Raw genomic sequence first — 72089 nt, 5'->3', positions numbered from 1 at the left:
AAGTTGGACTCCATTAACAGAACTATAAGATAAGAAGTTGTGTTGCTTAAGCTATTAAATCCATGGTAACTTGTTATGACAGAAATAGAAAACTAATACCTCTGTGATTGAAAAAGATTACACAGAAAACTAAATACCGATGTCCTTTAATGGCATATTAAACTTGTTGATCTATATACGTTAAGGTTACATTTATTGAAGGATAAATCTTGAGAGTGTTAATATGCACATAACCAAAATAATAATTTTTGTACATGTTATAATATTTTATATACAAAATACTAATATATTAATTAGTAATAATGCTTTAATTCAAAATAATGTGAAAAACCAATTTTCAGAAACAAAAAGATGTCTTTACTCTCTGTATTTTTTCTAACCTAGATATTATCTGAGTAACAGCCTTTGTAATTTATTTCAATCTCATGCTTGCCATATCTACAAGAAAAGGCCTAACATTTTTTATGACAAGGTATTTACCTATGTATTTAAAATTATCATAGTTGTGAAAGGTACTAGAAATTGTAGAGAATAACTGAGATAAATAAAGTGGCTGAATATTCCCTTGATCCAATTAATCTCCAAATTTATATTGTGCATATAAAGTATGAAGTTCATGTGAGTCACTTGCCCTCATTTCAGAAATAAAAAGCAAGAGTCACTATCATTGAAGAATTTGGTGCTTCATTAAATAAAATTCAAAGACCAGCTGACTAAACTATATAACTCTAATAAGGAACTGAGTTTACTTTTAAAACAAAATGTTTAAAATTTAACTTATAAAATATAGGGATAACAAAATGGAGTTATTAATATTTCCATAATGTTTTCATAGCATCAAAATATTTCAGAATTTAAAGGTATCTTAAAGGTCACCAAATATCACTTTTTCCTTGTACAATGCCTGTAAGGGATGGTCTCTAGCCACTGACTGAATACTTCCTACAAAGGTCAAATCTATGTATATACTAAATCATTTTTAAATGGTTGTCATTATTTGAAAGTACTGCCTAAAGTTGCATTAAAACACTGGTGAATGAGGGTTCATTGTTCCTTGGGGAGGTACCTCGGTCAGGTGTTTTGGTTGTTCCCCACTGTACTAGGGTTTATTCACTTAAAAAGAATCACAAGGCCTCACTGAGCTTCCCATCTCTTGGGCTCTAGAGATTCTACGATCCATTAACTTCAAGCCAAGAGTCACAAAGGTCTAACCAACTTGTTCAGCACTGCTGCCCTGTTACCTGTGACAACTCCTCTCAGGTGACCGAGGTACCACTCACTGCTCCCGTGCACACATCAGGGGGCCCATTCCAGTGGGTCCTCTCCTCCTGGCATCACTGGCTGACAAAGGAAAACCACTCAGGCGCTGAGGGGTGCTGGCGTTCCTGACACCAACACGTTGCTCGGCACCTCGTGGAAAGCAGCTGAGGGGTTGGCAGCAGGGAGGCCGTGGCGATCAATGATTATGACACATAATAAACCCACCCCTACACACACGTCTCCCCCAAATCGTAGGTTTCTTCTTTTATAATAATAAAGAATTTTTAGCTCTTCAAAATCATTTATCACAGTGTACCACCAAAACCAAGTTTTAGAAGCCAAATAAGCAACCAATCTGAACTATCTTTCAGCTTCTTAAGCTAACAATTCAAATCCAGGGGGATCCAGAATCTCAGGGAGGAGAGGTCACAGCACCCCACTGGGGCTAGCACAGCTCCCCTAAAGAGGGCAGAGATTTATCATCAGTGTGTCACAAAATACAGAACATTAGTAAGCAATTCATTCCATTCTTAATTTAGAATACAGGTTTGGACAATCAAGTGTGCCCCTTAAAATGAACAGCAATAAAAATACCCCTTACTTACCCCAAGAAATGTGATCTCCAGACATGAAGAAAAACTGATAGTGACTGTGTCTGCTTCTTCCAGTGTTTCCAAATTTTGCCTGGGACGTGAGGACCTGGAAAAAAAAACCAAAAACCAAAACGACCCTAAATACATCATCTGTATTTTTCTGTTATCACACAGCTGTGCATCTGACCATTTCAGAGTTTATTTTTATTAAAATATTTACATAAAAATGATCAAAGTATACACTTAAAAAGTTGAATTTATGGTATACATATACCTCAAGAAAATTATTTAATGGATTGTAATTACTAAAAAATGTGCATAAAACCTGTGCTCCAGCTTTTTCACTTCTGTGAATTCATCCTGCATAAGTTTTCAATCTTTAAAGTTACCAAGCACTTAATATGTGCTAGTCACTGTTTTATATGCTTCATTAATAACTCATTTATCTTGATGGAAAATATAAGCAGTTCATTAGTTTATTCATTTAACAAATACTTACTGCACATCTACTATGCACCAAGCAGCAAGCTAACTCATGACAATACATAGTCCTTTTAGAAACGTTCAATAAAATAATCAATATACAAAAAGCTTAAAATACCAAATACTGAAAGAAAAAAATTGATGAGAATAAAGACAAACAGGAGGAAGCCTGATTTAGATTAGGAGTTAATCAGGAAAGTTTTCTTTAAGGAAATGTCATTTAATTTGAGAACTAAAAGCAAAATAAAGAAGTTATGGGTCAGGGGGAGAATGTTTGATTCTTCTAAATACAATTGCAGTTTTGCATATGTATAAGTTACTATCATAAATCAGAGGGTTATTGTCTGCAGTGAGAGATAAGAGTGAATAAAAGTGGAATGAGCTTGTGAAGGGTGGGAGAGGTGAAACGACTGTGAAGTCTCCTGTAAGTGACAGCAACAATAAAAACATTACTCTCAAAACAATTGTTTCTTTTATTTGAAAATTGTGTATGTGCTACGGAACATTTAGAATAATTTTACCTAAATAAACAATGTAACTAACATATGCTGTAGAAAAATAGTCCACAAGCCAGAAAAGTGTGCATTTTGGGTTCAGATCTCATGGTGTAATTTTTTCCACTTGAGTATTCGCTTAGGACATCACGTTATAAACAAAGGCGATGAATCCACCTCTCACTTGGAATCCTTTTGCTGTTTCCTAATAGCTCAGATTTCTGCAGTCCATTGCAGCATGTTCTGCAAAAATGAAAGCATCACAATAGCTCTTGTTCTTCTGTTAATTCTTTAACAGAATTTCTTACAGTGTTCAGAGCCGACTACAAAAGGAATACATTAATGCCATTTTTTCTGTCATGAATACCAAGTCTACAGGCAATGTCTTGATACAGTAATCTTTACTCTATGAAAACACTATACTTATATACCCTTTTCCTAATATATACTTTTATCTAAAACAGTAAATAATTTTAGTGAGAAGTCTCAAGTTACTGATTTTGAAGCATATCATAGTGTGTTAACATAAATGCCTCCTTAGGTTTTCCTGCAGTTCGCACTGAATTATACATAGAAAGTTAAAGTGTAAATACCACAATGACTTGTTTAAATTTTATGTGATAAATATCAGTGTCATTTCAAGTTTTGTTTGTTTGAACTTCCCTCTTATTAGGTAAACATTGCTTTTCTTGAAATTCAAAAGCTCTCTGCATGACTAGATACAGGATTATACACATAAAGCTGTGGAATTTATTCATGATGATCCCGCCTAAATTATCATTTTTAGAGCTTTGTCAGGGTACCATAAAATAGTCATTAAAAATCATAAGTAAGGAGAGTAAAGTATTGTTCAAGGTTTTCAGAAGTCCCTGATGTATTTGAAACAATTTGTGCTTCTTTCATATAATTGAATTCCAGATATATGAGGGAGGACCCCCCCAAAGCGGAATTTATTTATTAAAAAGTGTGGGGGAGAGAGGTGGGACTGGCTGGGGTGGGGTGGAGGGAGAAAATGCAGACAATTGTAACTGAATAAAAAAAATAATAAATAAATAAATAAATAAATAAATAAATAAATGCTTAGGTAAAAAAAAAAGTGTGTATTTATTCTTACTGTTTAAACTTCAGTCACCTTCAAAGTCACCATCAAAGGTGTATTTGATGCAATACACCTATCAAGACATTTTTTCCACTGCTCCAAATAGTTTTCTAACTCATCAATTTTGATGCCTTTTAGAGCTGCTGCCATTTTTTTTGTTTCAGCTCTTCCACATCTACAAAACCTTTCCCTTGAGGACTTTTTTTCATGTGGGGAAAAAAAAAAAGTCACTCAGATGAGATCAGGTGAATAGAGAGGGTGGGGCTTGGGGGTCATGCCGTTTTTAGTCAAAAACTGCTGAACACTCAGCGCCGTGTGGGCAGGTGCGCTCGTAAGTCACCCATCATGAGATGGGCAAATGCACTGAAAGAGTCTTCCAAAAAAGTTCCCTGAGGCCAAATGGAGCCTCTCACGACAATGCCAGGTGGCACGATGATACAGATGGGTTCTAGAACACTCACCCAGTGGGGGAAGCCTGTACTACAAGCGGCCCACTCTCCAGAAGATAATTCCGGTTTTTTTGTGGGTCCCCCCTCATTCAAATATAACATCAGGGCACACTGCTGTATCAGAAAATGTATAACACCACCTCCTTCCAACCCCTGCAGCCCTCTTGTCTATGGACTGGGATCATTGGCGAATTTTTTCTTTTAAGAAATCTCTTACAAGTGTCCATCATGTACAGCAGGCACAGGGCTGGCTACTGAAACACTCTGTCACAATTTCAAATTCAGCCTAAAACGCTTTCAAAACAAATTCTCAAACATGTTAATAAAGATATAAGCTGTTTGTGCCCAAAACAGGGCAGCTGTGCATCAAACCAAAGACTTTATGAAATAATTCATGTAGTATCTCATTTTGCCCCAATTCTACTTGTGATATTAGGACTTATTTTTGAGATCCAGGCTATACCTTCTGTACAATTTTCATTAAATAAGTCATTTAGCTTTCCTGAGGTTTCATTTTGGAACCTTTCCTACAATTCAACTGTGTAAAAGTCAGAACATTGTGTTACTGTTGCCGGGACCACTCTGGAAGTCCCCCTTAGGGCTGATGGTTTGTGTCACGGCTGAAGCATGGCCATTTGCCACAACTCCTCAATTTCACCCATCTATTCATGGGACTGGCTCTACAATATTGCCTGTTCCTCCTCCATCGCCTAGGCTATCAATCTCTTGACACTTTTAATTACTTCATGTTTCATCTCCATTATGATATACAAATATCAAATATCCTCATTTTTACTTGTTAGTCTTCACATACTATCTCTCACACTACCTTTTGACAATATTCTCTGGAAGTAATCCTCTTATCTCTCTATTTTTTCTCTCATAGTTATCATCTAGAAAAATTATTCCTCCTTCTAAAAAGAAAAATGTTTATCCTTAAGTACCAGTTAATAATAGGGCTCTTCCTTTGTGCATAATTTTCTCCGAGATATACATCAAATCTTAAGTGATATGGTCATAACAACAGTTAGATGAGAATTTATAGCATTAATTAATAGAAACAAAGAGATTAAACATGAAAAAACTAAGTCCTTTTAAGGGTTGAATCTCCCCAGGCAAGATATGTTGAAGTCCTAACCTCCAGCACCCTAGGACGTGACCTTATTAGGAAATTGGGTCATTGTGGATATTACTAGTTAAGATGAGGTCATACTTGGAGTAGGATGGGCCCTGACTACAGCATGCCTGGTGTCTCATAAGAAGATGGTGTTAAGAAACACAGACAGGCAGGGAGAACACCGATGATAATCAAGGCGGAGACAGGAGCTATGTTAAACCATCAGGTCTGCGGATATAGAAGGAAAGATTCCCCTACAAATTTCAGAGGGAGAATGGCTTTGCAAACAACTTTATTTCAAACTTCTAGCCTCTGAAAGTATAAGACATTAAATTTATCATTTTAAGCCACCCAGTTTGTGGTATTTTTTTATGGCAGTCCTAGGAAACTAATGTACTCCTGTCTCAACTAGGGAAGTTAGAAAAAAGTCCAAAAAGAGTGGAAATAAATAATAAGAACAAAATTGAAGGCAATTAACTTTAAAACGAATATAAATGCAAATCGACAAAGAGCATAAATAGATATTATATATGAAAAATAGGCTGTCATATAAGACTAATGCAGATGGACACACTGTTGGAAGTCTAATATAATATAAAAGAGGGAAGGATTAACAAATAGACAAAGGAAATAATAAATATCACTTAAAATGGATTTTTATAAAACAAATAAATATTATGCATAGCTTGATAATTAATCGATTGAGAAGGTCTAGATGTAACATTTAATGTCTATTACAGATTTCTAAAAATTCTAATATGTAGGATTTTCAAAACTTTAATTTAGAGTACCTAGAAGAAACATTTAGTTTTCATATTGAATACTTAGAAATGTTCGCATTAAGTCAACAATTCAACCAATACAAAAGAAATGAGAAAGGTATATTGTAAGGAAAAGACAAAGCTGTCTTTGTTTGCAGAGATTATAATAGTCTACTTAAAATCAAGGTAAATAACTGGAAATTAAATATCACTAAGAAGAGAGTTCAGCGATTTCACTCATTATATGAGCGACAAAATTAATGCATTACTACACACTATTCATAACCAATTAAAAATGTAATGAAACAGAAAATATCCCATTTACAAAGCAGTATGTTTGTAAAGCACAAGTGCTAATCAAACTTACACTACGTGAGCTATTATATGACTAATAATCTAGTAAGTATAATAGACAATCCTAAATTAACCAATATTTAACCTATCAAGATGATGGATGGAGAGATACTATATTTTAAACGTGTTATTTTTCCATTAAAAATGTACAAATTCAGTGCAATCTCAACAAAGATTCTTAGTGGAATCTGACAACCCATTTTATAAGTTATGAGAAAGAGAAAGTAAGAAGTGTCAAGGGGAAATTGTCTAACATGTGACAAAGGAGAATACACGAAACTGGGGCCACTACAAATGTTGTTAGTGCAGAATAAACGAGAATAGAACTAACTGCGGAATTGAATGTTCAGAGCCATAGCTATGTAATCACGGGTCAGCGATGATCATGGAGAAGAAATACTGCGAGCAATCGGTGAAAATATAAACTATTCAACAAATGGTGCTGGGGCAACTGAATGTCTAATGATACTGCATATCTATTAGAAAAAGACCTCATACTAAAACTAAAAATATATTTGTCGTAAATCATAGAGGTAAATAAAAATTTTTAAATGTGTTCATTATCTTACCAAGAAAGACTTTCATAACAACACTCAAAAATGACAAAGTTATAGAGTTACATACTTATATATACACAAATACAAAAATATTCCATGACAAAAGATGACTAAAGAAAATTTTAAATTTTAACATGTAAGTAGAAAGATACAATTTTTCAAAAAGGAGGTAGAACTCTCAGCACTGATGTGTAAAGTTCTCCAACATATTGTCAAGGTAAGAAAAAGCAAGCAATACAACAATAAATACATTTTGTATAAATTTTCTTTTATGTGTGGGTATTTTTGTGTACTCACTTTCTATGTATAAGACCACTGATAAAGGATTAGAAGGACACATGCCGAACCACCCACAAAATCTCTCTGTTTTAGAGAGTAAACATGAGAGCGGAGGGGAAGGAATTAGAAAGGAACTTCCATCTTTGGCTCTGAATTTTAATTTTTTTAAATAGTAACTTTATTTTTTAACAGTTTTTTATTGTTGTTCAAGTACAGTTGTCTCCATTTTCCCCCCACCACTCTCCCACACCCCAGCCATCCCCACCTCCCACCCCTGATCCCACCCCCCTTTGGTTTTGTCCATGTGTCCTTTATAGATAAGAACTTTAAAAGAAAATGGGAATGTAGACACATGCTTTAAAGTTATATTTCTAACACAATATGTTCTCAATACTTTACATACTTAGCCTCTTTCAACTTAGAGATTTTTAACCTGATATAAGAATTAATATAAAAATACTTAAGGAGATATCGCTTTATGAGTGTGAGAACATCTCTCATTATTGACTATAAAAATTATTCTCTCAAGATTATTTAAGAAACCCCCAGTCCACTTCTTTATTTAATGCCAACTTCCAAACTTGAACATGCATAAGCACGAGTATAAAGTAATAGAAAGTAAACCCTATGTGAAAAGCATTAGAAATTACAGATTCAGGATGTTCTTTTAACACAGTGTTTTGCCAGATTTCTAGTGGTTTTCTGGGTTCATCTTTTCTGTATTTCTAAAAGCTGAAATGCAATTAGCCGACCTGGATCTCAGGTCTATCAGTTATAGCTGCTTAGAATCCTTCTTTTTCCCACTGAAGAAATTTGATGCTCAGTAATGAGCAATAGCTATGCACATGAAATTAAAGAAGTCATTACTTAGAGTTAGATAAATAGTGGAACTAATGAAACTAATTTACAAAAAAGATTCTTTTTAATCTGCTGGTAAGTTATTTGATATGCCAAACTCAATTTTAAAGCTCAGTGAAAGTGAATTTGAAGAGCCGATCAAAGTCAATCTGTGATTGTTTAGCATATAAATAACTCAAAGGAGAACGTTCCATATAAGAACATTTCTTAAAATTTATTGGAAATTACTAAGAAATAGCCTTCTAGGAGTGACTCAGGGATTCTTCAGTCTCAGGCAAAAGGATTCCCATAGGCTGGGAATAAAGCTTGTTTTTTTTAAATCTCCTTTGTTTTATCAAATGGGTTAAAAAAGATCTCTAGTCACCTACCACTCCCTTCCTTCATTCTCAGCTAGAGTCTATTTACCTTACCTTTACAATACCTAATTTTATGTCCTTTGTTCCTCTTTGTGTCACTGTATAGATTGAATTGTGTCTCCTAAAAAAGATATATTGAAATCCTAACCCCCAGTAACTCTGAATGTGACTTTATTTGGAAATAGGGTATTTACGTTTATATTTGAGTTAAAATAACTTCCTTAGGGTGGACTGTAATCCCTATGACTGGTGTCTTTATAAAAAGGGGAAATTTGGACACAGAGAAAAAAAGATGCAAAGACAGGGAAAAGATGGCCACGTGACTATTAGCATGTACCTGGAAGCCAAGAAAGACCCAGGACTGCTAGCACACACCAAAAGCTTAAGATGCAAGAAAGGATTCTCCCCTAAAGCCATCAGAGAGAGCTTGTACTTGCAAACTCTTTACTTTCATGCTTACAGCCTCCAGAACTGCAAGTCAAAACATTTGTATTGTTTTAAGCCACCCAGCTTTTGGTACTTGTAGGCAGCCCTAGGAATTAATATAGCAGTAATCATGAGAAGCTCCAGATTTCCAAGTTACACCTAAACTAATATCCTCTAATCCCTATAAAATTCTCCAAATTCACTATTTTGCTCCATTATTCACCCCTCTACAAGTGCTGGAAACTTCCACTGTGTACTCTGTACTTAATGGTTCATTATTAGCAAAATCTCTTAACCCTGAATCTCTTCCCCAAACATTGTGTTGAATTACTTGAAATAATTGAAATCTGCTCTTCTGGAAACACCGCTTCCCTAGCAGCCCATAAGTTCCTCTCCCACGCCTTTGAGGGTTCTTCCTTCTTATACTTCCATTAGAACTCTGATGTCAATAGCCTCTGTTACCATGTTTCATTTCTCTGTTATGCACTCATTCCTGGGTCAATCATTCATTTTTCTGTTAGGCTCCTGATTCCCTGCTTTCTGTCTGAACTCCATTTTAACATACGTATATCCAAATGACCCTTCAATCACCTTGGGCTCTTAGTTCCTTTAAATCTCTATTCCAATGATTTTTTTTATCTGTGCCTTAACCAAGCAACTTATCTCTTTAATCATACTCTAGATCTAGTTATTACCAGCATCTATAACTTCTCTGTTAACTGCACTTCCTCCTACCTTTTCAGTTTACTTTTTCTAGTATGCCAGCCACTGCTACACTAGGATTACCAACACATGCAGCCTCCTATCTTAATACTATCTCTCACCCTCGTTCCCGCCTTTCTTCCTTATCCAGCACAGAACTCCATGGGAGCAAAAGCATATTCACTCCCTTGCACACAGTCTGAATTCTCTTCTCTATCCCTTGCTGTCCTAGTCACTTGGAGAAAAACACAAACCTTGGTAAAATCGAAGTGTTTGCCTGTTTGGACTTGCACCATTTTTGCAAAATGTGGCTGGAGAAGAACACAAAACTCTGTCTCTGGTTTTCATTTGAATTCATGGCTATTAATTTCAACCAGGTCCATAAAGACTGCTCTCATGTAAGCACAATATATTTCCCTAGTTCAGTCACTTTGTCTTTCTTCTAGTTGACTATTTCTTACCTCTCTTAGCTCTTCAAACCATGAGCATCTCCTTCCCCAACTTCTTTCTAAGCTACAAACCTTGTTTTCTGCACCACTGGAAAAAAATTGAAACAACCGGAAGTAAAATTCCACAGAATGCTGCCACCACACAGGTCTCCTACCAGCATCTGTGCATGTATTCTCAGCCTTCCTGTTTCTAGAAATTAGCTGTCTTCTGCCTAACGACAGCTCCTTTAAAGGGCATTAGATCCTGTTTTATCACCTACTTCATGCTCCACCTATAGCAACAATTTTCTCTTCCTTCTTAATCAGTCCTATCTATGTATGAATTTGACACGTTTCCTGTCCTTAAAACAAAACAAAACAGCAAAAAGTGCTCTTAACTTCACTTCTGCCTGCCAGTTCATGCACCATCTCTGCTCTCTTTACTAGTCTCTCCAGTTGGTAGGGGTTGAATTGTGTCCTTCTCCAAATTCATTTGCTGAAGTCTTAACTACCAGTACCTCAGAATGTAATGCAATTTGGAAATAATGTTGTTATAGATGGAATTAGTTAATACTGGAGTGGAATTGACCCCTAATCCAATATGGCAAGTGTTCTTATAAAAACAAGAATTTGAGAACAGACATGTGCCACACACACACACACACACACACACACAGTATGTACTTAAGAACAGATAACGGTTCTTGTTAAAAAGCAGGAAGTGAGTTTATTCACAACTTCATAAATCAGAGAATGTCCGTGCTTCTGGGAAAGTCCGACAGAGCTCAATCATCCCAAGGTCACGCATCAGTTAAAATTATAGTTGGTAAAATTATTAGATAACACATGTTTTCCCTGATTGTTAGTAGATTTAATCATCTGCTGTTCGATCTGCCAAATTTCCTCTGAATGCTCTATGTACCATCAAGCGGAAAAGTACACCAGGCAGCAACTGCTCCTTGTTTCCCAGAATGACTGCTTGGCATGGCCTTTCACTGACATTTATAGTGACCAAAGAAAAACAGGCATGTGTGGATACACTTGGAATCCCTTGAATATTAAATGTACAGAGTGAAAGTTATACCACCTACTACTCCAAAGTGCACAGCAACTTTTTTAAGACAAAGAAACAGAGGCCCAAAAAATACTTGCTTTAAAGTTTCTCAACATCATTGTATAAACAACAAGAACGACAGACTAAACAATAACAACAATAATAGTAGTGGATATGTTACTCTGTGTCTTCCTTAGTAATAAACATTCCATATAAATGGTCACGTAATTACAATAATTTTAAGAAGAATGCTCTATTGTTTTATTTGGAATTTGAATGAATCTACATCTATCTTGAGATTAATTTACTGTACCTAAATAAATAGCATTTACCCTTTCAAGAAGAAGAAAACGGAGGAGAAGGAGAAGAAGGAGGAGGATGGGGGAGGGGGGAGGAGGAGGAGGAGGGGGAGGAGAAGGAGAAAAACAACAACAACAACTACCACTACTGCTGCTGCTGCTAAAACAAAGTGGCCAAGCTAGTGACAGTGAAATATTTATTTCATCTAGAAATGACATCCCCGGGAATTTTTCACATTTGCAATCTGGAAAAGAAAGTTGGTAATTTGTTTTAGTTAATTTAATTTAAATTCAGTTTGAAGGAATAGTCTCTATTATATTTGGCTTCAATGCACTAAAGGATTGAAATGTCCACACCTGTGGAAAATTTTTCTGAGCTAATGTGAACCAAACTAATGACAGTTGTCAGAAAACAAAATATCAATGGATTGAGAAAATGCTCAAGAAAATGGCAGTTGTACCACTTATTTATTTATTTACTTATTCATTTTTGAGAGAGGGAAAGGAAAGGGAAAAGAGAGACAGAGAGAAACATCCATTGGCTGCCTTCTGTACACACCCCAACTGGGGATCGAACCTGCAAACCAGCCATGTACCCTGACCGGGGATCGAACTGGCCACTTTTGAGTTTGTGGGAAGATGCCCAACAAACTGAGCCACAACAATGGTGGGTACCCTTAATTTTGTATATAAGAATCAAAGGGGTTAGATGTAAGGGGGTTATGTGGAATCCATTGGTGATAGATTAGGGAGGTGGGAGAAAACAAAGTGGGAAAATCTCTGAGACTGAATAAAAAGTAAAACAAATATCTTCTTTTTCTTAGATAAGTCCCTTTAACATTTCATATAATAAGGGCTTGGTAATTATGAACTCCTTTACCTTATCTGGGAAGCACTTTATCTGCCCTTCCAATAGATAGCTTTGCTGGATAGAGTAATCTTGGATGTAGGTCCTTACCTTTCATGACTTTTAAATATTTCTTTCCAGCCCCTTCTTGCCTATAAGGTTTCTTTTGAGAAATCAGCCGATAGTCTTATAAAATTACAACAAACTCACAACTGTCAATGATTGAACCTAAAACAAAACTAAGCAAACAACTAGAACAGGAACAGAATCACAGAAATGGAGATCACATGAAGTGGTATCAGTGGGAATGGGGAAGAGGGAGAATGGGGGAAAAGGTACAGGGAATAAGAAGCATAAATGGCAGGTACAAAACAGACAGGGGGAGGTTAAGGATAGTATGGGAAATGGATAAGCCAAAGAACTTATATGTACGACCCAAGAACATAAACTAAGGAGGGAGGGAATGCGGTGGGAAGGGGAGTACAGGGCAGAGTGGAGTAAAGGGGAGAAAAAAATGGGACAATTGTAATAGCATAATCAATAAAGTACTTTTAGAAAAAGTAGAACAGATAGACACATTCTCCTTTTACATTGCTGGGTATACGATAGTTCACAATGAACACGTACAGGGATAATGATGGTATGTGGGGAACAAGGTAACAGTGAGGGGTTCTGTGGTTTTGTGCTCTTGTAGGAGACTGTGCCCTGAGGGGGCTGAAGAATGAAGACAACCCTGACATTCCAAAGGTGTGTTAACTTACATGCAAAAAGACAATAGACAGGCTCAGTTAAGGTAAAGATTGACATTTGTCAAGGAAGACACCGGCCTAGGACATGACTACCAGCCACGACCCGCTTTTAGTTAGAAAGTTTTAATGTCAGACAATCCTAGGTGGTACATTATATCCCAGTGGTACATCCTAGGTGGTACATTACATCCCAGTGGTACATCCTAGGTGGTACATTATATCCCAGTGGTACATCCTAGGTGGAGGCCATGCAGGCTTCCCTGAATTTGTCAGGCTTAGTATTTGGCCCCTTTTTCATCCATAGGAATGATGTGGGTTTTTCTGAGAACTGGGCATTGGGAAAGGAGATGGGGTAGAGATAGATCATCTTATTTTCTCACTATAAAATCCTCTTTAGTTCCTTCTGTAATCAAAGTAATACAATTACCAAAAGATTAGCCTTAAAATAATAGTGATTGTGTAAGGATTATTTGGATAAGATGTGGTTTCAAAAGTATGAAATTTTAAGTTAAATTATAAAATTCAATCAAATATAATGTAGGATATAAGTAAAAATTTTAAATATTTAAATTATTAATATCTAAAAACCTAAGATTATTACAATAGTATCATCATCCTATATCTCATTAAGGAATTCAAAATAAAAATTATTATTGTCCTTTAAAGTTGTTTACATTTTTCTTCCATTAAGTAAGATGCATTTTATTTTGAAGGTATTAGTTAAACCCCAAAACATTTCCATGGCAGTCATATTACATGCAAAATTCAAAGGCATCTGAGATCTTAAGCTAATGGAATTGTAATGGACATTATAAAATGAAAAATATAAAATAAGTGAAGGCATAAAAAGAAAGAAATGTTATTTAAGCTAGGTAACTTTTGAAAGAAAAATGTAATTTAAAAATAACATAGCCAATAAATTATCATAAAATGATACTCTAAGCAGCTGGAGAAGAAATTTAAGTATTGAAAGGCCCATCTGAGGATGTACAAAGAAGGCAGCAAAGGCAGATAAAGAAATAAGTAATGCCAAAATCAGTTAGAAGGACAAGAGGAGAAAGCATGAAAACCCCTAATCAGTATCTACTCGGAGTTCTGAAAGGATAGAATGAGGAGCAGAGAGGCCGTATTCAAAGAGTTGATGACAAAGAAATTTTCCAGATTTAATAGGATACATGAATCTCCTTATTCGAGAAGCACAATTATTCCTGAACATGATCATTAAAAATAAGCCTCACCTGAATGCATTCTAGGGAAACTGCAGAACTTCGCAAACAGGGGATCTACTCACAACAGAGAGGAAAGCACCACCAGTGTAGAAACGATGACACTGATAGGTAGCTTGTCTACAGAGAAAGGAGAAGCCAAAGGCATTAGAAAGATGTCCTTGGTGTTGAGAGGAAACAAATTGTCATCTGAAATTATAGAGCCACCTAAGTGACTATTTAAGAGTGAGGAAAATATAGAGATTTTTAATGAGAATTTTGAAAGATAAAACTACCCCTGATAACTGTCCCATACAAGCACTTTCTTCAGGAATAAATTGACCCCTAAAGCCATGATTGAAGACACAAAAAAGAAGAAGAAGAAATACATTGTGAACTGTGGTTATAGCCTAACAAGCACTGATTTTATGAAGTAATTAAAAATATTGACTATATTCAGAGTTGTTGAAGGAGTTAGAACTATAGTAATGGGTAAAAAAAATAGTAAGAATGGAGAAAAACTGAAAGATTTTGAGCTACCTAAGCTATTGGGGAAGTGGGTTAAAGATACTGAATAGTTATTATAATTTTAAGAATTCAGGAAACAAAGAAGTGAATAAGATAGAGGAACACTTCGAAACATTATTCAATAAAAGATAAACCACCATTAAATTATTTTGAGACAAAATGTACATAATTATCAATTTTTGATGCCTTAGTTTTTAAAAAATATATAGTAATAACAATAATAACTAAGACTTATATGGCCCCTACTATGTGCCAACCATGTTTCTAAGCTCTGCACACCTGAGTATATTGTCTCATTTAATAATTAATAATTTAAAATACTACAAATTATATTAACCCATTAGAAAAAAATTAAATCCACTATCTTTCCAGAAAAATATAATTTACTAAAACTATCTCAAGAAAAAAATGGAAAATCTGAATAAATCCATAAATATTAAATAAACTCAATTTGGGGGGAATGGCAGTAGGAGAAAATCTCATTGTAGCAGCATTAAAGACTGCACTTGGAGAAAAATAAGGTCAGTCTGCTCCTACCCCTGATAAATTTCTGTTCAATAAATCAGGTACACATGTGTCAAGTGTGACTGGAAACCGTAAATCCAAATACAGAGCCATAACACACTTTTTGAAGGGACAGAGTAAGGGCTGCCGCGGGCCCTGGGAGCTGCGCCGTGCGTGCTTTGGGAGCCTGAGTTCAGCCAGACTCAGGGTTGTGTAGTCCACAACCTGAAAAAATCCGTCCACAGAGGCTTTGGGCAGCAAAACGGTGATGCTTTATTCCAAAAGTATTTTTCTAGTGAAATAACTGGAGAGAAATTTCTAGTTGGGCACACAGTTGTCAATCTTAAAATTCTCTATTCTCTTCTGTATCCTGGTATGCAAAATGTGAAATACAGAGAAACAGCACAGATGCACTGTTTCTGGGACAGAACGGAGTACCTCCTACCAAAGTTAGAGCTAGGACTTTTCACTCCTAAAACCTGGGACACTTTAAATCAAGAACTTTTTAATGTAAATAACATTGTAATGCTTTCATTAATAAGGCAAATAAAAGAATGATGATTCCTAAACTTTTTTCAAGCCATTAATATTATTATTCTAGAAATAGTCGGCCTCATTGTGCCCTTATTTGAATTCAAGAGTCTTAACTAATCTCTTAACATTCTATTTAAATCAAACTGCCACAGTTTTATGATTTGCAATTCAATACTTATGACTTCACTTTAGCTTTACAAACATAGGATTAATTTCTTAATAAAAGGGTCTTGAATTGCATGAACATTATATTTCCCTAAGCAATTTTACCAGGTATATAGATTCTTTTTGTAAATATATTACCAATTAAAAAAAAACACTATTCTTCATGAATTTAATATGACATTTTTGGAGGATATTTGAATCGATATTCTGTCATATTCTGAAAATTTAGTGTGACATTGTCAATTACAAATTTTTACTTTTAATGCATTTTCTGTTAGGTCATTTTGTTTAACCCCAAACATTGTAAATTCTTCTGTATGGAGGGAATAAAAGCCATTTTTTAAAAGTAAACTGAAACCTGATTGAAAAAGTATGTTATTTTGTCAAACTATAATCTATTGTTTCAGTTAGAGAGAAATGACACCAGTGAAGGGTATAAAGGGACTCCATGAAATTATTATGACAAGCAGAAATGCCAAAACAATAGGATTAAAAAGTGTTGTCTTTCTCTGCAAGAATGATGTGCACTCCAAAATAACCTGACATTTTCCTGTCTGAACTGCAATGTATTTTAAATGCATCATTCTTGAGTACTATGCAATATAGTTGAGTACTATGTATAGTAATGGAAAATTAAAATGAGTTTCTTATTAAATAACCTAATGAACATTGGAGTTTAATCCATATTAATGAGCTTTTTGCTGATTTTCAATTGTTCATCCTTCTCTCTTTCTTCATAGAAATACAATGGTCTAATGTAGGGTAAAGGTCACTATAAATTATAGCATGAAGTAAATATAATAAAAAAGGTCACTTTATATTCATTATAACCATATTTCAGTGCAGAAAATGTTATCATATAAGAATATTGGATAGTTATATTTTGTGCATTCTTCTAGCTGCTATTTATTTTATTATACATCTATGTTGACATATAATAATATAAATAATATTAATTAATAATAATAAAAATAATGTATGAAATGAAAAGAATGTAAAAGATTCCTGCTTTTGTGCTGCTAACCTCATTGTAGACACCCCTTAGGAGCACCCACAGGAGTGAGAGGACTGATAGGGAATAAGAGACAAATTGATTGTTGTAGACAGGCATGGCTTAAGAAGCCTCCTAAGAAGAGCTGATACAATGCAGACTGCCTTGCATGAGCCCAATTGGGCTTTCCCACATGGTAGTATGGGGGAGGAAGACGCTCACCTCAACCCTCAAGGTTCTTTTGACAGGTCTAATAATTAAATAGACATGAGATAGGTTAACAAGAGAGAATGACCAAATTTAATTACATACCTATGTATGGGAACCCCACATACGTGAGAAATCAGAGACCCTACATAATAAGGAGGCTCAGAGGCAAAATTGGAAATCAAGGTATATAAGACACTCTGAGCCAGGGACATTCTGAGTAAGGCACTTTGGGGCTTCAGAAGGTCATTGAAGAAGAGCACATGACCAGTTTGCTTTCCCAGCCAGGTAGGTAATAAGTCATTTCTGGTAATAACTCTTATCATGGGCCAGGCTCCTCATTTAAATTCTCCTACACAGTTAAGAAGGGAGCAAATGTTTATCTTGAGCCAGCATGGTCTCCATCCCCTCTGGCTCAAAATAACCTGCACACCAGGGAAGCACATAAAATGCTACATTTTTTTTTTCCAAGAGAAACATATTGCTCATTTTCTGTTTCAGAGCCATGTGATTTGTTAGGGCCAATGAGCTGTGAACATAAGAAACCACAGGTCAACTTAATTGCTCCTGAGTGACTTAGCTGAAGCGCTTAATTGCTCCTGAATGACTCTCTGGCCTGCTCCTCTGTTCTGCAGGGGAGGACATGGCCCTCTGCTGCAGTTGGTGTGAAGAGGAAGAGGAAGACCTTCAGCCTGTATCCCTGAATGATTAAGTACAGCAGAGCGCTGGAGCTCTGACACACTCTGGCTGTCAGCCACAGCTTGGATATAAAATGCAATCAAGAAATACTATAAAGGACACGTGGACAAAACCAAGGGGGAGGGTGGAAGCAAGGGAGGGAGGTGGGATTGGCTGGGGTGGAGGGGAGCGGTGGGGGCTAATGCAGACAACTGTAAATGAACAACAATAAAGTAATTTAAAAAAAAGAAATGTAGTAAACTGGAAATCAAAACAATTGAAATTAAAGATGTATTAGTTAAAAAAAAGAAATACTGTATTTTGCCATATATAATGCATGCTTTCTTGCCCAGTTTTTTTTTTGGGGGGGGGGAAATAAGGCTGTGCATTACACAGGGGTAGTACTAATCCCATACTTATATAAATGTTTTTATTTAACCTAAGTGTGCTTTGACAGATGATTGTATAGAGAAGACAGGGTATATATACACAATGGAATACTCCTCAGCCACAAGAAAAGATGAGATACTGCCATTTGGGGAAACATGGACACATCTCAAGAATACCATGCTAAATGAAATAAGTCAGACAGACAAGGTTGAGAACCATATGGTTTCACTTCCATGTGGGATATAAAACTGAGAGCGACAAATGAATAAACAAGAAAAACAAACAAACAAACTCTCAAGCCACAGACAACGGTATGGTGGTTGCCAGAGGGAAGAGGGTTGGGGGTAGGAATGGGTAAAGGGCGTCGAATATATGGTGATGGAAGATGATTTAACTTTGCATGGTGGGCACACAATATAAAATACAGATCATATATCTTAGAATGGTACACTTGAAACCTATACAATTTTATTAGCCAATGTTACCCCAATACACTTAATAAACTAAAATTAATTAATCTTTTAAAATATTAACGTATTTGTATCTGGACTTGTGTGTGGTCCACCCACAGACACGCTCATTGTGAAACCCCTAAAAAGCACTGCTCTGCCGCAGGAACACAAGTAGTCTGGTATCACACAGCAAGGGCCATGGCCTCTAGGTGTGGATCGATGACAGAGAATATTCCTCCAATGCTGCAAAGTGAAACTTTTCATCCAAAGTAGCTTGTAAGCCTCTGTATGTCTGAAAAATGAAAAACCTTGATTCTTAGAAACATAGGTAAAAAGTAGACACCGATCTTTAATATTAAAGTGAAAGTTATAGAGAAGATACATCAAAGAAATCCACAAATATTAAGCAAAGAGCCATTTATTAGCTTACTGGCCATATTAAGAATGAGTCATCCTTAACATGATTAAGAGTTAATACCGCAAGTGAACTGTGGACAAAAACTGGAAACTCGGGAAAAAGTAAAACAAAACAAAATAAGAACAATTATATGGTACAGACAATGAAAATCAAGAATTGGACAGTACAGCCAATGGTCAGGAAAATCTGACAAATGTGAAAAGAGAAATGTAGACCAAGCCAGAACAAAGACAGTTTTCTTCATAAAAATATCTCTACCTAAAATGGTACTGCGCAATTATTTGTTTATATATTTCTTGTTTTTCTTCCCCAATAAAATATAAGCTCCAAGAGCACAGGACTGGAGTGTATTATTTCCACAAATGAATTTTTCAGCTCCTACAACAGTATCTGGCTCATAATGTCACTCAACAAAACTTTCCAGTTTAAATTAAACTAAAAACCATTGTCTTAATGGTTTTCTCTAACCATTAATGGTAAAAAGGACTTACCAGTTTATAATAGACCCGCTGGATCATTAAGCAATTAAACTTATTGTCTGTAGCTGTCATAAATGTAAAATGTTATAGATGATAATATAAATATCGTAAAAAATGTATGTACATACACATATGTGTACAGGTGTAGGTGTATGTACATTTGCTGTATTTTGGTGAACCAGAAATATCTCCCATATATGCCTGGTTATTTTTTAAACAAAAAAGGCTGAGGCACAAGTGTTAAAACTGGTGCTTAATATTTTTTCCCGGGCACGTAAAAGGCTACACATTTTCAGGAGGAATATAATTACTATTTAAACTCTTCTAGCAATGTTACCTCTTATTTGAAGTAGAAGCCAGCCAACCAAACTTAATAATAATTGTAATACTATTACCACTAATAATAAAATTCTTAGTATTTTTCTAAAACACCAATCCTGTTTTTCCATGAAGGCCGTTAAACTTAATAGTCTGCCCTACCTGGAATACTCATTCTCTGGATCTTTATATGGCTGGCTCCTTCTCAACCTTCAGCTCTATGAATAAATATATCCTTTCCTGAGAAGTCTTCCCTGATTATCCCATCCATCATAACACCCCCTGGCCCCAGTGAGCGCCTATTCCAGGACACCACTTTGTGTTCTCTGCACTTTCTCAAACCATGTTATTTATTTATTTAGCCACTGGTGATTAGCTGCCCTTTCCTAGTAGAGCAGTGAATAAAGAGCAGGAATCTTGGCTGTAATGTTTCCTTAGCACCTGAATCCCTAGGAGCAATGCTTGAAAAATAGTAGGCACTCAGTCAATATTTTCAAATGTCACCAAATGAGTAGAGGTATTTAGATATAAATTCGATCCATGCTTATTATCATTTCACTCTTTGGATCTTGAGGGCACTAAAGTCATACGGCCTGAGTGAGGGTCCTGACCCAGTATCTGGCATCTCTGCAACCTTCAGGTTGCTCACGTCCAAACAGGAAAAAAAGAAATGTTACTGTAGAGAAGTAAAGTAAACTAGTCATTGTGAGCGGCAAAGGACCTCAACATACGTTATCTATCTTTATTATTAGTAACAAAACATCAAATGATATTATATATAAATATATGAAGTATTTTTCAGATTATCAGCAAAAGCAAAGGAATTGAGATTACTCAATGATTCTCTTATTCACTAAAGACATCAGAAATGATAAATTCTTAGTTATAAAAAGCAGAGCATATGCAGAAAAAATAAAATAAATCTATGATGTCCTTGAATTTAAAAAGACAAAAGAAAAAAACCCCACAACTGGGTCTCCAGCCAAGCATCTAAATATAGCATTTTTATCTGCTGGTGAACTTACACTGTAAAAGCTCAGTAAAGAAAGCAAGATTATGCATATTCAAATGATGCTTCAGTGAAGACAATAAGTGAAACATGGGCACAAAAACATTCACTGGGTGAGACATGATCACATTTATTTTCATACTCACACAACAAGAGAGATTACTATGTAAAATTCCTATATGTTTTTAGGAGAAAAAAGTCTAAATTTCTGAATGAAGGCAGAAACAGAACACACATTATAAAAACTCTCAAATATATTATTTCAAAGTGGTTTTCTTTTTTTTTAATTAAGAAAACCAGATGAAACACAAAATCCTACAAGAAGATAAGTAAGTATTCTGATTCCCTGAAGATATCAGGAAATTGGCTTTGGCAATACTTAACGATAAAAAACAAATTATCTTTTTTATATATAAAATGAGTTTTCCAAGTAAAAATTAGATAGCCTCTAACAGTTCTTTGTTTAACTTTTTGAGTTGTTTTTTGAGCAGAGCATAACATTAATGAATGTTCAAATTTTTTTTTTGTTCCAAAAAAACAGTGTACTATATCGAAGTGAACGGGTTTTGATGAACAGTATGGTAATAACTCATCAAAATAACAGCACTTTGATTGTGCTGGATATTAAATATATCACACAAGTTCTCATCTTTCTGATAGCAACATACAATGACTTCTACCAGAAACTGTGTTTGTTATACTAGTCTCTTTAACACTAGCCATTCATTTATATGCACACGCATACCTATTGTGAATGACAAAGCAAATTTAGGTGAATAAATTTGGCAAGAGTAAGTAAACCAACATCAAAATAAAAGGGTGGTTAAATATCTGTTTGTATGTGTTTTTACACATAAAAATAGCTCATGACTATTGTAGAAAATTTTGAAAGTAAAGAAAATCACAAAGAAGAAAATAATAGTCTATTCCACCATCATACATGGACACCAAAACATTTTATAATATACCCCTTAGGTCTTTTTCTCTTAAATTATGTTCTATAATTTACATAAATATATATGTGAATGTTCCATAAAATGTATAAATATTATATGATGAAAATGCACATATAAATGTAAAAATATTTGGGTTCATTCAGAAATACTGTTATACAACCTAAGTTTTTCACTTAAAGCTGATAAGCTCCTTTTTAAGTAAATACATATGCATATCCAAAATATTTTTCTTAACTGCATTAATTTAAATTAATGAATCCCCAAGTGTGAGTCACTTAAACAATTACCCTTTTGCACTTTTAATATAAATTAAGAAAATCCTGCATATACAACTTAAGTCCTAAGAAATTTTATATTATTTCCTTAGGATAAATCACCAGTTGTAAACTGTTTGGATAAAGAAGATGCACAAGAATGTAAAGCTCTTTCCGGAAACGATACTCATATACACACATGCCCATCATTGTCACAGTTTGGGTGCTCGGGAACCTAATGCTATAGTTGAGCTTGGGGCACAAGATGTTTATTAGGAATCGATACCTGTCGAAGGAACAGAAGCGGCTGGGTTGAACAGAGGAGGCTGACTAGCAATGCAGAACCAACAAGAACCATTCATGTCTTTTGCTCTTTTCCCTTTTGGTATGTTCATTGTATTTCTTCTTAAGAGCTTACCATGTATTATAGATATTAAAATTTTCCCTCATTATATTTTGCAAATAACTACCTAGGGCCCATTAATATTGTTAACAATACAATCTATTCTTAGGGAATATTAACATATCTTTAACATTGCTTTTATAAAGAAAATTTGTGTATCTTAATTTCAAACTTGCTATTGCTTAGTAAAGAGTGTTAGTGATTTTTGCATGTTTTATCTTGCTATCTTACTGTTCTTTCAGGTTATTTCAAGTAGTTTCTGAATTGATTCCATTGGTTTAGCTTTTACCAACTTCAACTATTCTTAAACCTCAGTTGTTTAAGAATAGTTGAAGTTGGTAAAAGCTAACATTTTACCAACTTCAATACTGATAACATTCAATACTGGTCCAGCCTGATGCCATAATGGAATGAGACGTTGGGGGAGTCCTGCAGGAAGGGATGAGTGTATTTTCCTTTCCTGAAGGTTGTGAATTGTTATTACCAGATCGTGACACTGTGGCAGATGGTGGTTTCCCAAAATGGCCAGAGCAGTACTACTGAGTCCACACACTCTTCCAGGACTTAGTCACTGAATCTAAGGAACAAAATAAACTAACAAGCAAAACAGAAACACACTCATAGATACAGAGAACAGACTGACGTTGTCAGAGGAGAGGGGGTAGGGGGAATGGATGAAAAAAGGTGAAGGGATTAAGCAAAAATAAAAACCCCTCATACATGCAGACAACAGTATGGTGATTACCAGAGGGAAATGGGGTAGGGGGAGGTAGAAGAGGGTAAAGCAGGGATAAATGGTGATGAAAGACTTGAGTTTTAGTGAACACACAACTCAATATACAGATGATGTATTATGGAACTGTACACTTGAAACCTATATAATGCTATTAACTAATGTCACCCCAATAAACTCAATAAAAAAGAAGAGGTGAAGGCAATCTCCCCCCCCTTTGTATGGGAAACAGAAGGCCATCTGTGCTGGCCTTCACAGATGCAATACTGAATAAGTGACTCTAACTTACAAGGCTAGGTCAAGTAAAAATCAAGAAGGTGGCTTGATTTTCACTTGGCTCTTTCGCTCTGGATGCTTGACCTTGGAGCTCTTGAGGAAACCCGCCCACATACAAACGGCACTCATAGGCCTTCTGGCCAAGAGCACTGGCTAAATGGACATTCAAGAAAAAATGTGCTATTTTAATTCTTTTGCTCTTAACTTTTATTTCATCTAGTATTATTTATATTCTTTATTTCAGTTCAAGTGATTTATGTTTTATCATTAGAAATCTGGGTGTTTTTCATTTCACATGGGTCTCGTTTACAAAGCACATAATGGATCTTAATTTTTGACACCACCTGAATATCTCTCTCTCTGATAGGAGAGTCCAACTCACATTGACTGTCATGATTGCTATATTTGAGTGTTATTCTCTTATATAACTCTATGTTTTAAGAATTTCATATTTAATTAAATTTATTACTTCTGCTATATGAATTCTATAATTCTGTTGCTATTGATTTTTAAATAGGGTATATATATCTTGTTTTATTTTTAATTCTTCTAGAGGTTATATTAACTTAACAAAACAAATTTGGCTCTCAGTTTCTTTAATTAACTGTATCAATATCTGATACTGGCTCACCGACTAATATAAAATGCAGTAATTATCTATAACTTGTTGATTGTTTATCATAAGCCACACTGCTAAGTATTTTATAAGAAGGTCTCTTGATCATCATAAGAAGCTTACGAAATATGTATTATTTTATTTCCATTTATCTTCAGAGAGATTAAGTAACATGCCAAGGTTACACAGGGATTAAGTAATAAAACTGGGATTCAAATTAACTTCGTCCAACTCCGACTACAAGTTCTTTACCACTATATACCCGTGCTATACATTGCACTTCCTTACCAGCCCAGCTTCATGTGTGCACTTGGAGAATACCATATCATACACCTAGGCTAAGTCCAAACAGAGCCCCCAACCACACGTGTGCGAGCATGCACACGCACACACACACGAATTTCTCACTGACTTTCCAAACATAGCTAATTGCTCCAGTTTTTGTTTCCACATTTCTTGCTGCAGAAAGCTGTGGATATTTGTCACGATGTTTTGTAAGTATAGGTTTTTCCTACCTGCTTCTCTAACTGTGTGCAGAGCTGGGCTTACTCTGCATTCTCAATGTCTATGCTGATCATTTGCCCATAATAGGTTGTGGGTGAGTCTTATCAAATGAACAAATGAAGTGCTGGATATATTGTCTTATGTAACTGGAATGGCACTTCCCAGACAAGTCTTGAATATGCCTGTGCTATGAAGTAAATGTGTTTTATTAGTGTTTAATGCATTTAATTTAAGGAAATCCAGATTGAACCAAATTTATATTATTAGTTGTTTAATTCAGAAAGTATAGACATGTCATAATTTTTCTGTGCTTGGGCAGATTGATTTTGACTATGGAACTATGGAAGACATATCAGAATGTACAAAAGTAAAATGAAACATGGTAGCTACTATTCTGATTGCAACATTACTAGCATCTTAGTAAAAGCAAAACTAGCAAAAGCAATGAATCTCACTAGCAAAAGCAATAAATGTTGACACTAAAGAAAAAAAGGAGGTACCTAATTCTAAAACCTTTATTCCAATTTAACTCACCATTAACTGCAGGAACGTTGACCCCTCCTGAACATACGAAGAGTAAAGTCCCTGAGACTGACGGGGCTTGTGGAGTCTCTGGAGGGGGGGTCAGTGGCTGTTCTTCTATCAAAGTCCCACTGTCAAGGATTATTTACAGTTAATACTATAAGCTTTGCTGTGTTATACCATAATGGTTTTAATTACATTTATACTGCTTATAAATTAATATTATATATATATATATTTTAGAGAACAAATGACACAAAATCATTCTCATTGAAATTCCTATCTATTAAAGCAAAAGTCTTCTTAATGAAATTAAGCATTGTATAGAAACACAAAGAACAATTAATGAACTGATCATTATTCACTTCAACTTCAGCTATTATTGCATTCAACGGCATTCCAATTTCCATGTCCTAAATACTCCTTGATAATGAACTGAATTAGGTGTGTTTAAGTTCTTCAGATAGATGATAAGCTACTGAGGATAAGAATTCTATTGTCTTACAATATACATTTTACCTTATTGATATGAGTGGTCCACAGATATGAAGACAGTGGGTCTTCAAATTTTCGAACCATTTATAATAATTTTAAAAATCACATTTAGCATATAGTCGTTGAATCAACTGAGAGTTTTATATTTTTGCCTTCTTAAAACAAATATTTCATATCTTGCTATGAACATACATAACTCTACTATAAAACTTAGCCTCATTGACAAATGAAAATATCAGTATTTTAAATATTTTAAAGTAATTAAAAATTAAGCAATTATTAAATAGTAATAAACTACAATTAGATTTGTTTCACATGCAATTGAAGATTATAAATCTTCTTATATAAAAAGAGTTTCTATATCTTTGTCCATCATCACTGCCTTTCCTTACAAAGTATGTGAGTCTTTTAAAGTTTGGGTCAGTAAGACTGAGAAACTCAAATGTTATTCTTTAATTTAAATAAAGCACTGTTTTCAGGAATCTTTTAAAGTTTATTCATTTATAATCTCCTGGCACACAAGGTCTGTCCAGAGAGTATCCAGCCATATAATAAGAAAAATAGAGACATTTTTGAAGAAGATACAAAATACAAGAAACATTGTATATAGGACAATGACACCTCAATCCCCTTCAAAGCAGGCACCTTGGGACCTCACAGAGTTCTCCCAATTATCATCTGCTGCCCCATTGTATTTTCCTGAATTTCATTGATGGCCTCTTCCCTTTCAAAGGTCATTTTAGCTTTGGGACAAGCCAGGCGTCACACAGCACCAAATCTGGGCTGTAGGGAGGCCGAGCCACCTGGGTGATTTGATGTATCACAAAAAATCTCTGCACAAGATGTGGTGCATGTGAGTGTGTTGTCATGATGAAGATGCCAATCACCAGTTGCCCATAGCAGTGTCCTTCTGAATCATCTGAATAGTTTCCATGGAGGAATGTTCAAGATTAACCCAAAATTTGATGCAGATTCATTGCTCTATTTGCTTAGTCATTTTGAATGTGATGGACACACAGTACACATGCTCACTCAAAAGCATCTACCACCCCCACTGACTACTACAGTGAAGTCATCCTTGCTCACACATGCGCATTCCAGTCCACTCTCCTTGGCTGCCAGGTTACATCAATGTCATACAAACCATTCTCGTTGTATTAATGATGGCTGGACTTTTTCTGGAACAACCTCAATATATATACACACCCACACATAAAGACTTTGCAACCTCCCTCACTACAAGATTCTGAGACTTAATTATTTTAGGGTTAAAAAATTTTATTTTTTCTTATAACAAGGTAAAATTTTACACACTTCAATTCATATATTTTCCTCTTACTTATTTTCTAAGAATACAGATCTTTGACACTTTAAGACATGGGTTAGATATATTAATAAAACCAACTACAAAGGGAGCAATTTTTTTTTTAATCTTACCCTTTCTCACCTCAGCATCACTCTTTTTTTTCCTATCCAGGAATTCCCAAAGCCTTTTCCTCATAGCCTCTCCCACTGACACGAAGCACAGACACCAGCATCCATATTTTGAGGCCCTACTAACTCCAAAGGGGGATATTGTAAGTGCTTCACAAACATCTCAAGTGGGCCTCAAAACAACTCTTTGAACTATGCATGAGCTTCCAAATTTAACAAAAATGAAGCTCAAAGAATTTTATGTCCAGGGTCATATAGATAATTAGTATATAGTAAAATTAATATTTGAACCCTCATCTCTGCTATTCCAAATCTATGTTTATGACCACTCTACCATGTTCTGAATATCTCCATGTTCTGTGTAGCATCACCTCTGCCCCTCTCCTTTTCGGAACCCTCCTCTCTGAGTTACATCTTCTTGTACTTTCCCTGTGCTAGGACACCAAGTGGCTCTTTCCGATATGGAATTAGCAAATGCTCTGGAAGTGAATTTAACAGAAAAAATCTGGGCACAATGACAATGTGTTTATAAAGGAATAACTAAATATACTTGAAATCATAATACAATGTTCATTGCTTAGCTTCATGTAGGTCACGGTAACAATAATGCTTCCCTGAAAGATGTATTTCCTCAAATTACATTGCAAGCCAGATGCTTGAGCCCAAGAATTCAAGGTAGAATGCAAGGCACCAAGAGAGAAGGGTACCAAATTTTAGCAGGCCAGAAAGAGCCTGAGGTGTAACCTAAGTAAATTCAAGTTCAGGAGCCCAGCAGACCTAAAAAGGACTTACTGCATGGAGCAACATGGCACTATAGCTGGGGGTGGTATAGAAAGTGTTCTTACTAAAAATGAATATCAAAGAAAAGTAATTGCCCAAAGCAAATGAGTTGTTAATTTAAGCTAACAAATGGGTTGGAGGACAGCAATCATAATGACGAGAGCAAAGGAATTAAAGTTTTTGAACTTTTCATCTGAGTTTAAGTCTTGAGGAATCTAAAATAACTAGGAATCCAATCATAAGGTCAGACAGACTTACAAACGGGAGATAAAGTATTTGTACTGCACTATTACAGTACCCCACTTCCTACTGAAATAGAATCCAATCAGCTTGTCATGTATAACATACCATATCAAAATGTAGTGGCTTAAAATAACATACATGTATCATTTCTCACATTCTGTGGATTCATCCAGAGATTCTTTTGTTCCTGGCTGGCTGACTTGGCTAAATGGCCTGACGTGGCTTCAGTCATTGGCTGGGACAGCAAGGGCCTCATTCCGTGTCACCTCTCATTCTCTTTGACCACATGGTGGGAGAAGGGTTCTCAGCAGCCAGAAAGGGTTAGTGACAAGAGTCCTCTGCTTGCATTACGTTTGCCAATGTCCCATTAGCTAAGCAAGTCGGTTGACCAGATTCAAATTCAAGTGGAACAAGCAGCAAAATCACATTGCAAAAGGGTGTACATTGTAGGGATGAGAAACAGGTGTGGTCATTTTAGAATCTAACAAAACTCTCTGGAACAAGAGCAGCATTCACTTAGATTTAAAATATTTTTCCAATCACAGGGCTCAGAATTAGGAACTTAACATAATGAACATATTGCCTCAGTTTTGCTGATTTTGCGGGAACCTTCTAACTCAGAACCAGGGTCACCACCTAAACACAAAAACACAAGAAAACCATAACTATCCAGCTGAGAACTTACATAAATATTTACCAAAACCCACAGATACTCCACAATTTCAGAATGGCACCAAACATTAGTATTATTTAGAAATAATTCTAAATCTGTTTATGCATATAAATAACATATGAGTTATAAATAACTCATATGATCAGTCATGACCAATCACCTCCTCCAGGGTTGGGCTCAATTTATAGTCACTTCTCTGAATTACTTTTCCAAATATACGTGCTAATATTTTTTAAAATCCAAAAGTATTCATGTAATGCTACTAAGGACCCAGACCGTTATGGGACGATACTGTGTTACCATTCACTCAGTGATGATAACGACTGTAGCTATCGAATATTACTCTTCACTTTCAGGATAATTTGTTGAGATCTTGTGTCATTTGATGACTCAACAGTGCCTTCCACATAACCAATTCCAATCTCAACTATTAGTCTGATGGGGTAGATGTCACAGTTTTAGCATTTGTTTTACATTTCTGCGTAAAATGTTCTGCTCTAAAGACCTCTAGCATTCTTAAGAAAATTCAATTTGAATAATAGTAGCTTACAAATGCAATTTTTTTTACTCTCTCACTAAAAGGTAAATAACATCATTTGACTTCAATAAAATAAAGTGACCGAAAAGTCTTTGGAAGCAAAAATATAACAACAGAAATACAATCGGGTGGAAATTTATAGGCACAACACAACTCATGCTTTAAGATGCACTCTAACGATTGTCAATGCTGCTACTGCATTTCTTCAATGAAAACCAAACCTCATCCACTAAATTCATGAGAAAGGAACCCTGAAAATTCACCTTTCTTCACGATGTCTAACTCCAGTATGCTCTCAATTAGTTAAGCGTTTGATCAGACCAGCATTCAAACAATATATACATAAAACCTAAAAACCCAATACATGCTAGCCAGAGGGTACTGTTATAGGAGAACGAAGTGATTAGGTCTTTAAATTACTACTGTTGTTTAATTTCATTCCATTAAATATAAGCTCTAAACATCTCCCATATTTTTAATAATTTTCCTTAATTGTTGCAAGAAGCAAAGTCAAGAAAGAGTTACCATACTGCACTGGCCCGGTCCCATTGTATGCAATGCCTTTTAGGGAGAGGGTATTTCTACCCCTTTCTCAGAATCTGTGTCCTTATTTTAAAATCCTACTCAGTTCCAAGCCAGATGTCATATGACCCTAGAGGAATTTATGCTGACAGATTCAACCTTTCTCCTCATTAACATGAACTTGAGGACCTGGAAGATCTCTACTGAGTCCAAACTCTATCTCAGGCACTGGGATCTCCTTTGAGGTTGCCAGTGATCCCATTTGCCCAAATGGATCTTGTAGCCATTTCTCCTGTGGAAATGCTGCTGGTCCTCTAGCTGCCCTTCTGGAAACTAAGGATATGTTTCTTGTACCCTGAGACTCCAAAACTTCCTTCTCACCACCTCCTTTCACACTAGGCTGGAAAAACGTTTTATAATTTTAGAGAAACATTTCCCCCTTTTACATTTACGGTCAAGATATTTTGTCTATGCCCCAATCTTCTCACATTTGGGGGGTTTAGGAATATGTATAGGGGCCTTCTGAATTCTGTATCATCCCAAAATTCATTCAAAACAATAAACAAAAGTCTGATCTTTTACTTATATGAAATGTGTGGTGGGTGGAAGTGTTAAGGGGAAATACAGGGAGAAAAATATGATGATACCGCAAAATATGATATCACCCACACACCTAGCTTGCAGGGTTGTAACAAGATTTAGAAACAGTGCATGCAACATTTCTGGCATATTCTAGAGTTTCTCTAACTATTATTACCATTATTATTATTAAAACAGAAACATGCAAAATTACTCCTTAGGTTTTTCATATCCCTGGAACAGTTACCATATTTTTCAGACTATAAGATGCACTTCCCCCCTACAAATTTGGGAGGAAAATGGGGGTGCATCTTATACTCCGAATGTACTTACATTAACATTGGTGAAATATTATGTTTATGTTATTAAATATTTTACCATATTTTTTGCTTCAGATTTTTTTTCCTATTTTCCTCCTCTAAAACCTAGGTGCGTCTTACGGCCTGAAAAATACAGTATTTGAAAAAAGACTGATAATTATCCTCAGATATATATGTTTGTGTATACATCATGTAGAAGACTTTGAATCCCCAAGGAGCAGTGATACACACAACTTGATTAAGCAAAGATAAGCTGCTGATACTTTGAAAATTCAATAAAGACTTAAATCCCAAAGACTACAAATCAACTTAAATCTCAACAATGATCAAGGTTGTTGACACATTTCTCCAATAAGCAATTTCCCCACATTTTTACTGATAGTTTCTTAAAACCTTCAATCTTCCCCAGGCTACTCACTTTTTTAGTGTATAATGATATTACCAGATATGTTTCTAAGTAATCATTAATGGGACTGGGTGTTGTTATTCTGACTGCAACATAAACTGTCTCTGCCTTTCTCTAGTTGTAACTTTTTAATAGAAGATTATGTAACATACAGGCCATGACTCTAGAACCCAGGTCCAAATATACCCAATTTCTTAAAGGACAAGCAAGAAAGGCCAGGATTTTATGGTCTTGAGACAATTTGAAAAGGTATTTGAAGAGCATGATATACTATAAAACAGGAAAAGATTTTCCAATAAAGGGTTTTGCATATTTTACAAATAAGAGCAAATAGCCCTGACACAAGGCTATTAGCTGTTTTAACATTATTTAAGGTGAGATAGTTGTATTACCTAAGTGAGGAGAAAGGGGCTGAGTCACAGGATGTGATCTTGATGGATTGTGACAGTCCCCTTGGAGCCACACATGGAGAAGTGGCCATTTTCAGAACACACGGTAAAAGAAGCCAACTCCAGGCACCCCACTTCAGTACATAGATGAAACCTTTAGCCCCTTTATAGCATCACTAAACCTCCAACTGCTTTTGAGTCACAATCCTATCCAGGTATTAAAGGGCTTAGAAAGAGAAAGTAGAACAGAACATTGGCCACCCAACCAATCTGAGTCAGGAGGCCAATGAAAAATAAATGAAAAGAAAAATGAACTTTACTCACTCCAAATCATAGTTAACTATCAACTAATAATGAGACCCAACATCCATGATATTCTGATTAAAACATATGAAGAATGATTTAAATGGAGCAGGGAATGAGCGAGTAACACATGAAAGTGTTTATTCTAGAACTTTTCTCTACCCTTGTGTAGAGAATAGGTTGGAAGAGAGCCATAGGGAGGGGATGAGAAGGTTTATGCATGAAGTGTTGGTAACTGGTCAAAGACAGCAGAAATGTGATCCATAACCTTTGAAGGGTGCAGTCTTTTTGAGACTGATTACTGGAACAGAGAGAGAGGCAGTGCAAATGGGATTAAGGTTGTGGTCACAAAGACAGAAAAAAGTAGGTGAATTCTAGTTATGTTTTGGGTAGATGAGTTCATGACCAACTGTCTAAGACTCTGTGTTAGATGACAGCGACAGAGGATTGAAAGACAACCTCTAGTTTCCAGGATGAGTGCCTAGGTACATAATGCAGTCATTTGTTCAAAGAAGAAGCAATGGGAGATCAGGAGTTTCCACCAAATTTTTTGTAGTTTGATTAAGTATGTGGTTACCAGATATTTCTACTTACATGGCCCAATGGCAAAATTTCAAGTTCCACTTATCTTTAATCACTATTAAGGATTGAATGTGTGTATCCCCTCAAAATTCATATGTTGAAGCCCTTCCCCCACTATGTGATGGTACTAGGAGCTAGGGACTTTGGGAGGTAAGCAGGCTTATATGAGGTCATGAAGATTGTGCTCCTATGATGGGATTACAACCCTTGTAAGAAAAGGAAGAAACCCCAGAACTTCTTTTTGCCACGTCAGGACACAGCAAGAGGGCACCTGTCTGCAAGTCAGGAAAGCACTCATCAGAACTCAGCCACGCTGGCACCTTAAGCTTGCACTTTCCAGCCTCAAAAATTGTGAGACATAAATGCCCGTTGTTTAAGTCACCTAGTCTATGGTGTTTTCTTATAGCATCCCAAGCTAAGATAATCACTTCCTACACACCGCCTATCTGGTAACAAGCCCCAACTCTCTGTGTGTGTATATATCAAGCCTAGACTTCCCTTCTGAGATTCAGCTTTGTTTTAAATACGCTTTATAGACATACATTTGAGAACTGTTATAAAAATGGGCAAAATCACTCTAGGAGAGAATAGAGTGAATAAAAAAAGAAACATATTTGAGAAAGAACATGAAACTTAAAAAACAGTACTTACAATACGTAGCAGCAGAGCTGACCTGTATTTACTGCTTTTCCTTTCTATGCAAAGACCATTTTATTCTCTGTTTCATCTCATCCCCAGCAGTGATAACTGCACTAATGGCATGTGAACACAAGGTACACTCCAATGTTTGATGCAGTATGATGTCTGAAGTCAGCAAAATATTCAGGTCATCACCTCTGCATTATTTCCTTTAGATTTGAGTGGAGGCACACACACAGAAAAGACTGGTAAATATTTGAAAACTATAAAAGTCTTTCATACTTTCTGGAAGCCAGAAATTTCCACATCCATAAAATACCCGAAGGGCAGGCTAAGCAGACATTCAGGTTTATTACAGGGCTTTTCAGGTTTAAATGTCAGTGCTTTTAAACAGCTTCTAATCTCTCCTGAATCAAATAAATGAGTCATAAATATTTGCAAGCTGTGTAAGTGCATACCCTTACTAATACCACACATTCCTTTAACAGAACTATGTGTATATTATGCTGGCTAATGATTGGAGAGGGTATTATGGCCAATTTTCTTTCTCTGCATTCCATCATATTTTCATAGGGTGCTTAATATTTGAAATCCTTTACATGTCTGTCCTCATTAGACTATGAGCTCATTAATGATTGAGAATCTGACTTAACTTGCATATTCAGAGCTTAGGAATGAAGATAAAATATATCACAAACTTAGCAAGTGATGTTTTAAATAATTTTTTCATATTTATAAAAATATTTTTAAATTATCTTGTCAAGGGTTAAAATAATAATCAGCAGTAGATATATTTTTAAGACCATGATTTATGGTCAAACACTATGGGTTTTAGAAGGCAGATTGAAATTAACATCTTCACTACATATTAGCTTTCTTCATTTTCACTCCTCTCCTTTCCCATTTCAGATACCATGGGCTATTATATAACCACTTGTGTGCAAAGAACTTCAACGTTATTACATTTTCCTCTGTCCACGGTTACTTACCAGTTAAAAGTTCCCCCAACCCCTGGATAAACCCACCCAGCTCTCCCCACCAAGCCAGTGCTCCTGAAGCATCCCAGAGCAAAGTCAGCCAACTAGGCTCCGGCTTTATCTCTTCATAATGAAAAGCTTCAAATGTGCACTCAAGATTTGCAGGAATTATACAATATTTATCTAGTAAACTTGATGTTCAATTTCCTAATATTATTTTATAACATGTTCTTTTTCCTCAATCTGAGAGAAATCATAAGATGCTAAATACTTTAGCTTCACATCATCAAATCCATAAGGAACTGGCACATAATGAACTCAATTTTAAGTGACTTAACCATCTCTCCTCACAAATGGTTTTCAGAGGTATATGGTAGGAGATGGGAGAAGTCTTCCACTGGAAAAACTTGTCAGCTTCTCCACTCACATTCCCTTCAAAATTTCACGCCTGCTAATACCTGCAGACCTTTTGGGTGAAATCTTAACTACAAAACAACTGGGCACAGTTATTTAAGTTAGGTAAGTTGAAATTGCAAGGCTCAGAAGCACGGCCTCCCTAGTGGACACAGTCTACTATCTTTGTTTCCCATCTTGACATATCCACACGATCCTTGGTGAACTCCGACAAGCCTGATTCATCCATTCACAAAAAAGTTTACAGGGTACAAAGTGCCAGGTATTGTTATAAAAGATGGAGCAACAGCAGCGAATAAAAGTATAAAGTCCCCACACTCGTGAAGATTACATTTTGGCAGGAGAGCTATGCTTGTATTATATAAAAACAAGAACATGAATTGGCCATAGAGTGATAACTGCTGGGAGGAAAAGTAAAGACAATATGGGAATAAAGAAGGCCATGTTGGCGGGACTTCTCTTCTCATAGAGTTAGTAAAGAAGTCTTCACTAATGAGGTGATATTTGAGTAGGATGCTAATGAAAGGGATGGTGCAAGCCATGTACACACAAGCCAGGGTTTCAGGAGGAGGAAAAGCGCACTGAACTGGTGTGTTAGAGAAACAACGGAAGGCCGGTGTGGCAATAAACAATTAGTCCTGCTGAGTAATTCCCACACGTGCTGCAGAGGAAACGAGGCCACAGGCAGATGTGTTCATTGCCTTTTCATGCTAACCAACCAGCTTTATTCTTACTAGACCTTTTTGCTTTTGATCATTTTTCATATTTCAGTTTATATTGCAAGACTGTATTCCATGTCCCAACATTACAGTTCTTTAAAGCGCTAACTGCTAAGAAAAATGAAATTCAGCTTACCCTTAAACTCATCTTCCATATGCATAATGTACTATCTGCTTTATTCGTACCATGTCAGATAGTGGGCAATAGCTTTGAATGCCTGATTGCCACGTTCATGCTATTTCAGGCAATATCTGAAGACAAATGCACTGAGCAAACCAAGTTAAACTTTATCTGCTGAAATTTTGCAGCTCATTTAGTGGCTTGTTAGGAAAAATAACCCAACAGATTGAATGAAAAGACATTTGTATTTTTTCTGTTAAAAAGTCCTTATATATTCTGATGGTGATTACATGAAAGTCATTTTTTGAAATGTCAAACACTTCCTTATCAGAATAAGAATGACACAAGACGCACTCTGCCATGTGACTTGGAATCTCAAAATAAGTCACTAAAGTAAGTGAAAAAGTGAGAGATTTGAAGCAGGTAGGCCTCTTCCTGAATTCTGCCCCATAGGGTGTATGATATAGTGAAGTATCAAGAGCACAACATACAAAATACACACAGTAATTTTCCCCATAATTCAGTTATTGTGAAGTCAGTGATCTGACATCACGTATGGAATTGTCTACCCAACACTAAAGGGAAAACACTATATAGTAAGATTCAACATGAGTCCATCCCACAGGGTAAGCAATAAAAGCTGATTATTATGGCCATTTCTATTTATAATAATATCTATAACCTTCCAGTTACATTCATCTTCTAAACATAAGTGTCTCATAGAGAAATACATGAAACTAGAAAAGAATGTCTTAAAGAATAATGACATTTTCATTTTACATAATTCAAATGACTATCCAAGGAGCTGTAAAATAAGTGATCAAAATTTAAAAAGGTATCTACTCTTTGCTCTAACTCTGTACACCATTTTAACCAGTTCTCAGATAGAACCCTAAGGAGGTAACACAACTGAGTCATTTACTGCAGTTTTCTAAACAGACCTGCCACGATAATCACCTAGCAGAGGCCACTCACCAGCTGAGAGTGCCTGAGCCTGACCTGTGGCAATGCTGAGAAGCCGGGCTTCTGAAGTTAATAACCATCCTGCAAGCCACTGACTAAATGCTTTCTGTTTTGTAATCTGAGTAATAACAAAGTCGTGACATGGAGTTTAACAATCATCCTTAGGATTTTATAGCTTTTCACTTACATTTAGATTTGTGATCCATTCTTGGGGGGTGGTGTAAGGAGTGGATGATCTGTGTATAGTTTCATTTTTTTTTTTTGCAAGTGGATTGTCTAGTGGTCTCGGCACCATTTATTGAAAAGATTATCTTCCCTTCATTGCGTTGCCTTTGCTCCTTGGTCAAAGATCAATGGACTATACTTGTGCGGGTCATATCCGGGCTCCCTCATCTGATCCATCAATCTATTTGTCCACTCTCTCGCCCGCTCCACACGGTCCTGAATACTCCACTTTTGTACTGTTTTGAAGTTGAAGAGCTTCATTCTTCAAAGTTTGTTCTTCCTTCTCGATATTGTGTTGGTTATTCTGGATCTTTTCTCTCTTCATATAAAATTTAAAAGCAGTTTGTCAACATCCATAAAATAACTTGTTGAGCTTTTATTGGGGTTGCATTGCAATTGTAGATCAAATTGGGAAAAATTGACATGTTGACAATATTGTTTTTCTATCCATGAAAATGGAAAATATCTCCATTTATTTAATTCTTTTATATTATTCTTCTAAATATTGTGGTTTTTACATATATATCTTCCACATATTTTACTTTATACTTAAATGTTTTATTTTGGGGTACACTAAAATAAATGGTACTGTGGGGATTTTCCTAACTTTATCAAAATATAACTGACACATAACATTGTAAAAGTTTAATGTATTTAATGTCAGTTGGATATATTTATATATTACAAAATGATTACTACTATAGCATTAGCTAACACTTCCAACCTACCGCACTGATAGAAACATTTAAAATCTATTCTTTGAACAACATTCAAGTGTATAACAGTGTTATTAACTACAATCACAATACTCTGCCATAAGTTCCCAAAACGTATTCATCTTCTAAGTGGATGTTTGCACTCTTCGAGTAAAATATCCCCCTTTGCCCTGCCTCCCAGTCCCTGGAAAGCACCATTCTACTGTCTGTTTCTACAAATTTGGCTTTTTTTTTTCAAGCTTTCACATATAAGTGATATAATGCGGTATTTGTTTTCCTCAGTCTAACTCACTTCACTTAGCATAATGTCCTCAACATCCATTATGTTGTTGCAAAAAGATGGCAGGATTTTCTTCTTTCCTGTGGTCGAATGATATTCCATTTTATATACAACTGATAATAGGCATTTAGGTTGTTTATTTGGCTACTGTGAATAATGCTGCAATTAACAGGAAGTGCATATTTTTCTTTGACATCATATTTGTATTTTCTTTGGATACATTCCCAGATGTGGGATTTACTAGATCATATGATAGTTCTATTTTTGTTTGGGAAATTTCCATGTTGTTTTTCACGGTGGCTACACTGATGTACATTCCCATCAACCGTGCACAGGATTCAGTCCCCTTTCCTCACATACTTGTCAGCATTTGTTAGCTCTTGTCTTTTTGAGGATAGCCATTCTAACAGATGTATGGTGCTCTCTCACGGTGATTTTGATTTGCATTTCCACGATGATTAGTGATGCTGAGTATCTTTTCAGGTACCTGTCGGATGAGGTTGCTTTTTAATTTCAATTCTACTTGTCTATTATCAGCATGTAAAAACACCTTTGGCTTTTATACATTAACTCTGCGTCCTGAAGCCTTGCTATAATGGTGAATTAGTTCCAGGAATTATTGCTGCTGCTGTTGTTTTGTCAGTCTTTTCATGTTTTCCACTGAAACAATGACATCATCTGTGAACAAAGAGAATTTTAGTTCTTCCAGTCCCATCTCTATACCTTTTGTTTTCCTGTCTTATTGCATTCTAGTACTTCCAGGATAATATTAAAAAGGAGTAGTAAGGGGCACATCCTTACTTTGTTCCTGATCTTAGTGGGAAAACTTCAAGTCTCACCATTAAGGATGATGTTAGTTAAAGGTTTTTCATAGATATTTTTGATCAAGTTAAGGAAGTTCCCCTCTCTGTTCTTAGTTTTCTATGAGTTTTTAATCATAAATAGGTGCCTAATTTTGTTGAGTGCTTTTTCTACATCCTTTGAAATGATCAGGTGATTGTTTTCTTAGCCTGTTGATGTGATGATTTTCGAATGTTCAACCAATCAGCCTTACACACCTGGGATACAGCCTACTTGGCCATGGTGTACCAATCTTTTAATATATTGTTGGTTTCAGTTTTCTAATATTTTATTAAGGATTTTTGCATCTATGTTCATGAGAGATATTGGTCTTCATTTTTCTTTTCTTGTAAACTCTTTGCCTGGTTTTGGTACTAGTTTGGCCTCAGGAAATGAGTCAGAAAAAATTCCTTTTGCTTCCTCCTTCTATAAGAAATTGTAGAGAGTTGATATATTTCTTTTTTAAGTGTTTGGTATAATTCACCAGTAAATCCTCCTGGGGCTGGTGTTTTCTGTTTGGAAGGTTTTTAATATTGATTCACTTTCTCTAATAAATACAAGGGAGGACCCAAAACACCCAGAATTTATTTATAACAAAATTGTGTATTTATTCTTACTTGTTTAAACTTCAGTCACCTTCAAAGTACTCTCCATTTGATGCAATACACCTATTGAGATGTTTTTTCCACTGCTTAGCACAGTTTTTGAATTCATCCATTTTCATGCTTTAGTGCTTCTGCCATTTTTTTGTTTCACCTCTTCTACATTGCAAAACATTTCCCTTTGAGGACTTTTTCACCCAAGGAAATAAACAAACAACAAAAAGTCACTCGGGGTGAGATCAGATGAATAGAGAGGGTGGGGCACAGGGGTCATGCTGTTTTTGGTCAAAAACTGCTGAACTCTCAGTGTGGTGTGGGCAGGTACACTCGTAAATCACCCATCATGAAATGGGCAAATGTGTTGAAAGTGTCTTCAAAAAACATTCATGGGAGGCAAACTCAGCCTCTCACAACAATGCCAGCTGGTACACTGATATAGATGGGTTCCTAGAATGCTCACCTAGTAGGGGAAGCCTGTACTACAAGGAGTTTGCCCTCCAGAAGATAATTCTGTTTTTTTGGGTTTTTTGGTTCCCCTCGTATAGGCCTCTTCACATTGTCTATTTCCTTATGTAAATTTTGACAAATTGTATCTTTCAAAGAATCGATCCTGTTTCCTATTTTTGGTATCTTATCAGGGCTTATGGGTGTAAAGACACAGGATGAAGGAAGGAAAAATATCAATAAAAATGATAGCCAAGGAACATGTATAAAGAACCCATGGACAAAGACAACCAGGGGGAAGGGCAGGATTGAAAGTGGAAAGTGGGGGTTGGGTAAGGCAGGGGAGGGTAATGGGGGACAGGTGGGGACAACTGTAATTGAATAACAAAATTGTTTTTTTAAATGAAAGAACAGTCATCATGTAGAAATATAAAAAATAATAAACATCCACATGAATTAAAATAATATTTGGAGGATATACATAATTTACAGAGAAAATCTATCTATATATTATTAAAATATTGTTTAAAATAATAATAATATTAATAATAATTACATTGTGATAATCCACCCTTTAAATGTTTGACTGCCTAAAGGTCTAGATTATGGGGGGAGAAATGTAATGTTTAAATCCATTTTAAGTTCATGTATGTTAATACATGGCTGTTGCTAAAATAGTGTACTGATTTTCAGTGATAACCTACTTTGTGTAGTATAAATAATTATAGGCAAACCTACACTAAAAAATAAATATTATTAGGAAATGGGATATAGAGATACACCCTAAAAGCAATAACCTGTCACCTAGTACATGGGAGAAAACATCCTCCTGATTGGATGTTTTACTGTATGAGAAGTGTCTATATCTCACACACTTTTCCTTCCCATACATTTAAAACACCAGAGGTGATAACAGGATCTTGAGGAGCTATTTGCATTTATTCTCTAGTCATTCTGAACACTGTACTTTTGTATACGCAACTAATGAAGAAATACCCTGAAAAAAATTTTCGGGAACACTCATAGTCATGAATTCCAAAAAGTAACTGTATTCTAATCAATGAAACCTGACAAGTAGTGCTTAATATGCAGTATATGAGCTTCCTCTCCAACTGCATGTTCACTGACTCATATGTAGGGTACTTAGAACGAAGTTTTCAAGGAGTTATATATTTTTGAAGTGAAGATACATTTTGCCATGACTCTTTGGGAGAGGTTGTTTAAATGTCTCTTATGTAGAACTCTGTGGCGACTTGGGTATGTGGATGCTAAGCTAGTCACCTATTTTGTATCAGGTCACATAAAAAACCTAAAGCATATTTCCATTTCCATTCAAGTAGTTCCAGAATACATGATCTGTTTCTGAAACAAATATAAAAATAACAATAAATTATTGAGACTCTATAGTATTGTTTTTTAAATTAGTGTTTAAAAATTAGTCATACTTCTTTGAAGTTGCATTCTTCCAAGTCAGAATTGAACTGCTGTTTAAGTTATGTCTGTTGTTTATTATCACTAAACTCAAATGAATGCCATTTGTAAGAGATGAAACTGGGGCCCACAGAGATTTCTTTCTTTGCTTTGCCCTCAAAACCAATTTGCTCTTGCTATAGTTCACTTTCAAGAGCACAGGAGGTAAGTTTTATGGATTCATGCACTGCTTTATATATGGCAGCAATCTGAGTAATTGTAATAAAGATGCTACAAGAAACCCCACACTTGAGAATAACTTCAGTTTACAGAACCTGACTACCTATAATTCTTACATCTCTCACAACATCAGGACCAATTTTCTGTACTCCGGCGCCGAGTCCTGCTTTAGAAAGAGCATTATTATATCCATATGAAAAATTATTGCTAAAAATTACTTTTTACCAAGATATGTCTGTGTGATTTCAATTCATATCTAATACTCTTGATTTCCCATTATAGACAATTTTTTCTGTCACTTAGTATTCATCAAGATTTCAGTTAAATCACTTTAGAGTTAAGGGCACTGCTAAAGATTTATAAGGTTTATGATTGTTGATAATGCAGATATTATATTCAGTGGCTAAAATTGATCATCTCAGTGCATATTACTAAATATTTTAATTCAGGAAAAACTTTGAAAACATCTTGGTGTTTATATTAGATAACACATAAGAATGAAAATTCTGAAGATTTTGAAATAGAATACCCATTTACATTGCTCATCACACAGGTAGATGTGTCTTGCCTGGTTTGGAGGCAAAGACGTAACCCTCTACTGAGTATGAATGGCATTCTAAACTCATGCACGGAGTGGTAAAGTCAGGAAAATATTCCCAGCTACATTATATTAAAATGTATGCAATCTTCTAGATTAATTATAGGGCTAATATATGCAAAACATATTTTTGAATGGGATGGAGATAAAAGTTTTATTTTATCTCAATCCTACTTTCTTTTCTTTATAAAGTTTACTCTTTTTTTTTTTTCTGGTAGCTAGTTTAACTCTTCGGCCAAAGGTCAATAGCAAACTTGAAAACTGGGAAAATTGATTACACTGGTCTCTATAGAACTCTTTCTTTACAGAGAATCTAGCACACTGAGAAAAAAATGAGACACCTGTTTTTTTTTAACCAATACCTATTCAGAAGAATATTTACCAGTATTGACTGTGCCTGGCAGCCACAAAACTATGGCTACTGCTCACAGGTTACCACTTACAGTCTCAGTTGTTTCATTACACAGCTAACCGACCCTCTGTCCCATTATTCACAAAGAGGTTTTTTTTTAAATATTGACCCTTGTGTTGCAAATGGAGTCTCACTAACGTAGTCTTTCTGAAATTCCCATAACAGTATCTACAATCTTGTATCACATGGACATAAGCACAGAAACACACAAATATACACTCATACACATTCACAAAATACTTCACAGAGTAAGAGTACCACCTTCCTAACCGTACTTTGGCCAGTGTCCAGAAGAAATTTCTCACGTTGTGGAAAATGAAAATGATATTAGTGCACAACACATATTTTTCAGGAGAAAACAGAAAATCTGTGAACCCCTAAGAAAGCAGGGTTAGGAATTCATTGGTGGTACTAAATGTGAATAGCACCAAGGTTGAGAAATCCTGATTTGCAATATGAAGGTGAGAAGCATGAAGACAATTTTAAAGAGAAACTAATAGAAGAAAGTGTTCCGTACAAATAAAACATATTATGTTCTAATAATTAAAAATATGGTACCAGTGTAAGAATCAATGGAAGAATCATTGAAATAGTATTGATAAAACCAGAACAAACATGTTGATATAATGTTTCTGTTACCAGTGAAGATGAATTCTTTTGCAGTGTTGAGAGAAAGGAATTTCAACCAACACATGTGTAGAAAAGTTTAAATGTGGTGGCAAGATTTTATTGCAGTTAAAGGAAATAATTCACCCACAAGGACCCAGACTGCAGGCCAGCTCTAGCAGCAACTGCCCTAAAGCTTCTATTAATCCTCCATGTATTTCTCGGTTCTTGGTAATGATCAAGGTGCCATTCAAACCATCCAACCCAACTTTCTGATTCTTCCCAGTCTTGAATTGGGCCAAGCCCCCAGCCAATCCCTTTCTGGGACTTCCTGGGGTTCTGCACCCTCTATCCACTCAGACTACCTTTCCAGTTTTTCCTAGGCTAGGCTCTGCCCCTTTATGGCATGATTTTGGCTCTCGTTGCACGTATCCAAAAGCAGACACACCGCCCCCTCACTCTTGACTTCCATTGTCCACATCAAAAAGTTCCCTGATGTCTGGCTTCTACTGCAAGGGGGCTGAACAGAGGAATTTCCTCCTCCCTCAGGTAATCTGTACCTGCTGGCAGCACCCCTGGGGAGATTTGAGGATAAATCTCCTCAGTGACAGTGCCCTGGAGTGTGTGAATGAGCCTGTAAATGCTAGAGCTTCCTAGTAAGCTTAATAGAATGCTGTCCTAATATCTGATTCAGCTTTCCAGTTTGTAAACCGAATATCTGATTCCTTCTTCTTCCTACCTTATTAATACCCAGCTAAATACCTACACTAACATTTCTACTTTGGCATTCAATGCCAATGCCAGGAAACTTGCAAAATGTAAGTGTCCTATGAAAAGTATTAAAAGTGTGAATAAGGGTGTATGTACAACACTGTTAATAGCATTATTAAAAACATAAAAAGGATAGAGTTTGCCCCAAAGTATCTTTAATAAATATAAGAGGAGGCCAGTTTCCATAGCTTAAAAGGTAAATTAAATGCATTTTGCATGTGCTATAGCTCCTTGTTTTCATTAATCCCTGACCATCTCTCTTTGCCCTAATGCCACATGCTAAATCTAATGATGGACCTGCCGAGTCTGCCTAGGCTCTTCTCTGGAGAATCTTGCCTATGCTTGATGACTTGCCCTCTGTACATCCTCCCTCTTCCCATCTACCTCCAATCTATTAACACTTGACAGTTTAATTGAATGAATGCTAATCCTTTATCCTGTGTGATCATCTGGAGCAGTTCTTTAAACCCAATGAAGCAATTTGATGAGAATTCAAGCTCTGAACTACCCTCTGTTGCCTTTCAGTCTCAGAAATGTCTCCCAAAATCACCTGTTTCAAATAAGATTTCAAAGAGCTAGACAGAGACCTCCAAGTCTGCATGGATAGATTTGTACATTAATGTTCCCTTTTTTGCTTTTCTTTTCCCCCAATGATAGCCAAATGTGCATTTAAAACATGGACTGTCTCTTAATCAAAGAGACAATGCAACTCAATAGCAATGCCATGAAGAGTAGTAGCCTGCCTTTTAAAATGCAGTTCTGGGTCTGGACTAATTATCTCTAGACATGGACGTTCAATTACCTTTCAAACCAAACGGCATGCAGCAACACTGAGATCTGGAGTACGTATGGAAAAGACATGCTTCATTTGCATGTTATATTATATAATTCCATTCTTTTTGCCCCTTTCCAATTATAAATAAAAATACTTTATACATAAAACTGCAACCCTGCACAATTTAACACTGTACAACTTATTTTCATTCATTTTAAGAATTATAGAGACATGGTAAATGAAGCACCATTTTAGTTTACTGAGCAGTACACGCTGGGCCTATGTTGAAGCCTGGTAGAACACTCGAGTTCGGCCAGCATCTCTTCTCTAAATGTCTCCAACAGACTCACTCTCCTCCCCTCCAGAAGATGAGAGGTCTTTTCCAACTCCAAAAGTCTGACTGACTACCAACCTGCTAACTCAGTTAACGACTTCCTTTTTACTTTACATTAAAATGACAGATTTTACCAGGTGATAATTCCCTGAACTTCCAACTCGTCTACCTGCATGCCGCACACACATCCTCTGTCCCACTGTCCTCTGGGTGCCATCTGTCCCTGACTTCTCAGTAAAATCACTCACCACGGGTGATTCCTTCTTACCCTCCATCATCGATTTATTTGTCTGTAGTGGCTATTTCTCGTTATTCTTCATGCATAATTTTCCATCACAAAAAAAGTTTTAAATATTTTTTTTTTACCTAACTTTCCCATCAACCTTAAACATCTCTAAAGCATTGTTCTTACTCATGCCTCACTTGTTTTCATTCCCCTTATTTCTGGAGGTCAAACGATTAAGGGATAAAAGATTCCAAACATAATAGTGGCCTAGACCCTAAGTATTAAAATCTTGGCACAGTACACACCTGGATGGTAGAATATTATCATGTTATTTTTCACATCTTTGATTACAAAATGTAAAACGAATCTCTATTAACAGCTTTTAGGATTTTTAACCCATTCTTTCTTTCCTTCATGTCAGGGAATAATATTCCTCAACACAGATCCTCAGGCTCCACAAGCACAGAAACATACATGTTGCATATAATTAAAGACACGATAGGAGAGACTGATTTTGTGGGGAAGGAGACAGTACCCTGGGCCGCCAGTCCCTGACCAGATTGTCTTTAATTAACCTGCTCACTCCTGTTTAAGAAAAACTACTGACAATAATAATACCTTGCTGTAAAGATATAGAATAAACTATAAAAATGCTATTACAAAACGATATACTTATTACAGAAAGCATTGTTTATCAACTACCCATACAGCTATATAATAAAGCAAACATTGCTATTGAAATGTTAGGTACAATACTGTACTCGATAAAAACTAAAATGTAAGTATTTTCATCCTATAGCATTTATTAAGAATTATAGTCATGTAGTAGATGACATACTGTTTTAATATACCGTTTAAATTTTTAATACTTTTTAAGCAATGGTATCATTAGTTATGAGCACAACAATTAGAATTATCTATAAAAATGCTTTTTAGGTAAGTTGTAATGATCCTTCTTTAAAATTTTACTGAATATACAATAACTTTATTTTCAGCACTTTCAACAATTTACTAATGATGTAGTTTTTCAAGTTTCTTCACTCAGTAAATTCAAGTACATATGCAACAAAATGCATGTATATGAAATCATGTAATAGAAGAAAATTAGGACTATGACATGTGTTTGAAATTGCAATTCTAAACTAATGCAATACATCACAAAACCTCTGTAATTTAAATTACAGATCACAGACTTATGGTATGGGGAGAAGGTGAGACATTAGGAATTGTTTTCCTATATTGCAGGGGGGGATTTATTATTACTGTTGTTCAAGTACAGTTGTCTCCATTTTCACCCCACCACAGCCCCCCACCCCCCCATCCCCGCCTCCCACCCTCGAACCTACCCCCTTTGTCTTTGTCCATGTGTCCTTTATACATGTTCCTTGATGCCCCTTCCCCTATTTTCCCTCATTAACCCTCTGCCCACTCCCCTCTGGTTACTATATTGCAGTTTTTGATCACTGAAATTTTCTAGATATCTTTATTTCTGAGGTTGTCTTTTGTTGATACACAACATAAAAACAATGGGGGATTTCCTTCCATCAAATTGGAATATTTAGTTTAAGTGCATCTAATAAATTCACTTGTACTAAAATATGTTTATCAATTTCATTGAAGTTTAATTTTATATATAATAAAGTGAGTTCTTTTGGCACTCAATGAGTGTTAACAATTGTTGAACCTAAGAAACCAATGCTTCAATCAAGTTACATAATATTTTCCTCACACACCAAAGCTTCCTCCTGCCTCTTTGTAGTCCCTCTGCACCTCCCCAGTCCTGACCCTGGACACCAAATCTGTCAGCACCCTGATCTTGGACTTCCCAGAGTCCAGAACTGTGAGAAATAAATTTCTGTTGTTTAAACTACCCAGTTATGGTCTTTTGTTACAGTAGCCCCAACTGACTAAGACACTTCTACATCTACATGTGTTTATGTATTATTCATCAATTTATAAACTCTTGAGGACAGGAGCAATTTCTAAATAATTTTAATGTGTAAAGGTTGATTACAGAGATCTCCTTCTGATTATATTTCTCCTTTTACTGTAACACTGCATTTCTTTCTATCATTAAATAAACACTTGATTCCGTGTAAGGACACTTATCCTCTCAATGAGCTTTCTTTGAGCAAGAGACAACAACTTGTAATTTCAGCGTTACATAATTGGGAACAATTGTACCGACATGTGCTGTGCAATCTATAATCCTTCACTGTCCCCCGATTCCTGGGCCTCTGCACTCAAACCACAGATAACTCTAGGTTTCCCTATCTGCTTTACTCATTACCTAATTACAGGGCTCAATCCCCTTATTACTGGCCCAAGGCTGTCCTGAGAAATGTAGCCTTTATCAACTCAGCCACTCTCCAGCTAACTGCCCTTCTCGCTGTGTAGTAACTGTGATTCTTGGCCTCACCTAGGCACTGAATCTGCACATGTCCCCAAAATTACCTTGCACCACAGAGTGTGCCTCCTCCCACTCTTCCTGTGTTACCTTTCAGAGCAGCCATATCTTCTGCACATGTGAAAGGTCATGTATCGTAAGTATATACATTTTTATTATGAATAATTGATGTGACACAAAAACGTGTTCTAGTTATTTTTAATCTTGGCACATTATAAATGCCAAGTGCCTTCCAATTCAGCAATCAGGTCATAAAAATTAAATCATGAACCTTATATTTTACATCAATTTGGGGGAATTGGGAATATTGAAATTGACATTAGGACAAACAGGGAAAAGTACATGGGAGCAGCCCAGTGAAACAATTTATTAACAAGCATCTTGCATGACACTCTCTTCTAATGTTAACTGAAATGTCATTGACAAAGAAATATGAAATGAGGGATCTTATATTTTAGAATAAACTCATTGAGAAAAAAAAACGATGAAATCACACACATATACATGTATTTATACTATATTTGTGACTAGACAGATGTTAAGTGGATGGATGGATGGATGGATGGACGGACAACGAAGCGGAAAAGAAGCCTATCTGTCCCTGTCCACCAAAGTGGCTTGAAAATGAACGTATTAAGTTTCATAAACCTGAGGTAAAGAAAATGTGTCTGATGAACTCTTGAGATGTGACGTTGAACTATGTTCCCGCAGGTGAGACGGCTCCACCTACCACACTAAATCTCCCAGGGCAGTCAGAGCTCGAGTGGGCAGCCTGCGGAGGAGCAACAGAGGGTGTAGCGAGAGAACAGACAAACACTGTCTGCTCAGATCTCCACCTCCTGATATCCAGATGAGTCAAATGCAGACCCAGCCGTCTTTGTTGGGCAGCCTGGGGTCCACCGCACTTTTAGAATCAAATGGGTTAGTTTTTGCATGGAGAGAGGACTGGACTGGAGGTTGTCAGTAGTAAGATTCGATAAAACTCTCTGGCAATGGCTATGCAACAGTGAAAACAACCTGTTTTCCTTTGCTGGATTAGAAGAAACTCTCAGATTCCCTTCAACATTTGGCCTGCTGATGCCACGCCAGATGGATAACGTCTATTTCCCCCACAAACAGCTCTTGCAGGAGTACTGTTTTAACAGCGCACATTTGGCTGTGCCTCCTTCTTTGTATGTTTAGTTTTTAGTCACACCCCTATAATTGCACTTACCATATTTTTACTGTAATTATTTTTGTATATGTATAATTATTTTGTATATGTATAGGTAAGAAATTGTAAGGGCTCAGGCAGGGACTACATCTCATTTATTGACTTATTGCTGACACCTAGTGTCTTTTATACATAGAGACCCGATATTTCTGTTAAGTGAACACAGAAATAAAGGGCTGTAGAATACAGGCAAAGGTACCTTTATAGGTAAATATTTATTTACGTACTTTACACATATTAATGTTTCTGGAATTGATATTATTCTTATATTTGGTCCTGTTTCTTTAATTTCAAAATGTTGTCCTTAAATAGTTTAGATCCAATATAGTCAATGCGGATATGTATATTTGGAGGTAAAGTTCATATAACTATTACATATTTCCATTTTGAGATTTTATGAATGTGAGAGTCATAATAAATTTTTTGTGCCTTTGCTTGCTTGCAAATGATGGCACATTTTATAATGTTTTAACTTAATCTAATTAGTAAAAACTAAATGAATTGCAGTTTACCACCAGTCTCAAGTTCATAGATGTATGTAAACATTTTTAAAGTTCCAGGAACAAAGTTATAAATTATCTAGAAATTTTCAACAATCATTCTTCATTGTTTAAGATATTTTGTGTATGAATTATTCAAATATATGCTTTTATAATTTGTTATATCTTTCACAATATGGCATTTCCTTATTGGTATGAACAAATACATGGTATTTTCTACTTTTCCTACTGCATTCCTTTGCTCAAGATATTATTTCTTATTCCAATTATTTTCTCCTAGAGTAGTTATTATTATTAATGAGTTTCATTATAATGTCATAAAGTAAATATAAAACTTTTAATTTTGCATGTATGATTCTAACTATATTATAAATATATGTACCAGAATTATGCATTATACAGTGTATATATATTATTTCTAAACAATAAACTGGGAAATCATATTAGATGGAAAACAAAATTTATGAAACTCTCTAAGGGGCAAAGTAAAATTCAGATTCAATGCATAGTTAATATATTTTGAAAGTAATAAAAACTATAGCTAGACAGTGTATTAAGAAAAATGTCCCATTTAATAGTTTTTATGTGTCAATAAAAAGCAAATTTTTCATACTTAATTACTTTTCTGGCACTCTAATTCAGTATATGATTTTAAATTAGGGGAAATAAATAGTATTAATTACAGAATAATAATGTATTTTTATTTTTTGTGCACAGTAAGCTTCAAAACCAAATTCCTTTTTTGCTCAGAGTGTTCAACTCTACTCCCACCTAGAGATTGTGTAGCTCAGATAATGTAAACACACAGAATCTTAATAAGTTTGGTTTTTGTTTCAGAAATAAAAATAAACGTAATCTAAAAACAATAAAACTAAATGTGTTTTGCTCCCAACCTGGATTAGCCCATCCTCTCATAGCCCCCTTTGGAAATGCTGTTCGTATATGTTTTTTTCAAGATTCAGTCCACATAACACCTACTTCCTGAAGTTTTCCCTGTGCTTCCTCCGTTTCCCTTCATTTTACTGCGTGTTTCCCCTACATGCCTACATAGTTTTAATTGAACTTTATTTATCATTCTGCTTTCTTCTTTGAAACAGAGTTTATAAATCTCTTTACAGTTCGATCACAAATTTCAGAGCATTGGGGCCTCCCACGCTTATCACACTGTCATGCATAGTTCGTACAGTAAAGATTTGCTGGATTCTTACTGTTGTCTGTCTTTTCCCTGGATCCTCATCCTATCTTTCTTTTCTTTCTTTTCCTATCTGCAGTGATGAGGATAATATAAATTGTGCCAATGGCTTTGAGTCATACATAAGAAAATTAAAACAAAGATCCTACTTGAGAAATTTATATTTTTCTTGAGAGACAGACTGGGGTAAGAATTGACAATATCATTACAAGGCTTTCATTTAAAATGAAAATATTATAATGTTAATTACATGTTCATTGAAAAGGCCAGCATACTAAACTCTATCCATGATAGGATTAAAAGTATAATATCCCTATATGCATATTACAAATTTTGTAATATAAAATTGCAAGCAAATGAGTCACTATATTAGTTGTTGACTTTTCTTGGCTGTTCAAATGTGTTTATAACACAATTTTATAGTAGATTTACACAGTTTACTGAATTGGTGTCCAGAAGAGTCTAAGTATCCACAGAAGCCCACTCCCACAAAGCACTATTTCCACACTTAATAACTTGGTAATCAATGATTTATTTTAATAAATCATACAGAGACAGTAAAAGTCTTTCCGACATTCTTGAGACCTCACATTTTTCTGCCTTCAAAACTGCCTCTGATGCAGCCAAGTCCTCATAAAACACAGCTAGTACATGATGGATACAAAACAGCTGTGCCAAATCCCCTCAGTGAGTTCCCAAAGTGACTCTTCCAGACTGAGTACATGCTCTAAATACAAACTATTCTGCTTTTAGCATAAAATATATGGCATGTGACTGAGGCTTTGTATGAACATCTTGTTATTACATGATTATACTTCAAATATAGTAATCTCAAAATCACAGTCTAATCTCTTACAGTAAAATAATTAAATCCAATTTATATAGACTTGTATACCAAGATAACAATAAAAAATATATCCCCCAAATCACATATCTCCTATGGGCAAATAGTTAGTAATACTAGAAAAGTTTAAAAGTAAAAAAAAAGATAATAATAGGAAAAGTAAATTGGGGATACTAAACACAGCTAAAATACTCTGAGGAAGAATTGCACAAAAGGCCTATCAACTGTAATAAATGAGATTAACACCATTTGCGGATATCAAAATGAACTAAAGCTCTGAGTCCTGATTTATAGTAAGATTTCTTTATTTAGGAAAGAAGTGTGTAGCATTGAGGATGAAAACAGACTTTGCAATAAAAAACACTGGCTGCCTTTATGGTAATAAATTAACACTTCAGTGTTTTAGTATATTGTTGTCTCCCAAAGGCTTGGTATTTTACTTTCCCAAAATTTCTGTCACCACATACTAATGTACCAAAATGCATTTGGCAGTAGTGGTAAATGTACTGCTATTCACTTCGCTACCAAAGTAAAGGTCAAATAATCTAGTGAAACTGATTTAGGGCTTTGAGTCAAGTAACTTCAGTGGCTAATTAATTCACAGGTAAAAGGGAAGCAATGAAACACAAATTTCATGGGGATGTAGTGTCAATAAAGTGGTCAAATGGCTAAGTAGGTGACATTCTTTTTTAAAAAAAATACAAAGTCAGTTTCAAAACATGTATCCACAGTCAAGAAAAAGTGCTAAAGAAGAGATTTTCCTCGCCTATACAGTGGGAATTATAAAGGTTATCATCCAGCAGTGTTGAGAAGAATAATGAGCCATCAGAATCTATAAGATTACTTCGTGGTTTTGTTGTTGTTCAAAATAGGTAATGTGGAAACCAATATGAACTCTTTGCAAACACATTAATCTTGGTAGCAGGGTCACAAGGTTGGCTTTCAGCAAAGTCAAACAGAGACCTTCCCGTTCAAGACAGAACACTCTATTCAAGACACAACATTTTGGTTACTTGAGGCCTTTGAACTCAAGTTCTAATTCTCAGGCTGGCTTCTGCTTCCCTGGAAGCCTTTCTATGCCTCTGCGATAGCAAAAGCTTTAACCTCCTCCTCCTCAGGGATCCTACTGTTAATCTCTCTCTTTCTCTGCCATGCCACGGTTCTGACCAATTGAAGCATTAAGCATTTAGAAATTATTTCAATCTACAAACACTTATTAATGGTCACTCTGTACCAACCACCATAGCAAACAAAGCCAACTCATGAAGCTTGGAATCAAATGTAGAGACCGATTTAAACAAATAATTTTTAAACGGGATTATTGTACTCAAATAGCAGTAAAGGGTGCCACACAGTAGGAGCCCCTGCACTGCTGCCTTATACTTTGGGAAATTTCCTAGGCTTCACTTGACCTTCCAACTTGAATTCAGTCAATCGGTCATAGGCAGAAATATTACTTTCCCCACGCTGGGTTTAGAAATGTATGGGACATTTGGATGGCACTGTGATTAGGGTCTATCTCATTTGTCATTTGGTGGGAAAATCTAGGAATAATTTGTACTGTGCCATGCAGAATTTAAAAATATGTGGAACAACTAGAAGTTTTATACTTGTGTTAGTGGGAATATATATATCTGTATATGTGTTTGTGTGTGTATACCACTTTGGAAAATTATTTTCCAAAATTTATTAATCTGAATACACAAAGCCAATGAATCAGCAATTTCCCCCTAGACATATGCCTGACTGAAATGCAAATGTCCATCACCAAAGGAAATGTACAATAGTTTTTGCCAGTGCTATTTATCACTGGCAAAAACCAGAAATAACCCCAAAATCCTTTAAGAATAGAATGAATAACAAGTTGCATTATATTCATACTATTAAATCTTGTACAAACCTGAAAAAAAAGACGATTGCTCAAAGTAACAACATGGATAAATTTCATGGATAAGTTTCACCAACAAGATATTGAGTGAAAGAAGACAAATAGTTTCATTTGTTTTAAAAATAAAGCTCAAAAACAGGCATAGGTAATCTATAACGATAGGAACTTGAATATGGCTACATTTTGGATTAATAACCGGGGGACATGAAGGTGTTCTAGTAATGTTCTGTGTCTTGATTTTGATAATGGTTACATTTAAAATATTTCATTGAAGTATACACTTATAGCTTCTGCATTTACCTGTACATGTGATAAACTTAAGGGCTTTTAAAGAAATTTATTTAGAAAAATTCCAAAGCAAAGATACCAAGGTATCAACTGAAATTCTACCTAGTAATTTGAAGGGAAGAATGTACTTTTATAATGGCATGATTTGGGGGGCACTATTAACCAAGCATTCGAACAGCATCACTAGGCATAGAACAATAGGAAGTACACCATGTCAGCTATTAACTGTTCTTGCCAAAACAATTAAAAATGTACGTAACAAAGCCTTTAGACAAAATTTACAATTTACAGGAAATATCATTGATAACGGAATGTTAAAAAACATCATGAGGAAAAAATCAGACAATTCTAGACTCTGAGACATTCTGTAAGATTAATGTCCTAGACTCTCTTAATATCAATAATTGGAGAGGAAAAAGGTAGGGAAATTCTTCTAGAACAAAAGAGATTTAAGGTATATAACAGTTGCAAAGCAGAAATCTGAAGTGGGATTATAAAGAGGAAAAACTCTAAAACATTTTTAGTGTAATTTGAAGCAATTTAAATCTGGAGAATCCCAACTGGGCCAGGAGGGAACAGCTCGTTTTGAAACAACCAATGCACTGAACTACAAAAGCCTGGGGAAATGTCTTTAAAACAATAAAACAAACAAAAAGACTGAAGTTAGAGATCAACCCAGACAGAACCTGAAGGATATAACACTTGAGAGAAGGGAAACATAAAAAGGGATTAACACATTCGCCTCAGCTTTTTTTCTCAGAGCACTTTCCAACTTGCAGCTTAAGGCCAGCACCCATCAAAGTGTCTGTCTTCCAGGGCCACGGAGACAAGGGCCAAGAACAGAGGAGAGTTGCCTAGATGGCCGAGGATTGATGGACCAAAACCCCTTCAAGGTGTTGGTTGACTGGTAAGACACCAAGTGGAAAATAGCACCTGTGAGGCTGAAGAGCTGAAAACAGAGAAGTTGGAGTTGCACCCTTACGAAGATGGACACGTCTTGGCAAATACAGGGTCCTGAAGACAGAGCCGTGTCCTAATACAGTCACCCATTGTTGGGAACCACCCTGCCTGGTTTCAGAGGCTGTAACCCCTCATGGTTAAGGCTGAGTCAGAGTTGGGACCATAAGCCACTAAGGAGACAAAGCTTGTCTCCCTGGCAGGTGTACCACCTCTGCCCACTTCACCCTGCTTGGCCCTGAGCTTGGCCAGTTAGCCAATGATGGGCAAGAATCCTCAAGGGAGGATCAACCTAAGACAGGATCTGGTCATGGAAGAGGCCTGCAGGGAAGGACTCGGGGGGCTGTGGAAAAAGAGGGTGATGGACCCTCGCCCCTCGGCTTTGAAATAGCCTGAGTCCTCATTCTGTCTGCAAGAAGTCTCCTAATCTCTTGGCTGCCTTACTTCCCTTGCCTGACTTAAGCCTGAAGCAATAACAGCGGGCAGTGCAGTCCTGTGGTGGGAGGGGCGGATTCCCTGGGGAATCAGGCCTAACAAAAATACATACATTCCTGTGAAACCTACTTAATTTGTACCCTCAGTTTAAGAGATAAGGGTCCAGACCTGAGATGAGTCTGGCGCCTAAAGTTTTATGGCCCTCTAACTAATTGGCTGTAACTCAGAATAAGCCCTCAGAGTTCTCTGTAAATCTTGTATTGTTTAACCCTTACTGGCTGACAATGATTAATGAGCTTTATCCGTATTCCTATGCGAATGAACCTAATAAAAGCCCCTGGAGAGAGAGGCTCGGGGCCCTTCTCCCCTTGAGAGAAACGGCCACCTTTCCTCCCCAAGCAGATCATGTCTTGGTAGTCTTTTTCTTCGTCCGTGGCGGAACCTGGGGGGCTGCGTTAAAGCCCCCCGACAACCCATTACTTTAGATGGGTGTGTCTTGGGACTACGAGCCCCACTTCCAATGATTCTGAGATCCCTGTGCATTGCAGAAATGTTTAACTCCCAGCCATTTCGCGGTGTAACATCTTAAGACAGTACAGCTAATTCATTTTCAGAGCTTTAAACATTACTGTAACTCAAGAAGTATAAATATTATAGAATCACAGATACTGAAACCAATCATCTATTTAAACCTTCTCACTTTCTACATGAAGGAATTAAATACCCCCAAAATATGAACACTGGGCCCAAAACCATAGGCAAAAAGAGAAAACTTGAACTGTGACAGACACATGTGATTTCAGATGATTGTACAGTTGGTCCCACACGACCAACTGTATTTTTAGGGCAGAGAGATCATCTAATTCAATCTCTTTACTTAACGACGAGCAGACCGGGCTGCAATGGCAACCAGGTTTTCTTAATGGAGTAAGACGACTCACCTCACAGGTTGTCAAGTACAGCCGCTGAAACCCTGAAATTGTTTCCTCTGCTTCCACGTGTAAACGGCGCACTGCCTGAATCTTTGTTCCTTGAGGAACTTTTTTCCAGCAGTAGTTATAATACTATAAGTATCATTATGAAAATACTGTAAGTATTTTCTATACTTTAAGGACCAAAGAATAAACTCGTAGTTTTGTTTCAAAACAGGCATATTTTGTAAAGCAATTTTCTAATACCAAAAGAGTAATTCAGTTAAAAGTTCCTCGTTAAACCAGGCACTTTGTACTAGATGCTCTTCTAGGTCCAAGCACGAAACAAAAACTGAAACCAGTTTTCATTCCACAATGGGAGACAGGTGAGCCAAAACCTAAAGAACCTAATTAATTACCAAGCAAAATACTCCTGTACATACGATAATTGCTAGCGTTACAAATGCTATGACTCAAAATATAAACCCAAACGTTGAGTGAGACTTCTTTCTAATCTGAATAATATAACAACTAAACAACATTTTATTAAGTGACCTGGCAGGAAGTTTGGGGAAGAAAATTTCTGTAGCAATTCATATAAACTACCAAAATGTGCTAGAGGGGCTATGTTGTTTGAGGATGTCTTGTTTGTTTTTTAGAAATTGCTTATATTTTTATCAAACGTATTTCCAATTTTTAAAAATACTCAGGGGCTTTTCTCACCCTTTAGTTGGACGAGGGGCGGGAGCTGCCCACCGCTCCGGAGGGGACAGGCTGAGTACCCCGGTCTTCAGTGGGGAACCGCGAGATCAGCACAGAGGGCACCTGCGTGCCTTCGGACCCACCTGCAACCTCAAGTTGAGTAGCTGCAGTCTCGGGGGCTGGAGAGGTCCATTCACCCTGAAATCTCTCCTCCAGCACAGCCTTCTCAGCAGCAGCCTGCTCTTCCTTCTCAACCTTCCCGGGATCTGGGGACGAGTGATCAGGTGTGAGGGCCCTGGGTGTTCCCGCGAGCCGAGGCCGCCGTGTGCAGACCTAGACCGTCTGGGACGCCTTTACAAGGGCGGGCCTGCAGAGAGAGCTCGCTTGCAGTCGCAGCGCTTGGCAGTGTGCACGGAGCACAGAGGAGCGTCGCTCTCCCGCAGCGCGATGCTAGGCAGGTTAACCTAAGACGTCTGTCTCTGTGGGAGGCTGGTGGTCAGCCCTGGGGCCAGTAACCACAGAAGTCTCAGCTCACTGGAGGCTGCTCAGTCTGCTTAGTGAAGGTTCCACAAGGGAAGCGGCCCGCAGGAGAGGTGGCCTCGGTGGCAGCAGCAAACTTCCGCACAGCTCGCCGGCCAGCACCCCTGCAGAACTTGACCCTGCTATCAGCCCACGTCACCAGCAGCATGACATGAGCCGCCATCCGATTCTCTCCCAGGAGAGAATTGTCTATGAGCTGTTGTTTTTTCGCTTGTTGCTTTCAGTTTCATATCCCACGCATGAGTGAAATCCTACGGTTTTTGACTTGTTCTGTCTGACTTATTTCACTTCACGTGACATTTTCAAGATTCACCCATGGAGTCGCACATGGCGGTCTTTTATCTTGTGCTACTTATGCTGAGTAGTAAGTATTCCATTGTATATATGTGCCGCATCTTCACTCAGTCATCTCTCAGAGAACACTTGTTTCTGTGACTTGGCCACCGTGACTAATGCTGCACTGAACATAGGAGGACATATATCTTTACGAGTAAACATTTTCAAATGTTCCAGGTACATACCCAGAAAGGGGTTGCTGGGTCATATGGTAACTCTATTCTTAATTGTTGAGAAAACTCCATACTGTTTTCCATAGCAGCTGTACCAGTTTACATTCCCATCAGCAGTGAATGAAGGTTCTCTCCGCAGCCTCTCCAACACTTATTATTTGTCTTCTTGAGAATGGCCATTCTAACAGGTGTGAGATGGTACCTCACTATAGTTTTGATTCGCATTTATTTCCTTAATAGCTAGTAAAGTGGAGCATCTTTTCACATATATCTTAACCATTGGTATGTCTTCTTGAGAGAAATGTCTGTTCAAGTACTTTACCCACTTTAAAATGGGATTGTTTGTTTTGTTGTTCTTGTGGTTGTTGAGTTATGTGAGTTTTCTATACATTTTGGGTATTAACCTCATCGGAGATTTTGTTTGTAAATATCTTCTCCCATTTGGTTAGTTGCCTTTTTGTTTTGTTCACGGTTTCTTTTGCTGTGTGGAAGCTTTTTAGTTTGAGGTAGTCCCATTCATTTAAATTCGCCGGTACCTCCCTTGCCTGGGGCCTGGGGCTGTTGTCTCTGGGGTGTGTCGAGCCCATGTAATGCTTTGTACTCTGCACTGTGGCTGCCAGGACCTCAGTTTGACTTTGGTTTCTTAAGCACCAAAGTGTGAACAGCAGCATAAGAGGCAATAAAAGTAGAATATTTAAAAATCACTTCAATTTGAAACAAAGACATTTTTTTCTGTCTCTCTTCCTCCCTCCCTCTCTCCTTTACCACCCCCCCCACACACACACACGGTCAATCATCAAATAAAAACAAATATTAAAGGAATGTGAGGAAAGTCGTCCCATAAGAAATGCTACACGTTTCATTAAATGAGACTGATGAGAATATCTAAGAAAGCATAGAGGAAATGAAATATTTAAAAATGTGATCACCTCTTCTCCTACTACTAGAACTATCAATCAGTCTTCCTTTCAAGCTGCCTGTTCTCCAGCTCAGTCTCCACAGCAATTCTGCCCATTCTAAACTTCAGATGTGATGATGTTTGCATCGTTTGACGTAAAATGTTTGCATTGCTTATTCTCTTTTTTCCTCTCCTCTCAGGGAAGGGACAGGCTTCTAGCAGCCCTACATCTTTCTTCCTCTATGAACTCTCCATTTGAACTCTTTTGATTCACTCTTCTGTGCCCCCTGAGGCTTTATGCCCATTATTTCTCTAAGGGAACACACTTTCTCCAACTGCAAGGCCTCCGAAGGTGCTGTCTCCTCTACCTAAAACACACAGAGGCAAGCACCACCCTTTTACCCAAAAAACTCAGGCTTGTCCTCTATTTCTATATTGCCTCAGCCAATGTCTGGGTTTGGTATTTGTCTCATAGGCTATTTAAAGACCCTTTTGATTTCCACCACTTTGTTGAGTTATCTGGTTATTTCTACCGAGACTTGCTAACTGCTGTGTGCCCACCATTCCTGCAGAGGAAAACAGCAAACAAAACAGAGGAAAACACCCAACCGATTGGAGTTTACACTGTAGTGAGGAGAAACAGGGAATACACAAATAATATAGTTTAGGGACTATCAGGTGGTAATAAGTTCTACAGAGACTTTTCAGGAAGAAACAGGCGTGGACAATCTAGTTATTATCAGGTGATCAGAAGGGGGCTCAGGGAGACATGACATTGAATAGAGAGGAGGGGAAGCAAAGGAGAAAACCATGCAAATGTCTAAAACATTCCAGGCTGAGGGGAAAAAAGCCTGAGAGGTCTTCCTCCCCCCATTTCCAAAGGGCAGTAAGAATAGCAGTGTTGGAGTGAAGAGAAGGAAACCTTTGGAAATGAGGCTCTACATCGATTTTCTCAATGCTGATATTTTAGACCCAATATTTCCTTGTAAAGCAATAGCCCAGAGGTTATCTTGGGAATTGTAAGGTATTTAGTAACATCCTTGGTTTCTGTCCACTAGATGGGAGTCACATTTGCCCTCCCTGCTGAGTAGTGATCACCAAAAATTGCCACATATCCCAGGGAGCAAGGTCACCTTCATTTGAAAACTGCTGTGTTAGAGGTAGCAATAAAAAGATTGTTGATTACAGGCCACAGTATAAATTTTGACTTTTCCCTTAAGTAAAAGGTGAGCCGTGGCAAGACATCAAACACAGAATTAGCATGACCTTAAGTTCACTTCAGAAAACTCATTCTTGACACTATGTTGAGAAGAGACTGTGGGATAACAGGGCAGAGATGAAGAGCACAGCAGTCCAGGTAGGAGATGATGGCTGTTCAGAGCAAGACAAGGGGAGTAGAGGTGACGAGGAGGGATCAGATTCCGGAGAGTTATCAGATTTCCTGGCACGTTATAACGAGTGTGTGCAAAGGACAAAATTCAGGGATGACTGCAGTGTTTCCGGCACTCAAAGTGAAAAGATTGGATTGCTATAAACTGAGATGGAGAAGATTATAGGTGCCACAGGCTTTCAGAATAACAAGAGCAATGGATAAAGTTGAAGCAAGTAGTGTGACAGCAGGAATATATCCGCTGATCAAGAAGACATAGAAATGAGGCCCTGGTTGCCTTAGCGAAAAGGCTTACCTGAAAGGGTGTGACCATCTCGACATCCTATGTTCGGACTCCTGGAGTGGGGGAACTAGCACCCTGGGGAGGATTACTGTGCGTTAAATCATGTCCCTTATATTCCATAATGATATCTATTAAAAACTGGACATACTTTGTTTAAACAGCTTGGGAAAAATAATAAAAGAAGGCTACTTTGTATTTTGAAAGTACTTTGTATTTGTATTTGAAAAACAAAACGTAGTAACAACTGCATATAGTTTTTTGGTTGCTCAGAGAATTTAGACAACTATAGGTAAATGCTTTGAGTTTAAATTTGCAAATGTGCTAATTATTATTTCATTGAATTTTACTAAAATGTTGTCATTAAACCAAAAGCAAATCTTAGTATGTAATTTATGATTCCACTTCCTTGGAAGGGATCTAAAGGCCCACTGATACACAGTCACATGCAGCTGAAATAAAGTTCATAATTACATCTCATACACTATATAGACCCATGGCGACAAAGTTACACCAAACTTCAATTTGACCTTGTATTTATTCTTTGTTCCATATACACTAACATTTGTGGGGAAATACATGTTATATAATTAAAAGCATTTGTTCTGTGTATAAAACATATGTCCGTATGTTAAAAACCAAGGAGAAAAAAACCCTCAATTTCAGAAAATTGTAATATGGGAAAAGTTAAGTCAAGAAAGTGATCTTTAGGCAAAAAAAACCATTTTCTTTTTGGTTAAAATAAAACAATAAAATGTTTAATTCTGCAGGGGTTCAAATTAATATGCTAAATGAACTTATTATTCTTTTTGATCTGTACAGAGACAAATGAGGAAGTTGTAAAATATCAGTAAAGGCTTCCATCAGCACTTTTCAGGAAAAACCATATGCTATATGGTTCTGAGGGTAAGGCTTAACAAACTTTCAAGGCCCACTGTGCCAACTCTTTTCAATAATATTAATTGGTGAGATTTCAGAATATGCCTACATATTCAATTGAGCTTATTTAGGACTTCCTCTCTTCAGAACAAAGGCCTATATATATGCTAATAAGGACTATGTGGGTTTGTTTCTCAGAATCTTGTATTCTAATTAGTGCTGTCCTACCCAAAATTTTAAAACAAAATTCAGGTTATGTGATTTTCTGACCACTTTGAAAATGACATTTTGATGGCCAAGTGTGATACCCAGATCCATTTCTTTTATGGAGAATTTGCACCATAAAGGAGTCCTAGAGTTTCATTAACTCTCATAGGCGTCATCTCTACCACGACACTTTGATCCTCAGATCTGAGCTACTGAGTGTTTCCTTCTTCCACACGGCTTCCTCCCTAACCTCAGTGTTAACTGAAGTAGCAATGTCTACAATATATCATTGATTTTTTTTTCCCAAAAGACTCGCTTTGTTTTCTAAATTTAAACTCAATACTGCCTGGGTAACAATTTAATTCACAGCACATCTGAAGAATGTTTCCCTTTTCATATCTGAAATTTTGCTCTCTTTCCTTTAAAATAACAGTATTTTGTATTATTAGTTTTTTTCAATTTAATGAAAGAATAAGAAATCATGAATGGGTGAGTGAACTAAAATCTTCATGTACCACGCATTTAAATGATTTCTCAATTGGAATACTGATTTTTCACAGTTTTTTATCTGCTACTATGAAGAAAGCAAAAGGAAGACACATTTATTTTTCATCTATTCTATGGTGGTGATCTAAGTGTGTTAAATGCATTACCTTTTAACCCTCTCAGTAAAGCTATAAGGTGGCATTATTTTCTTCATTTTGCCAAAGGTAGCAAGGGTAAGTAGCTAGTATATGGAAAATTTCAAATTCAAATACAATTTGAATTAATGCTTCTTCAGCTCCAAAGCCTGCAATTTTTCTAGTATGCTGTACTTGTTTCTATACAACCATTTTACATTTATTATAAGGAAATTCAGCCTGATATATATATATATATATATGAATGTATATCTATATATACATGTATATATATATACACACACACACATACATACACACACACACATACATATATACGAGCTCACCCATTTAAACACATTGCCACGTGACTTTCTTAGACATGAGATTGAGGTCCATATGTTATTGAGGACGAGGATTTGAAAAACACTCTCTGCACTTACATAGCCAGGATATTTAAGTCTTGTAAAAGAAGATTTGAGCTTTTTGAGGAACTTTCACACTATTTTATACAGTGGCTGCACCAATCTGCAATCCGACCAACAGTGCATAAGTGTCCCTTTTTCTACATCCTCGCCAGTGTCTGTCTGTTGATTTATTGATAATAGCCATTCTGACTATCTAACCACTATGCTGTATACCTGGAACTTATATAAAGTTGTAAATGTCAACAGTGACTGAAAATAAATAAATAAATAAATAAATAAATAAATAAAATGTTAATGTTTAGCACTTAATGTAAGATTTTAGCAATACTCACATTCTTGGTCTAAGTCTATTAAACACATTTAAGAAGGCTGATGGGTTCCCCAGGACTTCCTTTGTACTGTCAGCGCCAGTAACCACAATGTTATCACCACAGCTCAGCGATGAATGGACAGCAGATCTCCTCAGTGAAATGACTGCTTCAGAGCAATGATTATCGTTGGGACGCAGGCATGTGAGAACCATTGTATTTAAAAATGAAGAAGGTGAAAATGCAGCATGCTAGCATCCTTTACTCTAGAACTATTCTTTTACAAAGAATGCTTGAGTGACAATAACACTAATAATACTAATATTTTAGCACATGAATAATAATGCTAGCATTATTATATTAGTTTACTATAATTTTATAATAGCACTAATGTATTTAGTACTAGTACATGAATATTAATAATATAACAAATAGATAGAACTAATTACAAACATAATCTCAAATGATCTTGAACTCTAGCTACAGAGGTAATATGAAAAATTCTTTTTTTTAGAAAAAAAATTTATTCATAGGTTTAATATCTATCCAGTGTTATTTTGACTGTTACCATGTTGGCATTGGGGAATTCAATATGAAGCAACTTTGTTTTTAGAATTCTTTGTTTTAATTCTATAGTTTACCAAGAAAGATTTACCATAAATTGACCTTAAGTTTCTCTTGGTCAGGCCATTTTCAAGTCCCTGGAGGGATCCTAGCATGCTCATGTGTATTTGTACATTGCCCCAATATCTAGATATATTAAATTCAATTAAGACCACTGTTGCTTTCTATCCAAACCCATCACTGTCCCAACTCCCACACAAATAACTATACTCATGCCATGGGGTAGAGACTAGAGGCATTTTGGTACCTGGCCAAGGCAAAGTAGTATTGGTGAAGTATCTGGTTTGGGTTTAGTGAACTCAGCACCAACACAGAAGTCTGGCACACAGGACAATTATCTTTTTACTAAAGTTCTTTCTTGCCTTCCAAGCATGTTTGGTAAATGTAATGAAAATCACTCTTGGAGATCAAAAAGGAAGTGGTAAGCAGACAACCTATAATTTTCTAAACAGTTCCCCCAAGTTAGAGCTTCCTAATCTCTATATTTAATTGGAAGCAGGAGATTTTTTTCAATGAGATAAGCAGTTGCCATCTGTACGATAAAAGATGAATTCAGAATAGACAAAAACATCACATCAGTTGTAGCTTTTTGGAAAGCAAACAAAATCTGAAAAACAATAGAAATATGTATTCAGCTGAGACCTCATACGAATGATATACTGTTAGTGGTAAAGGTATGATAGCTTATAAGAAAGGTATTAATTGTCTTGTGAAGTAAATGAGCTTAAACGATCATTTAGTTTATTACTGGAGTGATCATTTCTTTGACACTAGTTTAACTTTCATGCTCTACTGATATTTGCAAAAGCTTTTATTTTTTCTAGAATATTTTAATGGACCAAAACAATTTCTCATTTTCCCTCTAAAAGCATACTAGCAATAATTCTTGTCTTTAAAAATGAGCAGCCAAAAATATATGCAATAAATATATATTTTAATCAAGATACTGACAAGTATATTTTTATTGAAAATCTCATTACATTAATGATTGTATTGAGAAATTCATTTCTGAAAAAGTCATGTATTTGGGGACCTTACCTATTCTTAGCACATTGTAATATTTATCTTTTTTTCAGCTTATCTAGAAATAAAATCAAAACTTATATCTTATTTTCTAAAATGTCTACAATTCTTAATATAGCTTCTGCTCAAGACTGTCATTTTTCTACATAAAGCCTATAGGTTTCAGTAAGCATACTGAGTTTAGTATTTAAGCTGGTCATTTTACCTACATTTGGATAGTGCTTAATAGTTTCTAATGTGTTTTAACATATCATTTCTCTTGACATTATGAGTATGTTAGGAGTTCTTTCAGTCTGTTATAATGTCATCCTAACATGACAAAAGCATGATTCTGAGTTATTTTCCAGTGGTTGTACTATGTTCCATGATTTCAGATAATGCCTAAACTACTACTAGATTTGCACACACATTACAAAGACAAATATGACCAAGAGCCTTGGGGTATTTGAATAATTCCAATATTATTTTAATTGGGTTTTATTAATTTATTATGAAGTAAAGGAGAAGTTCTTATATAAGGACAGTATTATTACTGACATATAGGGCCATACTATGGTGAATATATGCAGTTTTTGTAGCTAAATAGAACCAGTGTGCATTGTCAAAGGAAATATAGGGGTCTGTTTGACTTTAGAGAAGAAAGAAGGAAACAGGAGTTTGAAACATTGCCTGGAGGTGTCTTTGTTACCTAAAAGTTCCGAGAGTATTTCCAAGATACACAAAGAACTTCTTAATTAAAGTTGTCTTGATGCAGTGGAGTTGTAGAGATAATTAGATACAACACTAGCTTCTGCATGCAAAAACATTTGTCTTGCCAGGAAAGTAACTGAGAAATACAGTTGAGTGAGTGACTCAGCCTTGATGCAGAAACTTTCATCGGAAGACTTTCTATCAGTTAAGGAAAGTGTAAGGATTGGCCACGGACACATGGGTTGGTCTAGCTTCTTTTTGTGTTTTAATTGAACATTCAAAAAGATAGCATAGTGAAACAAATGTGTATTTCTCTCCATGCATTCACTATACAAGAAAAGATAAGCTAAATCAGATTACAGAATCAACTGAAATTTGATGCTTTCACTTGGTATTCTTCATCTGTTCTGTACAGACACTTTAAAAAAAAAATCACTGAACTACTAAATTGTACTTTCCCGTTTTAAATACAATTACTTCCACATGCTTGAATCCCAATGATAATTGTTCCTCTGAAGGAATCAGTTGCACTGAAGAGATCTGATGTCCATTCATCATTCAGCTTTGGTGATAACATTGTAGTTACTGGAGCTGATAGTGCAAGATCCCAATAGAAAACAGTGGAAAGAAAATCCTAGGGAACCTGTCAGCCTTCTTAAATGTGTTTGAAAGAATTACACCAAGAATGTATGTATTGCTTTGCAATATATAATATTTTTATATCCTTATAACCATACAAATTTTAGCAAAAGTGACTTTGTTAGAAGAGCACAAAGACATTGAGACAGATTTTAAAAAGCGTTACAATATCTGTACCAAATGACTCCAGGTGAAGTGAGACAAGGATACCCAAGAGCCAATATGATCCCAGGGATGTATTCTGGCATCATAGGGGCAAAATCCAGCTCAAGTTAATAACATCTGCACAGGCCCTAAACACTTCAGAACACTCATAGTAGTTGAGCTATTTGAAGATAGAGTTCAAAGAAAGGATTATCCAGAGGAGAGAAGATGAACTTCAGTTAAGTGAGCAAATGCCTCCTTTCAAAAGTTTATGGGTTCAACACGTGTGCCATGGCCCAGTGAGAAAGTGGGGGGAAAGTTATGAAACACTGTTAGAGAGACAGTATTCCGAATTGCAGAGTCGGGACCTCCACAATCTGTTTTCCCATGAAAGCAATTAAAACACTGACTTAAAATGTCAAAATTAGCATTTTTAAAACTCAACCAAAGGCTTTCTGCAACCTGAGGAGCATTTATGGAAGAAAAAAAAAAGCTCACTGTCCATTACGAACAGCAAGGGCCTTATTGCATCTCGACTTGCTCCACCCCTTTCCTCTCCTCCCAGCTCCACAAGAACCTGGACAAAGAGCAGGCTTGCAGCCAAAGTAACAATGGCAACAAGCAGCCTAGCAGCCCCTAGAGGTGACAGGAATATTTGGGCTGATCTATAGACACTGTCAAAGGTGTCAGTTTTTAAAATTTACTTATTTCGAGGTATTTATTTCAACATTTATGAATTTATAACATTGGCTTGTGGTTTGTGACTTTTAAATCTCAAATGTTCATTCATATCCTCAATGAATATGAGATTATTGATAAATTTGTCATATTTTTTCAGTCTCAGTAAATAAGTGTATTTTAATACTGGCATTTGATAACTATGGAAAATAAATAAACACTCCTAGCAATGGAAATGAGTATTTATAGAACACCTCAAGCTTTCAAGAATACTGATAGATGACTTGTAGAGTGTTTGGTCATTAGTATAGTCAATCTTTTGAGCATTTAACTGTTAATAATGATGATGTATTTGTCAAATTTTTCTTAAAATTATTATATACCTCCACAAATTAATAAATTGGAATATATTTACAGCTTGGGATTCCTAACCTCTTCGACAATGGATCTACCATAGTAAGGCCAGTTAAAAATGAATAACTATGTTATTGTAGTATAATGCTTACCTTTATACCAATTTTTATAAGTTTCAAGCATATATTCATATGAAAACACACTTATTTAAATTGGAATTTTCTAGTTTAATATTCATTGAGCTTTCAGGGCATCTCAATTTATTACAGTCAGTTATATATTGGCATTTGCAAGTAAACAAACAACTATATTAGAATTAATTACACTATTACCTACTTAATTTCACTATTCATTGATGAATAGCTATAAGACATGCAGTGCTTCTGTGTGATTTAAAGGCTGATTTTTAAAAAACCCGTATCCCATTATTTCCAGCATAAGTTCACTTACATGAGCAGAAAACTTGCCCCTAGCCAAGTGTATCAGATACATCAATGCAAGACAATTCTCAGGTGAAGAAATCATCCCCAATTATCATGCCCTTCCTGTGCTAATAAATATAATTACAGTTATTTCCAGGGCGCACCCGTGCGCATCTCAAGGTTGCTGTGCGATGCAGCAGTAAAGCAAATTGCAGAGACAATTGCAGATCCACCTGTCCCATCGACGCGGGGATCCATGGCAGAGACGAGAAAGCCCAGAGTGGACCCTAACAACAGTGCAGGATCCTGTATTTTCTGCATGCACCAAACCCCAAACCGTGGTGACTATGGGACTCTGAATTAACATGTGTCAGGAGAAGCGTAGAAGCTACAGCAAAGAGCAAAGAAACGGCTTGGCCTGACCTAGTGCGCTTCCCGCAGAAGACTTGAACTGCAAGGTAAGCTCAGCCCAGCTGAGTGTAGCCCATCCTCGAGAAAAAGAGAACCAGGAAGGGGCCATATATTTCGTGACTCAAGTATTTATTCTCTGTTCTCTGAGAAGGAGTTGGAAGGATGGACAGGGCACCCTGATGCTGCCTTTCACTTTGGGCAGCATTTTATTTGGCCAACCTTCACCCTGGAAGCAATAGCTTCTGGACGTGTCATAATGTCTCAGTGACCTCAGGATGCAGCTTACTATTGCTCTTCTACTTACAGTAAATTAACCGGACGGAGTTGAAGAAAATACTTGGAAGTGAAACAGGTTTCCTGTTTGAGAACTGGGAGTGGGTAATGCTGCCCTTTGTGGGCATTCTATAGAATGTTACTCAGAAAGTATCATTCTGGATACAGAAAGTATCCAGACTTCAATTTTTAATCCCTAATTGTCCCTTCTCCTCCTACAACACACATCCAGAACCACTAAAATAAGTGTGACACTTGAAAGGACATAATATTAAGTACTAGAGGTAGCTCTTACCAAAGGACGAATAAGAAAGAATTATACTAGTACGATCGTTTTGGAAAACAAGTTTGGTCATTAGGGAGAGAAAAGGTATTATTCACACTGTCATCAAACAAAATGAAATGCCATTTGAATTTCACTTGAATATTTATGGGTTCTTATACGCTCTCACATTTTGTGTTCTTTGTGGTTGCTAAGACTTACGATTCTTTTTCCCTTTAGAATATGAAGGTAAAGGTACGCTGTGCTGTGTGAAGTGGAAGGTGGTATTTTCATATTCTGGTCCCTACCCCACTTCTGCTCTTGTTGCAAAACTAGGGAGTCAACCAGGTCTGTAGAAGCTATTAATTATGTTGGCATCATTTTGGGATGATTTCATGATGGAAGGGTTTACACCTCAGGCCTATAGAAATATTGTGTAACAGAACATTTAAAATTAACATCAATTAATGTCTCTAAATTCTCTCGATGTTGCACTCTTGAGCCTCATACCATGAGCCCTGTGCTATCACTCTGGATACACTCCAGCCAATTTTAGTTAAACATCCAGTACCCCAAACCTCTATCCTATGATATAGTGGGATGTATGTGCTGTAATAGAACTGCAATGCTGAAAATGAAAAATTACATTTTACTTCTCCCTCCCTCTCCTTCTTTAGCCAAAAGTCCCACGTATTTCTGTTCTGGACTCCAAGTACAACAGTGCAACTTTTTAATTGGCTAAAAAGTGCAGTTATGAGACATTGTGATAGTATCAGTGAATAATTGGAAAGTAAAGCAGAATTACCTCCATCCTAATCACATTCATGAGATGTTATACATTTGCCCTATTAAGCCATAAACCAATATCTAGGAGGATACTATATTGATTGTTCTATGAAACCATTAAAATTCCAATCTTAATATTTTTATTTTATGTGAGGAGATACAAAAAAGTGCAAGGGGGTAGAAATAGTCAGAAATAAAGTATTCAATTGAACAGGACATCAAAATAATTTATAGACAACTACATGTATAGAGGGAGGCAAGAGGCACTGAAAGCGGGGTTAGACGCGAGTGTATAAGATTCATTTGTCCAATACCGGGAGAGCTCATCATCTCTCAAACCATTTTACAAATGTCTTCTACAAGAAGACTGGCTGTTGTGTTTCTGCAATGAATTTTCTACCACTGCGGTGATTGTACAGTGATTTTTTGAGAAGCAATCTGCAGATCCTGTTATGGCAATTCATTAGGAAGGAAAGGATATATTTTTAAAAATTGCCGTCGTGACTTTACCAAATAACAAAGCAGTAGGTAAGAATAATCTCTCTACCTATCATTTCCTTATTGCTCCTAATAACATTGTCTAGCTTTTCAAGCTGTCTGACAAACAAACAATATTGCAACTTCTCGGTGAGGCAGCCAAGATAATATTCAGAACGAATGCACTTGCTAACCCTCACAGCAATATGCTCAGTAGAAAATCATTAGATTCTAAAGTCATATTTTAGTTTGTGATGATTCCAAGGTTATAGAAACTTTGTACGAGTCGAATAAATGACTGCAACCAATTATAGCCTTGCAAATAACTTTTAAATAATGGCCTTGCATTTACATTCTGAAGTTTTAAAGTAATTGCTATAATAAAATTGGACTGTAAGACGATGCATATTTCCTTCCTTCTAAAAAGCTAATGTGGTTTCTGTGAAAGTTTTGCTATAAACTCAAAATTCAAAATGTCTGCCCAAGAAACATATAAGCCTCTTCCCCGGTCACGAGTGAAATCAATGAACTACGGCACACACTGTCGCATCGACAGGTCCAAATTAACTGCTTATTCTTATTTGTCAGGAGAGGTGAGCCTATACGGAGTAGTGTGAAATGACATCAATTTTATCGACAGAAACATTTCAACTGCCAGTTTACTAGCTCCCTTCCTAGTGCACATCAAAAGAAGGCCGAGGATCTTTATATTGAAGATTTCATTACACAACTCTAACACATTTTTCTGGTTTTTTATTTGTTTTCGAGAAAATTCTGCTTAGCATAAAAAATCATCTAAAATATCCAGTCACTGAATATACCAGAGTAGGCACTATCTTTTTGGAATAGGAGAAAAATACTGGAAGAAACATCAAAACAAATTTAGGAACAACTATATATACACCCATAGTTTTCAAATAATTCAGAAAAACTAGCTTAGCTTTCTTTTACCAAATCTTTGCATTATAAAACTTTGGTTGAATTAATACCTTAAGATACGAAGGAATAATTCAAATTAGTTTCAAAAAGTGGTATTCTTCTTGATTTCCTATTGAAATTTTTCATTGAGATAAACTTATATTCAGACTGAAAGAACCTTCCTAAGGGAACGTTTCCTGAGGAGTACACACTACTTCAATTATGCATGTTTAAATGGTGTACTGGAAACAGCCCCATCTCTTATTTTCATAGATATTTGGCTCTGAAGTACTGGGGACTATATATAGATAGGAAGGGGAGGGGGTGGGGGTAAGGGTAGGGTGGAGGTGGAGAGGGACTAATATATGATGAGGGGAAATGGTTTGACTTTGGGTGGTGGGCACACAGTGCAATATACAGATCTTGTATCATACAAATGCATGCTTGAAACCTATGAGATCCAATTAAACAATGTCACCCCAATAAATTTAATTTAAAACTTAAGTGGAACAAAAAAATACTCTTGCTTCATTTCAGGTTTTCTCTTTCAGAGAATAATCTTAGAAAAAAGAATGTAGAGTATGAGCTTTACAGTCTATTTTTGCAAAGAGTAGTATTTCTAATTAGACCAACCTATCAGGGCTCAAAGGTCAAAATAAGGTGGTGCATTCTTAGGATACTACTGAAGTCCCTTCAGTTGGGACAAAAACAAGCGCTCTTTGCCTGGCTCGGCTTAGCCCTTTGTCCAGTAGTCTCTGAAGTTGAGAACAGGACATGAGCTTGTTATTAACAAACTCTGCTTCACTGTCCACTAACACTTCTAATGAGCCCAGGAGCCCAAATTACAAAAGTCATTCTGCAGAAACCGTAGTTTAGCCCGAGAACAAAACTTTGCCCAGCTTTGCTTGTTGGATAATGGTAAGCTGATAAAATAACGAAAAATCTGAAGCAAAATTTAAAGATTTTTGTGGTCATGTTCTTGAGTAAAAGTTCTACACACTCAGATACAGACAAATTTATCCTGTAGTAAAAACATAAAGAATTGGATTTTATATTAAAAACATAAAGCATATTTGTTAAAAACGCAAACTTTGAATTTTAGAGCTGACTTCTCTGATTTAGCTCTCATTTTATAAATAACAAACTTTAAAGACCAGAGAGTAAAACCAATTGTCCAACGTCGCCCAAAACTTCAGAAAAGAAGTGGTACATAACCCAGCTCTCCTGACACTTTGTTAACTATATATTGGTACTCTTCAGCTTCCAAGGTGTGGCCATTGAAGTCTTTGCAAAATATTACCAGGAAAGAATTGTTTAAAGCAGCAATTTATTGAGGCAGTCGAGAAATTTCTTGAGTCAAAAGAGGAATAAATCTTTTTATTAACTGACAGTTTTAAAGAATAAAGTGACCAGCAGTCTAGAAAATTAGCCTTCTTTTTCTGAAGTCGCCAGCTTAATTTTCTGCCAAATGTTGGCTATGGGATTATCAATGGAACAATGATTAAACAGTGAAGATTTTTTATTAACTTGCTGCTTTTGGATGTTCCCAAGTCGGCATACATTTAAAATAGAGCCCTTGTGCTTCTTTTCCTTCGTTATCACTTATTAAGAGCAAATAAAGTACTGAAAAATTAAATTGTCTCTCCCACAGCTTCTGGCTTGAAATGAATTTGTTCTGATATAAAGACACAGTAAAATGAAACCCTGTACCTAGAAATGATTTTCATTTTTATGTCTTTCTGAGGAGAATTCTGGCATCGTGATCTCCCATTGTCACTTCAGGGTCTCGGAATCGGAAAGCATTAGGTGGCCTAAGATGGGCCACATGGTTAGTTTCTAGAGGATTCAGTAAGTCTGACTCAAGCTTTGTGAGTCTGTTCGGAGTCACATCCCTCTCATCGGGCAAAGTCACCTTCTTAGGAGTTTCATTAGCTAAACTCTTTGCAGTCAGCTTGGAATGTGTTCTCAATGATGCCACCTTCTAGCAAAGCTAGATATTAGGTAAATGAATCTAAATTTTCATCCTGGGTCTGTTCTTGAAACATAAAAATGTTCCAAAGTTGTTAATTTAAATAATCATCTTCAAAGCAAAACTCCTCAAAGATAGGT

Source organism: Desmodus rotundus, chromosome 13 (genome assembly GCF_022682495.2).
Source record: "Desmodus rotundus isolate HL8 chromosome 13, HLdesRot8A.1, whole genome shotgun sequence".
NCBI lineage: Eukaryota > Metazoa > Chordata > Mammalia > Chiroptera > Phyllostomidae > Desmodus > Desmodus rotundus.
This window is presented reverse-complemented; position numbering follows the sequence as displayed.